Below are 72,089 nucleotides of genomic sequence, written 5' to 3' on the forward strand. Positions count from 1 at the left end.
GTCACCATTAAGAAAAAGGAGTTTTAGGGACTTTCTCTTATCGGCCTTAAAGTTGTCATTACACAGAGGCAAACATACAGTATACGCATGCTTGCTTTTATGTCACTGTGCAACAATAATGATATAGCAGCTGGTTTTTTTGAAGAGTTATTTCAGGACACCCCACATTAAGAGCAGGTCTAGACCGTACTATTTGTTATATTGTTAACAAAGACCTAATATTAATCCACCCTGAGCAAGTACTTAGCAACAATGGCAAGTAAAAACTTTAACCTTGAGCAGAACCAGGCTGCTGCACCTGAAAGGGACGAGAAAGTGTAACAGAGGGAGAGGCAGAAAGCGAGAGCTGAGTATGCTTAAGATGACTTGTCTGTTCCTGTGAGACGTATGGAAATAAATCTATGCAAAATGGTATTCATGCACATGTCAGAGCTGTAGCCTACAGAACATGACATCAATAGATTGGATGTCAGGAGTAAGTTTCATGCATGTCTTAAGAAATAACACCCATACACCATCCTGTCTCATATGCTCTGGCTGTTTTAAAATCATTATCCACATCAATCCACCGCATGCCACACATGGTCATGACTTCATGGCTCATTTTGCACTCTGTCCCTTGAATGATTTCCTTCATTGTTTGTCTGCGAGTCTCTGAATAAGCATGAGCCCCGCCCCTCCCTGCAAGCAGCAGCAGCACCGCCACGTCTGGTAACACAACTGGTGAGGGATCAAAAAGAAGTCTTGTAAACAACCCATGAAAAGGGTTATGTTACGGATGACACCATCACTTAATTAGAGTGTCTTTTACGCAAATATGAGCCTTGCCTGTTGCCGCCGTGAAGGGATATACGATCATGGATGCGGATGATGCATGCTGTTACTGGGCTGAGTATCTTTTTATGGCGAAGCTGGTAAAGTGTTTAGAAGAGCATTAAACAAATGTGGGTTACCATTGTAGCAGGTGGCTCATCAGGAAACTCCTGTCTGACAAAGAGAGTCTGTCTTCTGTGTATAACCGCCTTTGATGCTCGTAAGCCCTTAAATTACAAGCATGGTTTAAATGCTGAAGGAGGATTAGGACCCAGAGGTCACATGCACTATATGACCTTTGACCTGACTGTGACTCCTTGGCTCGGGATGAGATAAGAAACTTTAGGTTCAAAGTAGATTCTCACCAAACAGACAAATCAACAAACTGTAACTCGGCTGTGTTGAATACTCGATTCTGATTGGTCGACTACAGCAATCTGCTATTTCCATATAGACCTCTGTAATGAAGAACAGAGCAACACATCTTTTCACATCAATCGGCTGAAAGAATTCAACACATTTACCATCATCTCATTCATTTACTGTGAATATGTCTATGATCGAGGAAGCACGGTGGTGCAGTGGTTAGCGCTGTCGCCTCACAGCAAGAAGGTTCCTGGTTCGAATCCCGTTTCTGACATAAGGGGCCTTTCTTCGTGAGTGTGCATGTGTGGGTTCCCTCTGGGGTACTCTGGCTGCCTCCAACAGTCCAAAGACATGCCCGCTAGGTTAATTGGTGACTCTTAATTGCCCTTAGGTGTGAATGTGAGCATGAATGGTTGGTACATTGGACCAAGCAACACCGGCCCAGTGTGAGTTTTTACATAGCGTTCTGGCATTGCGGAAGCCAACGTGTGCGAGGTGTACACAATCAGTGCATGCTTCAAATACACACACATGGTGCTGTTCCGCCCTGCCAGCTCCGCTGTTTACACAGACGCCGTTCCGCCTCTGTTACTACCTCCGATGCCAGCTCAGAGGTGGAACGACTTCACCCCACCATTCCGCCTTTGTACTTAGAAGACAGAACGTAACAGAGGCGTAATAATCCCGCCTTGAACTGGCAGCATCAAGAGCATGACGACAACTAAATCAACAAGAGGAGAAGACAAATAAAGTAAACACTAAACATTTGTTTTTCATTCATATTGACTGTGGACAAACCCAACTGTTTTTCTATGTGTAAGTAGTCATATCCAACAGCCTAAAAAGTCAAGCTAATGTCTTTCCATTTTAATAACTAATACTTGTGATGGTGTGAGAAAAATATCTACTCTGGCTCTTTTAGGGCTCATGATTATTTTACCTTTTCACCCCACTGTCATTTAAGGCAACCAACAACAAGCTTTCCTTGCATTGTTCATTAGCAAACACCCCAGAATGATTGGACTGTCTTTCCACTACCAATTCTTTAAACATAATTTTATAGTGACTTGGTTGTGTTATTTTTAGCGTTGGTTATTATTTTTTAGCTCTTACAGGGCATATACATTCCCAGAAATGAGCCTCATCTGACCGGACAGGACATGAAAGACCACCACAGCATCCCCACACTGACTTCTTTTTCCCTGAAAATCCTTACAGGTTGTCTGACTGGGATTTTTTAAGGGCAATCGCTTTGAAGTCCTCACACAGATTTAGCAGAGGAAGTGAATGTTTGCTCAGGAGAAAGTCAAGGGAGAGGCATGCGGGCAGACAAAAATAGCTGCAAAAACTTTCGCCCCTCTTTCAGGTGGGCGGACGGGGATTTGGGGTTGGCGACGGAGGCAAACAATGACATCAGGATCACCTCCCACGCACACACACATTCCTGTACACGGCCTCCACTACTGTGGTGATTGAGGCGTCGACACATCGGGATTAAGTGATGTCATCCCCTAAGCAGCTCTTCTGTGGTCTCCCTCTGGGACCCTCATGACCCCTCAGGAGCCACCTGCAGTTCATAAACATCGCCCGTGTGCTTGTATGAGGGGGGTTTCAAAGGAAAGGCCACCACCCAGATGGCCAACAATTGGTGTCAAAGGGCCTGGACAGAGCATCACAGCATTCCTGATATGTGTCGTCAGCCTGGTCAGGGGAAGTCCACCTCAGGAATGACAGACACTTTGTTACTTTGGTGTCTGAAACCAGTCGGGTCAACAAGTACGAGACCTTTGATTATGATGCCAGCGGGATAATATAGTGGCTGTGCAACAGTGTAAGTTTATACACTTTATTTTTATTACATTAATGAAAAAATTACAACTACTAACCCATGATTGTCTTACCAATCAGAGTACGTCTGAAATTCAAAACAAGTGTGGAAGTTAATTCTTGAACTTGGGAAGAGAAGTTACAGTTAGTTAGTTATTTTAAAATCAAGGTAAATCAAGGTACACTAAACAGGTTGTAGGCTACGTGAGGTTTTAAGTGTAACTGAGGAACCGGAAGATTAACAAAAATAACTTGATTGTGAGTTAAAAGTGACAATCGAAAAAGACGCTTTTTTGCTTTTTCGCCAAAGGTATGCTGAGAAAACGGATACCACGCTCCTGTCTGTACCGCTAATCTTCTGTTAGCAACCGTTTAACTTAGCCTAGCATAGAGACTGGAAAGGACAAGGAAAGAGCTAGCTAGCTAATCAAAATGCTGCATAGAGTTTGTTTAATATATTTAACAAACTGACCCGTTTAAAGGAAAATTTCATATGTTTCAGGGGTTAGTTGTTTGTTTCTGGTTGCCATCTCACGTTGACAACAGTGCTAGGAAGTCACTGCTTCCACTCAAGATATGAAGTTACTTTGAACCTCTGTGAGCCTGTGTAACTTGCTAAAAATGTTACATAGGCTTAACTGCTAAAACATAGTTGCTAACATTAGCATAGTAGAGAACAGTCATACAGGCTGAGCCAGTAATGACAGGTCCACAGCGCTAGCTTACCAACATAAGCTCACGCTAGCTAATATTAGCTAGGCTACATTTCATACAAATACATGCAAGTCTGTAGCAGGAAAATGTTTTAAACTGAGCAGGTGTGTCTTTAATTGCCCATTAATTCAATTTCAAAGAGGAAGAATGTTTTGTTCTTTCTGTAAGCTCTTTTTAAGTAAAATATGTTTGGTGTCACTTTCTGATGAGGAACACTTCTAATGGGTTTATGGGTCACTTTTTATTTTTGAAATAACTTTCTGTCCCCTAATTTCCTGTTATCCTGTTAAAGGCCCTTTCAAAATAAAGGCACAAAGGCCCCATAAGTACTGAAAAAGAGATTATGCGTTATTAGATGTACAAAATTAAAACAGGCAGTTATCCTCCTCTTGCACTGCTTTGCCTTTTTAATGTATCATGCCCACAGTTTTCCATTATTGAACTACATTAATTCTCGACCTCCTGCCCAGCAGCCACGCATGACAACATGAGTCTTTTTATCATTTAAAAAAAATATGCATTTATTTACAGTATAAAAATGTTTACAACAGCAGGACAGATCATTTATTTCATGGTGAGAAACTCATGACCCATCGTTAATGAGATCCTCACTTATTCATAGGCCATCGAGTCTGCAGTTTATTATATTAATAAGTCATTAAAGAGGGTCATGGCTTTCTCACTTTATAATACGCCTTGAAGATGAGTAAAAGTGCAATAAAAAAGAGGATGATGAGGCGGGGATGCGCCAATTAAAAGGATTTCCTCAAACCAAAATCTGTGGCTATCTAGTAGTAACCATAGTAACCATAAATGAAGACAATACTGATCAAATACACCTTATTAGAAGCAGCTCCGTCCCTGTGCTGCAACTTATGATGAGGAAGTGACTACAGGATCAGACGCAGTTTGTATTTAGACACCAGAGTGACACCTCAGGTGCTGGAGAATATCTCTACATCTTAATTAGTGTTTCTACTATGCATCAAGAATCAAAAACAGCCCAGGGGTGGTAGAAACATGCCCTCTCCTGTACTGATACTAATGCGTGTCTAATGAGTCCATCAGCCTGACAGCACGGCGTCCTGCGGGAGCCTCCATCATGATTACCGCCGTATCACAGATGAATGTTCCTGGATTGAGAAAGCCATCTGTCACTACATCTGATTGTGTGTTTACTAAACAGGGGGTGCGAGGTAAATCATGTGCGAGTACACCTGTGTGTTGTTTCGGTAAATTAGACGACACGTCTCCCTCATTTCCTCCACATTCTCCACCAGTCAGACGCGTCTAACAGGCGAGGTCAGAGCCCGTGAAATTGAAGTCTCTATATGTCGAAAGCCGCCAAGATATGAATGATTTACAGCCGCCATACCTCAAGAGCACACGCTTTCAATAATTGATGCTACATCCCGTTAGCCACCAACACAATTTACGCCCATCAGGTGAAGCAATCAAACTGAAAATGATGTATATCAACTTAACTTTGCATCTCAGGAGTGAAAGGCTCCCCGGGGAGACACAGCGAGGCGGAATTACTCTCATAATATAAAAACGCTGCTGCACGCTACACATCAGAAACCTCTCACGGCACTTCATGCTGAATGGTTTTTAACGCTCACATTCTGTCAACACTTTGCAAAGAAAGCTCTTTCCTTTCACTCCGAGTACAGTAAATATTTTCACCGTGCCAGGTTTTTTTTTTGTGTGTGCAATGAATCCTCAGCGTGAAGATTGGGAGCTTTTCATCGGCCGACACGGCTGCTAGCATGTAAACATCCCATTACATGTCATCATTCAGTCATTTACTTTGATCTGGAGATATGTACAGGTGCAACGCTCTCTACAGGGGTGAGGAATATGAAAACCAGGTCAAATTAGAGGAAAAAAGACAGTGTGTGTGTGTGGGAGTGGGTGTGTTTGATTTGCCAAATGTGATTAAACGAAGCACACTTTAGATTTTTGACACCTCAACACAAACACACAACCAGTAGAAAGTGTCTTTTGTTCCAAAGGAAGCTCATCCTTCAGCTTGTTTTTAACATATAATCTGTCAGTGGTTAAAACCCAAAATCAACACATCATTGTTATGTAACATAAAGTCATCCTTAGCTGTCTTTCTATAAAATCCATTGCTACATTTACACGTGCATGCTAATATTACCTTAGAAATTGACTATAAATATCTAATGCTTGCTCCAATTTGAGGGGAAAATGATGTTGAATGTGCACTGTAAGGAGCCACTGTCAGTCAAAGCTGGTGTTCTCTGTAATCGATAGAAGCAATAATATTTGAAATTGGCGCCATAGCTGTGGAGAAAGTTGTACAAACAGCTCGTGGTTTCACCCATTCTACATTCCTACAACACCCAGCGTGCATTGCGCCCCTCCCTCTGAAAGGAGGCGCAGGAGGAAGAGTGAAGTACTACCGTTTTCCAGTCAAGGACATTGATCGCTGCAGGCAGCGGCTCAGAGCGGTACAGAATCCGAAATACGACGAGAATATACCGGTGGATCGGGTCTGCAGTCTACATTTCAAACCTGACGATTTTGAACGAGGCATGACACCGGAGGCGGGTGTCCTAGATTGAGGAAGTGTAGTTCAGCAATCTCCCTGGCCTCCAGACCACGTAAATCGTATCATCTGGCAGAGGTTTTCCAGGGTCCATTGTGAGAAGCAGATAGCGTCCTCCAAAGGCACAGAGCCAAACTGCATTGTTTTCTACCATAACGGCATTAGCTCCCCATAATAGCATGATAGCACTGAGGTTGAAAATCGGCGAACTGGCCCTTTAAGCACATGAACAATAGCTACAGAGTAGGAATAAAAACATCATCCATCCTGATTTTTCACAGCTACATTGTCTGTGTTGTAAGGGATGAATAATCGCGTGCCATGTGTTGCACTTCCTCCCTGCTTAGCTGCCATGCTGCCTTGTTATTGCTCTGGAAACACATTGGTGGACAGTTGTTCTTTCTTCAGCTGCAACATGTGCTCTGGTTTCTGCTCAACTTCCTCTAGGTGTGAAGGGAAGCCTTCTGCGCTTTAACCCGTGATTCAAGTGTGTGACACACGAAAAAAAAAAAAAGCAATCATATGATAAGGCAGATGCTTATGGTTTCCGAAAGCTCTTTTTGCCCAGATACAGCCTGAGTGTGTGAGTGTGTGTGGCGGTGTGGGTGGGGGGTGGGAACTTGTTTACAGCTCACACACGCTGCTTTGAGTCCTCTCGACAGGGGAAGAAAGACGGCGTATAGCAGAACTTGGCAGAGTGAAAGTGCAGCGGTGAGTTTTAAGGGATAAAAATACTGCCGGTGAGCAGCCCGGAGCTCAGCGCTCAGACTAGAGGTACAACAGCCTTTAAGCTTTGAAGCATCACTATCTGTGGCAATCAGCCCAGCACGCTCAAGTAGGTTAAACCAAATCTCCATAATATGCAAATGCACAGGAAGTCTTCGGATTAAACTTTCTGGGAAGTAAAGTTTCATATCTAAACCATACAGTCGTGCTTATATGTTTCTTGTTCCCACGTCATGTTTGAATAAAACCTCCCCAAACAATGCCCAATTTTACAGCCAGCGTGACGTTTTGGAGGGGATAAAAAGCTTTAAGCTGTAGCCACTGACTATAATACATTATATAATACGTTTCTGGAAAGAAATAGGGCTTGTGTGAAGTCAGGGAAACCTTAAATGAGCAGATCCTCAGGGCGAGGAGCTCAGCAAGGGACTCAGTGCCAACCAGCCTTGCAGCCTGCAGCTCCATGCCTGATTGGTCTCAGTGGGAAACCAGGATGGAGGGCAGAAATCCATCTACATACACATGCATGCACACGGGCAGGCATGCCATACACATGCTTGAACATGAACCCGCACATTGTGATGTAAACAAATGCTTCAGCGACGTGAAACACAAGCTGACATCCTCGAAAAATGCGAGTTAGACGGTGCAGAAAAGGCACATCCAAACACATATTACAGCAGATAACACCCACATTCAAGCTAATGACACCCACACACATTAAGAGTCTCACACAGCACGGGGGGGTGGGTTCACACTGCCTGCCAGCTATTCAAAAGCTAATTCTTCTGCACTGATCCTGGCCAGCCACCTGCACTGATGGGGAGGAGGGGAGGGGAGGGGAGGGGGAGAAAGGGAGGAGGAGGTAGCAGTGGAAGAATGACATCACCTTCCCTGAAATGTCACCATTATCTCAAGCCTCAGCTTAGCCGTCTACAGAGGTGACATCATCCTCTCTTTGCCCCTCCCCCCTCTGTTTCTGAGTGAGGTTGTGTGCGGTGAAGGGAGGATGTTTGTTTGCAGGCGTGTGTGCGTGTGCGTGCAGGAGAGTGTTTTCAAAAGAAGCATGAGTGGATGTTTGTCTGCGCTGCCTCTTTAATGCCGCTAAACTGACATGTGGACGACACTTTAATGCTATTTGCTTCATTTAGTGATGATACAACTATAATCAGAGTTTAACGCTGGCAAAATGTGATTCACTTTGAAGGCACATGTTGCTTTGCATGTTGCTTTGCAAACATCCAATGTGATCTAAGGTATGTAAAGCATGTTAGGTAATATGAAGTCATACAATGAAGTAATGTTAGAAGAGTCTTCTTCCTCCCTTATCTAGTGTCTTGTTTCTCTCTCTATTTTCAGGACAGGAGGCATCATGCTTTATAATTTTAGAAACATCACTTTTCATGCAGCTGATTTGCACCGAACACAACTAAAAATGAACAAAAGGATATTACAGACAAAGAGTAATGCTTTATCCGACTGAAAATGAACAAGACAATGAAACAAGTTTAAAACACTTAAAAGTAGTCCCAGTAATAAAGCTGTTCATTCCTGTTTTTGTGGTTGAACTGGCCCTTTAAGGTCACTTTGGAGTCTTTAAAACCAGGGGTTCCCGTGGACCTTGGGTCGTTAAGTACCAGGCCGCAAAACCCAATAGGTGTCTGTGACGTTCCAAACATACACAGAGTCAGAATTCTCGCATGGGCTGTGCGAAGTGTGCAACCGCACAGGACCTTGCAGCGCCTGCAGCATCACTTCAAAAGTAGCCCCATTCAGCTGGAAAACCGCTGACCTGGCAACCCTGGCTTTGCATCTCATGTGATATGAAGCTTTGTTTGATCATGAAGCCTGATGCTCCTCTGCAGCTCTGTGTTTATGAGTGAAATATATGAACTACGCAGCATATGGACATATGACAGCCTGTGGAGAAGAGGTTTAGACTTTAACTGCGCGCGGAAATACTGACAGATGGCGACGTTATTGAGACAGGTCGGCTACAGAGCATCAAAACACACATCTGTGTCATATCTGCTCCTCTCCTAACGTCTGTCTCCTCCCCGTGCGGCATGATAACTCTGATTAACTACGCATGGATCACCTCCTGCTCATTCACGCCATGTGGTGGAGACGTATGACCCCCCAAAATGGCAATCGCAAGAAGTTTGACCTCTCCAAGTCCAAGCATCACGATCACCAATCTCATTAATCAATAACTAGTTAAATCGCTTCCTGTTGATGGTGTGGTCCTCGCTAATAAAATAAAACAGAAGTTGCGAACTAGCCACAACTGTGTCCCTGTTGGCGTCTGAAGGACCTTTGACCTTTGCCATTCCGCTTGTCTCTCATCCCTCATTTCCTGTCATCTCTCAACTGCGGGTTAAGGCATAATACACCCCCCAAAGTGTATCCCTATGGCACACAGTAAGACCTAAATAAACCCAATACCTCATAATAAAGTCCCGGGAACCTTATTTACACGTTTCAGACACGGAACACACACACAAAGCAGCTGACGAACTAACCCTCCACCCATCTCTCCCCTGCTCCTGTCTTCATGGTGAGTCTCATACAGCACTGTGAGGGACTGACCTCTGTCATGTCATTACACTATCTGATGCCCTGAGCAGCTGACACTCGTGAAATCCACTGAAGCATGCCAGGCGTGCCATCACTGCCCTCTGTACGTGTCCCAACACTCCCCGAATGCACTCGCGCTGACTGACAGCACACAAATGCCTCGTTAAGATGGAGTGACAGGTAGATGTGTCACCTCGTCTTAACACATGGCATTTCTGACTGGTTATTTTATCAAACATATACTTTATACTGTTACCTGTGTGTCTCAGAATAGATCTGTGATAGTTCATGAACTTTCATCACTCTGAAACAAATCTGAGAGAAACCACAGACCTTACAGGAAAGCAAAATAAAGATCAGACACGGGCGGTGACTTTAAGTAACCAGAAAGTTCAGAGCTAACGCTTCAAACACAACTTCTTATTCAGACATTTATAACAGGTGTACGACCTGGAATTTAAACCTCATTTAAGAGTGAGTCAGCCCCCTAAAATGCAATGGGTCAAAGTCAACGCCCCATTTGAAGTCATGTCTATGAATGTGTCTTTTCTGGAAGCCATGGTTAGTGTACAGTTATTACTTAAAGCGGCTATAATCATATTATAATAGATCACATGACTTCTTTTCAACCTTTTTGTAGGTTATAGGTTATGTTATATAAATACAATCATTTTTATTGCAACTTTTCTGTCTCCTGACTGTATTGGAATATTTGTTAAAGTTAATGTCCATATTTACTGTTCTCAATTTTCCTGTATTGGATCAATAAAGTTAATCTAATGTCATCTTATTACAATCACAGTGATGGGGAATTTTGTTACTGAAAATAATCAGTGCTTCTCTGTTTCTCTGTGTTTGACATGTTATATATATTCTATATACAGTAGCAGGGGTGGGAATCGCAGGGTAACTCATGATACAATACGTGGCCCACGATAACGATAATACCACGATACAGCGATAATTGATATATTGCAAAAAAATCATATAATAATACATCACATCATATCTGATTAAATGAAGAATACAAAATGGCCCTAAAAAGGTGAAGTGCAGGATTAATGTATTCATTCACTGCAACTTGGTGTCACTTTCACAGACTTTGACACAAACTGAGATGAATCAATGTACGTGTGTTTTCAGTCTGTAAATTAAAATCAGAAAACTAGAACTGTAAAAACAAACTACGACTCTAGTTTCTTCTTTTCTTTCTTCTTTTCACCGCTATCAGACATTATCCTGCTGTCTTCTTCTTTTTTTTAATATCCTGCTGTCAACTTCGTCTTCGGCCAATTCAGTTCCCCTCATTTATGTCAAAAGGAGTCATTAAGTGGTGATGCAGTGAGTCAACATCGCAGGGAAATCTGTTCAGAGCGCCGTATTTGATAATTGTATGAGTCAGGATGACGATATATTGCTGCATCGATATTTTGTCCCACCGCTATACAGTAGTATTCTAGTTTTTCATGTCAAGTTAATTGATTGTTTATACTGTACATTTACTGTTCTCAACAACAAAGTGTATTATCTTCCTTTAAACACCTAAACTATTGTGATGAGGACTTTAGTAGCTGAAAATGATCAGTACTTTTCCTTAAAAAATTCAGAAACAACAGGTTGACACCTCTTTGCCTATTTAACAACATCCATCGAGCCATGCATTATCCATACCGCTTATCCTGCTCAGGGTTACATGGTAACAGAGTCAGCCACAGGGCTATTAAACAACAGTATGAGCCAAACAAAGTCAAAGATGTTTATCTTTAAACACTCATTTCCACCACATTTGAGAGTCAGTGTGAACATTTAAATAGCCTTTGTGATGGTATCTATCCTGTGTTATTTACCGGTCTAACCTGTCTCTAATGACCTGCTGTTACCTTAGGACCCATTAAACCACCCATTGACCTTTTACTCTTTGCTGCAGGAGGCTTAATTGTATATCATTTCAAACAGCAGGTCTCCATTCAAAGCCCCCCTTTAAGGATACACATGGGGAATTCTGGTGCGGTTTGTCCTGTTTGCTGAGCTGTAACGCCGGACCCCTTGCTGCTTCTCACCTCTATTGTAATGCAGGCCAGGTTTATAGTCCGGTCCTGGCCCGGGCCACTTCACACCTCTGTGAGCACGGAGGACCCCCGCTGAGTCTGGATTCTGAGTGACCACCCTTTTTTACGCACACAAATAAACACTAAAGAGCTACACACCTGCTGCCCAAACCAAATAACACCCCTATTCCTCCTCCAGCGCTCTCTTGTCCCTTCTCTTTGTCTCGCAGGTGTCCGTTCCACCAGTCAAAAGGTGAACAAATAGAGAACCATTACTCACAGAAGTGATGTCAACAACACTTTGACCTCAGAGGTCACCGCTGGAGGAATGTGGACTTAATGACCATCAGGGGGAAGATAAATATTCCAGACATTATTAAACAGGCACAAGGTGGGGCAGAGATTTCTATAAAGAGTCAGGAGGAGGTGGGGGGGGAGCAGACCTATAAGATCAAAGCATACCATGTCAGCTATTTGCACAGCGAGCTTCAGGGTGGGGTCTTTGGTCATTAGGCTGGGCTGCTTTGACAGGGGTGAGAGGCATGAGAGGTTTTATCCCTCATAAAAGAGCAGCAGCTAAAAATAGGCTGCATGAAGGCAAAAAAAAATGTGTCTTGCAGGTTAGAGAGCAATATTTGCACTTTGGGTAGTCACTCTCTCACTCAGGAACTGGACCTTAAAACAGTTTGAGATACTTACATACAATTGAATCAGTAATGAAAATCATATTATATACTGTATGTAACACTTATTTATTTATTACTGTCAACAAATCCCATGTAAAGTGCAATACAAGCGATGGAGTGTCATAAAAAGAGGTATTGTCAGTGTGTCAAAAGGCAGATACAGACGCTGTTAATAAAGAAGTAAAAAATCACGAGAGGACCAAATCTGGGACTGAAAATAGTATACACTCTATTTACTCCTGTTTCAGTAAGATTTTGCTACGAACTTCAAGTCCCAGCTGTTTTTTAATCAGTTCACTGGAGTTTTCTTTTTTTTATACAGTATATATGAGACCCTAAGAGGCTGTAAAAGACTGTAGAACATTATCAGATCTGTGTAATACCTATTACCTTTATGATAAGTATTTTATTGATAACACCTTTGTACCTTTACCAAGTAAAGTTTTAAAGCCAGGCCTTTAATTTCTAATGAGTGTTTTTACACTGTGTTATTTTCTACATCTACCCAGGGAGTGGATCTGAAGACTTACAATACTTTAATGTAATTTGGTACAAATACCTGCCGAGGTCAGTTTTAAAGCACTTTATACTTACTATACTATACTATCACACTATTTATGACTTTTGCCCCCACTAGATTTTAGAAGTATGATTCTTTATTCTCAGGTAAGTATCTGACAGCTAAGGATGATCAGTACTTGGTCAATATTTTGATATTTGATGTCACACAATGATTTTTTATAAATGTATCCATAAAAACAAATGTGTGTAAAGTAATTAAAATAAACACCAATGCAACCAGATACAATATAAAAATGGTTCTTAAAGGGATAGTTTTTTTTTTTTGTAGTGGGGTTGTATGAGGTACTTAGCTATAGCAAGTGTACTACACACAGCAGATACCAGTCAGAACGGAACCTGTTAGGAGGAGCTGGTTTCTACATGGAAGCTAAGCTAGGCACCGCTGCAGACTGGGTCGAAACACGTGGTAGTTTTGCCACTTAAAAGAGTACATATAATATAGACAAACATTTCAGTTTAAGTGTACACTGTATTTTAGTTTTTGACACCGCTTCACAGTGACGTCAGACAGCCCTTTACCTTGGCACTATGTCTTACTCTGTACAATGCGCCTGTATGCGGCGCATCCGTATCAGATCAGCTGTATAGGTCAGTGGTTTGTAGAAGTGACAGCTAAAATAAAAAAAACTATATTATGGAAACGACTAAATCAGTATCAGTAATCAGTATAGGTTCCTAATTATTCCTCCGACATTGCACTTAAGAAATAAATGCTAAATTGTTGAGCCTATATGCACGATCACTTCAAGCTCTTTGTTAACTCGTCATTGCAACTATAAAAAAGTTAAGCTAAAGGAAACAATTGTTTCTTGCAGGATAAACCTCACACTGCCTGATAGTAGTTATAATCATGTTACATACTCCCTCAATCGCAGGAGGACTACAATAACAGCGAATCATATTACTAGCTCTTTAGCTGCCAGAACATATCTGATATGTTTCCCTCAACACCTCAGCCTCCCTGGAGAGGAGAGGAGAGATTCTGCAGGAGCCGCTCAGCCACCTGTGTGCATCCAGTTTATGTTTCTCTACAGGGAGGAGGCACCCATAAGCACACATGGAAGGATACGGGGGGATGTGATGGTGGTGATTTAGTGTTTTCAGGCCAGTAGAAGTCTTAAAAAGTCAGTGTTAATGATCACATAGAGCTCGGTGAACAGTGAAACCATTGTAACGGTTAAAACTCACCATCTGCAGAGTCCCTTCCTGCTACTGTCTGAATGCGTACGAACCCGAGCTGGCGGCACCTGTTGTGGATTCTTGCCCTTGACACTTCTCCAGGCTGCTGGGTGCTGCTGGGTGCTGCTGGGTGCGGTTTGGTCTCGTTCTGACCCAGACATGAACTCGCTCACAGCTGTCATTGCTCCACATAGATATGCCAAACCCTCCAGCACAGAAACAGAAATGGATGCTGCAACGAAGGAAAGAGGGAAATCAATGCATTTTACATAGTGAGCAGGAAATGTATTAAATGACTTAAATGAAGCTGTTCATTCCATCTTGTCTACCAGTATTTTGTTAACAAACAGCTGAATGTTTGTTGAAAATGTTTTGTATTTCAGCTTAAACTAACTGCTTACAGATTGCCTACACATGCATCAGTAATATAAACACAGAAATATCATACATAACAATGCTTCATAATGGGTATTTTTACTTATCATACTTTAAGTTCATGCTGCGAATAATACTTTTATTTTTATTGGAATGCAGGACACTGACTGGATACTTTTACACTGTCACATTGTTACTTTTTCACTATTTTACACAGGTGTCTTCATAAACGTGGCATTCTGTTGCAAACTAACAGACATAACTACAATTTATGACATAAATACAGTTTCTTGGTCTGAAACTACAGACAACAACTCAAAGTTATTGTGTTCTGATGTTGCAAACATAACTTTTGCATTTGCAATGTTTGTTAATTTGAATGTTATCAGCTGTTAACAAGACACTAACAAGAGATATGATGAAACTTGGTCAGTTGGAGGACTACATTTACTGTAAAATATTAAGGACTCACGTGATAAATAGGAAGAATTTAATAAGAATTTAAGGGATAGATTTGTGTATTCATATCAGCAAATTCTCAAAACAAAAAACAAATTGGCCTAAAGACTATTTATATAACTTACACGAGGAAGAGGATTAAAAAAAGTTTCTTAAAGAAGCTTTTGTTCTTTGACTTTCTTCCCTTTCTTTAGTGTCTGGTTGCTTGAATGTCTGCATCGGATAACTTGTAAAGTTGTAACAAAGTTTGCTCTTTTAAATCAAGTTGCAGGTCCTGCTTTTCTTTAGCTTGTAGCGCCATCTGCTGTTCAGGCGGTGTAATTACACCTTTATAACACTACTGACCGTTTATAGCGAAGCCGACTGAAAATTGAGGGAAAACAGATGAAGTCAAAATGAAGGGGTAAAAAGCATATAAAATGCACACGAATGGTCACAAGTCCGTGATTCAAGATAAATTAGTTTGTAAAGCGACACTTATATATATATTATATTAATTATATAAAATATAAACTCGTTATTTCTAACTAAAAAGCTTGGTTACAGGACGTATTTTCGAGCCTTTAATTACTAGCAAAGTTTTCAATGCTTTCCTGCGTCTGACAGAGTCCGAAACTCCCGCGAGACTCAGCAGGTAAGGACATCAAAGGGACAGGAAAGAATATTTGTTTTGAAAACTTTGAAGGAAAAAATGAGACGCCGACCGCCATGTTCCTTGTTACAGAAATGAGGAAGTGAGCCCCTCTTACCTTACAGCAGGGTTGCGCAGGTGAGGGAGTGGCTACCTGCCGCCTCCTGCTCAACTAACAGACTGTCAGGCCTGGACTCTCCGGGAGGAATAACACGTCTTGTCAGGCTTTTATTCACGGAGGAATTAAATCAGAATCAGGTAAGACACAGTATTGATACATGTTATTGTTTATTACAGGGCAGGGACTTACAGCCTCTGCTGAGATGAGCTGAATGAGTCTTAAAGTGTTTGCATTAGGTCTGCAATTATAGAGATTAAGGCAATAAACAGTTAGGCCTGTATTTAAAGCATTACATGAGCCTCTAAGTGATTTTTGATTTGGTTCGCGATAAACAACGTGTATTTTCCCCTTTTATTACAGATTATCTTTTTTTGTGTGACCGTGCGAAACGTGAAACTTGTCTTTGAAGGTTAAATAATGCTTTTTTCTTGAAGATAACGAACTGATTATAATGCTACAAAGTGAAGTCGTAGGTGCCGTTTTCTGTCAGAGAGAGAACTGTGTTCATTTTCACAGCATGTCTGTGCAGGTGGAGGAGCAGCCTCCACATTCCAGTGCCTGGGGTCATGACGGTGCAGTGTGCAGACCCTCGGCAGCACCACACTGTTCACAGAGCAGGCCTGTCACAAAGCCTGCCTGTGTTGACAAGAAACTACCAGACCTACCTACCATAAATAATGTACTTTAGTAGCTTATAAGAAGATAAAACTGGTAAATATGGAGATATTTCAACCCAGACACAGATTTCCAGATTTTACAAGTTTTACAAGCTTTTTATTTAATATAGTTTATGAAAAATAAAACAGTCTGTTTAGAAGCCACTTCAGTAAGTAAGGTCTATTTAATGTAATGTTCTTCAAAGTTTTATCTGTTATGTAAAGACAGACACACAATCCGATGACACTTACTACAGTCAGAGTGCATGTTGTGACAGATTCTGTCAAAGACAGCGTTTCCTTCGTTGCACCACTGAGCAGTTCACTTTGAACGACAGCACAGACGGTTGATTTGGTGTAGGACCAAGACTGTTTTTGAGGCCGATCCAGATATTTCGGAGTTTAAACAATCAATATATCTGTGTACAGTTATTTTTCTAACATAAACGCACAACACAAGCAACCAAATCATTGTATGTGGATCCTTTAGGTTTGTTTTTGTTATGAAAGAATGTGACCCTGAGTCACTGAAGCGGGGCGTTTCACAATTAAAAGGTCAAACCTTCAGTGCTCACTGGTGGACCAATGTAATCGTGACACTGTTTCCTATTTACCTCAAACCATTTGCCTTTCCTTTTCACTGCAGTTACTCGTCAGACGACATATATGGGGCTGAAATTAACAACTATTTTGTGATATTGATTATTCTGAAGATAATTTTCCAAATATCTACTATTGAACTCATTCTAAACCCAAAGAGACACATTTCAAATGTGTGGTTTATAAGATCAACAGTCCAAAACCTAAAGATATTCAGGTTACAAAAAGAAAATGCAAATACTCACAAAACTATAGAAAAACTATTAATTGATTGGGAAAATAGTAACTTTTCAATGATTCATCGACTAATCGCTGCAGTTTCAGATGAGTACAATGATGATGAATGAGTGATGACACCTGCAGTACGCTAATATCTGTCATGAAATCTTCCTGGCTGATTTATAAGTCTACACTGAATCATATTAGCAGCTAGCCTGGAAACAAGTACTTTAACTACCTTGTATTTTTTGGGGGCTTTGGGGGCTGCACATAAATCAAGTTTACTTAAACGGTTGTTAAACGTTACAGAACTGCATGGATCTATTGCACTAATGACTTTTGCTTTTCTATGAAGCCTCGTCTTTCTCCAGAGTGCAGCTCTGTTGAAGTTTGTTGCTCCTCCACCAGCTGCTGTGGAATTTCATTCTCATTTGTCACAATCTGTAACTCTGAATCAGTCCCTGTCAGTCACCTCCCGACATTTTGACCGGGACAAACTGTACATTTCTAACAGAGCTCAGCTGTTCAGAAATGTAAAAATGGCAGGAGAAATGTGAAGGAATAACTGCTGATATAGAAACATTGAGTACTGAAATATCCTTTTTATTGTCCCGCTGCAGCATTTGCTGAGTGTTTTAGGAGTTAGTTCCTTTCACCTTGGACTCCTGTTGTGATTAAAATCTTCCTCTGGTTTAGTTGTTTTCTTAAAAACTCAAGTGCCAGCATGAGAGTCGGTGTGAGAAGCAACAACTCTGTTAGCTCGGAAACTAGTGTCGTTTTTGTCCAATTAAAAAAAACTACAGCGCAGTTACAAACAACGGGAACAAAGGACTTCACGTCTGTCAAGGATTTTAATTAGAGTTAAATTTTTGCTTTCTACAGATGATGTTTCTGCACTTGTGAGGGATTTGTCGGCTTGATAATGCTGCCCTGGTAACAAATACACGGGGCAACGGTGGTCCTATAAAATAGTAACAAAAAGCTTGATATATACCTTTATATTTGAATATGAGAATTATTAAATTGCCATCATTCATATTAGTGTTAATATTTAGTTTTTGAACGCACACAAAAACATTGACCGATTTGATACCTAACTATCAAGGTATAGAAGTGTAAGAAGTGTCTTTACAAAGCCACATAAAAACTAAAAGCAGAAATTGTGATTTTTTTTCAATAAATATCTGAATCTAGAATAAGTAACCAAAACCAGGCCTTCGGTTCAGGACTTCAACAATCATTTTCATTGTACATTTAGTCGATTCTAAGGCTGCATTCATACTGCAGTCCCAATTCCCAAATGATTTTTTCTAATCAGTGTGAAAAGCAAAAAGTTGCATGATGTCACATTTTTTAAATTTGGAAGCGGGCTACTTAAATATGAAGAACTAAATCGGAATCCAGAACATGCGACCTGCATGTGACTTGTATTTGAACACTCAAATTGCAATTGGTCCGCGTTGCCTTGGTAATACGCACATTTCAAGGAGTGATGCTAAAGAAGAAGAAGAAGATTTCCTTTTTCCGCTTGACCATGGAGGACAAGACGACGAAATAGCAGATTTAATTGCTATTTGGGGAGACGCTTCTATCCAATCAAAACAAGAATGCTCATAAGGCAACCGAAGTGTGTTCAAAAATATTTCGACAGAAATTTGCCTCTTTGCTCTTGTCCTTTTAGCCCGTCTCTGATGGAGATGTCGCTTACTTGCACAAAAGTGTATGCACATCCAAAGTGAGGCAGCACCAGGGTTTGGTATCATACATGCACCAGTTCAAAGGCTTCCAAGTACACTTACTGGAACAAAGTTGACATTAATGTTAGCTGTATCACCTGTGCGTCTCCTGCTATGAAAAATAAAAATGTCTCCGGTTTAAAAGTGCTGTTGATATTTGTTTCCTGGCCCTGTTTTGACTCGGCCCTGTCCGTCTTTATATAAGCCCAATTGTTTGGGGTTTTAGCGTTCAGTTGTGAAAGAGTCAAACTACACAAAAATGTAGTCTCACACACTTGTTAAAAGCTGGACGAGACCAGAGGGATCCGAGAGCAACACATAAAACATCCTTCTTTTCTTTTTTCTCTCTAAATAGCAGAAACTTTATCAACGCCTCATTCATCTTTCTCTATTATCCCTCTTTGAGACGTGGTGCATGCAATATATGTTGGCACAACAGATTTTGCAATGCTGCCTGCGCATGTGTGGCAATCTGAAATGTATATATGTCACCAGGTTGCCTCATTATTTCTTCAACACAAACACAGGAATGTGTGTGTGTATAACAGCAGCCCCTCTCAGTTCAACCCATACAAGTTATCTTAAACTTCCCCCTCCGTCATGGGCCTCCCACACCCAGGTGATGGTGCAACATGCCGGCCGGCCATGCTGCACACTCATCCTCTCTCTCTTTCCCTTTCTCTCTTTCTCACTATACACACACACACACACACATAGTTACACACAAACACACCCACACGGCCCTACTGGGGAATTCACGGCCTCAGGCTAACAAAACACAACCCCGTCCAACAGCGGCGGAAAACCCTGAGAGAAAGTAACACAGCTCGGCTCCCGCACAGCAGACGAACAGCATGGAGCTTCGTTTATGAGAAAACGTGTTAAGGCAGCCAGAGGGGACTTTTGTGACGCTGTTGTAAGGTGGGTTACCGGCAGAAAGCTCTGATCACAGCTGGGTGTGTTGTAAAAGGTAGTTTCAGGTGTTTCTCTGTTTGCTGAGTCAACATGCTCTCAGATTTTTGATTGACAGGGCAGAATATCAATGCGAGGAGTGGAGTTAGACTTGTGATGGCGAGAGCAGCATGTTATTTTCTGATTGTTTTTGATCTAATGCAACAGTAGGTTTCTGCCCTTCTCAGTGTCACATTTTACCTGAATGTTCGATCAAAGTGCGAGCAGCCTTTCAGCTTTTTGACCCAGTGGAAAGCTTTTATTCCTGCCTAACTGTGGCTGTGGTTGTGGTTGTGTGCTGAAGTTTTTACTACCTTCAGTGACCGTCACTATGTTTACTCAAAGCTAAGTGGTTGGAGAAGAATCTCCTGTTGCTTGGATGTTTTCCTTATGGTGTAGTCATGTCTTAAAGGAGCAGTTTGACATTCATTTTATTCCAAGAGTTCTCTGTTCTTTGTGGTTACTTTGAAGCAGGGTCATCCTGATGTTCCCAGGGCCCTATGCTCACAAATACAAAAGACATTGGTAAGGGATCTCTTTGCAAAAGAAGGAAGGGAGATTGAGGTTTCAAATACATTTTGAATGGTAAAAATCCAGTCAGCCACTGTGGAGATATCAATGTCTTAAGTCAAGAAAAGTCTTGCCCGAAAATGTGAGGGCCTGGACATCATATGCTACACAGTGGGCTGTAGATGGGTTATTTTAATGCACTGAAGCAGTGAAATATACATCCTGCATTTGGCCTTTCGGAGAACTAAATTAGCATATTTAGTGGATTTTGAGCTTGGAAAAAAGTGGAGCGTAAACTTTCATATGAAGCTAGCACCAGCAGCCGGTTAGCATAGCATAGCATAGCAAAGCACACAGACTAGAAACAGGGGTTACAGCTGACCTTGCTCAGTCCAAAGTAGGGATGCATGATATTATCGGCACGTTATCGGTACCTGCAGATGTGTAATTTTCCTGCCGATATTTTCCGCAGATAAAACAACGCTTTAATTCTGCTTAAATGCTCGATGATGCGGCGCGAGTGTGCGCCTGCACTTGCCTGCACCACCCCTCTTACCTCAGACGTGAAGAAGGGTGCAAGATGTCTGCGGTACGGCAGTTTTTCAAAGCTTCTGAAACGGACAGCAAAGTTGATTTCATTTCATGTATTTGTTCTGGCTGTTAGGATTGTCTCATGGAGAGCATCATCCAAGCATGTCTAAGTTGTATAAATATCACAGCTTTATTTTAAATAAAATGTCGTCATATTGGATATCGGCAAAAAATCCAATATCACGGATCCCTAGTCCAAAGGTAACAAACTCCACCTACTGGCACCTCTAAAGCTAACTGGCTAACGAAGTTTATCTTGTGTGTTTATTCCATTACAAAAGAATGAAAGTGAAAATAGCCCCATGGTGACTCCAGGAAGTCACTGAACCAACTTAAAAAAAACGGTTTGTTGGTTTTACCTTCAGTTTTTTTGAAGCCAATGTATTTAAAGCTGCTGTGAGGAACTTTTTCTTTTTGTGTTTATTCTGGCGCCCCCTGTGGACAAAGCCGTACCTCTTATCTCTTTGCTGATTTTGTCCTGTACATGCTTAAGTGGTGTTTTTTAACAAAAAATCTCATCATGCTTTCATTAACACTCACTTTAAATTTTTTTCCCTGGAAAATGTAAACAAGAGTAACAGAGTAAATTTCAGTCTTTTTCATAACCAGATAAAAACTCCTAACAGGGCCTTTAAGCATGTAGTGTGTTATTAGTAGTGATTTTTAGAGGTACTGGTAGGCAGGTATTGCAACTTTAAGAGGAGCAACGCTAGCAGTGTTTAGCGTGTTTCCAGTATAAGTTTAAGCTAATTTAAGCTATCCATCTCCTTGCTGTAGATTATTATGGAACAGACAGACATGAGATTGATATCATTTTTCTCTTCTAACTCTTGAAAACTAGGCAAGTATTTTGCTAAAATCTCAACTTTCAAAATCCCAACTTAAGTAAAGTAAAAGAGCTGCTTCCCTGCTATAGCTTGAGTTTTGTTTCCTACTTCAGTTGCTTGCAGGATGAATCAACACAGGTTGCATAATGGCCCAGAGCTAAGAATCTACTCCATGTTATTCATCACTCTGTTATTCAATGTTATTTGGTTTCGGATAGAGTGAAGTGTTGTTTCAGTTAGGACATTTTGTTGTTTCTGTCAGCCCGCTGACAGGTTTAGTGGTCTACCACATTGCTTTGTTTACAGATATGTAATGAAACTTATGTGATATTTGGATTCAGGCAGTTTAAAGTAGTTTCCCTTGTTGCTTTATGGTACAAGTCTGCACAATATCACAATTCTGCTTCATGAATCACACAGGCCCTCACTTGAAATCACGGTTAGGGAGGAATGTAGCCAGCGGATCACTGAGTGAAACGATGTGAGTCACAGACCCACATGGCACAACATCACAGCGGTAATATGAAGCAAAGCATGACTGTAGTACTATGAGGAGGCGGCCGCAGAACGCTGTGTACTATTGTGTTACTGTATTGTCAGTACAGACTTGAGAACCAGCACCTTATTATTGCAGCCTGACCGATATATCAGTCGGCCGATATTATCAGTCAGATCCTGGCCTGTCACAGATATATTGGTATATCAGTATCAGTGTGTATATGTTTTGTGATGTGAGCTGATATTAAAACTTTTTCTAAATAAGATGTCATACAGAAAACAATGCATGGGGTGATTTAGAAATCGTGTCATCAAACCCCAACTCTATTCTTTACGATACCCTCAGCACTGTCTGTAGCACATGCAGCAGAGCATCTCAGCTAAACAGACTTTGTCAGATATAGAATTGTTTTATAATTCATAATAATGTCAAATATTCTTTGATAAAGTTATTTGTTTATGAAAGCAGCCTTCTGAGTCCCCTTTCTGAGTCATTCGGGGTTAAATCCATGCAGAAAAATTTGAATTCCAGCTAAAATATTAACATATTGGCTGCCATATCTGTGAATTTGTCCCAATAAATCAGTAAATATACTGGAAATATCAGTATACATATAACAAATATCTGTAAATATCGCAAAAATCGGTATAAATATAAAAAATATCGGTATAAATACCACAATATCGTTATAAATATTGCAAATATCAGTATAAATATCACAAATATCTTTATTAATATCACAAATATCGGTATAAACATCAGAAATATCTTTATTAATATCACAAATATCGGTATAAATATCAAAAATATCTTTATTGTTATCACAAATATCGGTATAAATATCACAAAAATCGGTGTAAATATCACAAATGCAAATATTGGTATAAATATTGCAAAAGTCCTACATTACTCAGACTTAAGGGTTGAAGATTTCAACCAGTTAAGACATCGGCCCCTGATGTTTCAACACTCGATTCAAATCTTAAAGTTCTTTTCCTTTGTCTGTTATCAGGATGCAGTGGATATGATGGTGCCAACCCAGCCTTGAAAATGTATGAGGTGATGTCCCGTGACACCCTGGCCTGGAAGGTGCCCAGCCCGAGACAAAGTGACACCGAGCCCAGTCCAGAGTCGCACTTCACAGGGGACGGAGGGCCCACCAAGATCCTCAAAGTGTGCTTCTGCACCAACAATAACCTGGGCAAGAACTTCAAGCTGGTTAAATGTGACAGCTCTTGGCAAATCAGGGTGAGAGTTGTGTAAGACAAATATGGGAAAGGGAGGTGATGTGTCAGAGGACTGTGATTAAGAGGGGGATCTTTGTTTATCTGACATAGTTGATATTACAAATTCAAAGAACACCTTTTATGAGCCAGAAATCTGTTTTATTTGGCCTCCTTCACATTTAGAAAACAAAAAACATCCCTTATCTTTGCAGGAATTATATTTTTTCTCTCATTGTACAGCATTTTAGAGCGCATTTGTTAACCGCTACACTAAAGTGAGAATAATCCACAGGAGACCGGGAAGACTTAAAACACATCGACCTTTTTTTCTCTTTCAGGCCATCATTCGTTCGATCCTGATCAGCGGTCGATTGGGGCCGAACATCGAACACGCAGGATGTTACGGTCTCATGCTGAAGCACCTGAAGTCAGAAGAGCTTCACTGGCTGCATCCAGATCTGACTGTCAGGGAGGTGGAAGAGCGCTACGAGAGCCAACACGTGGAGGCCGAGTGGAGGTACAGAGTGATTACTGGGACGCTTGTATCTCTCTTGAGGGACCATGCATTTAATACATATGAATGTTTTTTTTGTCTTTTTCTTTTTAATGCAGGTACGACCTTCGAATCCGATACGTTCCTGTCAATTTCTTGGAAAAATTCAAAGATGACAGATCTACTTTTGTGTATTTTTACCAACAGGTAACAAGCTACGGTTTATTTGATGTACAACATATTTGCTGGTATAGAACTCACATCATTTGTCGATATGTATTTGGAATAAGAAGTGTTGTTGTCATACTGCAAGAGAGAGCAGCTTAAAACGCTGAATAATAATCACAACAATTAAAGGCTATTATAGGCAATGTTTGCTGCATTGCTCTGCGTCATGCTGCTGATAAAAACATATTGTCTTTTTTATATACTTTACTTTTTTGAGTTTTGCTACTACAGCCATATTATTTTCCACTATTGTAATAGTCCAGTATTTCTGAATCACGTACTGGTACATCTTTGTTTAATTGTATGAAAGGTGCGTAGTGACTACATGCAGTATCACGCCAGTAAGGTCAGTGATGGGATGGCGCTGCAGCTCGGCTGTTTGGAGATCAGGTGAGTCTCTGCATTCCTCACATTCTCGTGCTCTCGCTGTTAATGTCATTTGTTTCGCTGAGTGCAGCGATAAAGGTGACTTGATGGACTTGGTGACAGTGGTATTGAAGGTATCTGACCTGTTGTTTAGGATAAAGAATATTTGCTTGTACAGAATTTATTAGTCGCTGAGATGTTAATGTGTACTCTCTTTTTACAGGAGGTTCTATAAAGACATGAACTCAAAAGGTCTCGAAAAGAAGTCCAACTTTGAGCTGCTAGAGTAAGTTTTTGTTTTCCTGAATCCTGTAACTTTGGTCACATAACTTTGACATTTATAACATTTGATGTTTTCATGATTTTACATTTCTTTGAATGGTAATTCCTATATATTTTTTCTAAATGTTTGCTGCACAAATGAAGAAAAGAAGTGGGCCTGGACCTGTTCTTTCCTCCAGAGCTGATTAACAGCATGAAGGTAAGCTATCCAGAGCATAATTTTAATGTATTTACTACTGGAACCTTCATCAGTTTGTTCATAATTAAAGCTGTTTTACATTTGTGTGTGATCCAGTCACGGCAGCTTCGGAAGTTGATCCAGCAAACGTTTCAACAGTTTGCGACGCTCAAAGAGGACGACTGTATGGTGAAGTTTTTTGAGACCCTCAAAGAGTTCGTCAGTTATGATGAGGAGGTTTTCCCGTGTGAGCTTGTGGTGAGTGGCAACATTAACTTTAGTGTGATACCGGGCACTATTGTCTTTGATATAAACAACTGCAGCTTTAAATCTTAAACTCTTGCTCACATTAATATTACAAACATTTAACCACTCTCACTTGTCAACAGCAAGGTTGGTGTCTGTCGGTGGAGCTGGTCATCGGTGGGAGGGGAATTCGCCAGCGCACACAGAAGGATTCAGCGGTAAGCATTGTGAAGATTTAGGTATTAGTAAGAGGGCTTTGACCTTTTATTTAATAGCAAGTTGAATTTTTTTATATATCTCACCTGTCTAGACTATTCCCAGTATTTCCATTAAAGGATAGTTGGACATTTTGGAAATGTGCTTATACGCTTTTTTCTCCCAGATTAAGATAAGTAGATTGACACCACTCTCATGTCTGCAGGGTAAACGCAAAGCTATCGCTAGCAGCTGGTTAGCTAAGCTCAGCATATAGACTAGAATGGGTACAGGGGGAAACAGATAGCCTGGCTTTGTCCAAAGAAAACAGATTCATCTTAAAAGAGCATCTAAAGTAGTAGACTTCCTAAAGTCTCAACAGTTTGCAAAGCAACTTATTCTTGTCAAGAAATAGCGCTAGCTTGGCACATAATTGCATTAAAACCACAAATTTTCATTGTTACACTTCAGTTTTTGGAACAAAGTAGATATAACTTGATGTAGTGCGCTTTGATAGTGCTAGTAGCAGATTTATTTTTTACATTAATAAAGCCAGACTAGCTTATTCAACTTATTTCCTGTGTGTGCACTAAGCTAAGCTAAGTAACGTTCTTCCTAATTATCATACACACATGAGAATGACGTCAAACTTTCAGCAAAGAGAGATTAAGCATATTTTCCAAAATGTCAAACTTCTCCTTTAAAGGTTTATAAAAATACCAGCATTTTATTCTGAAAGTTTGATTGCATAATTTAATTCCTGTTGGATCCTTCATGTCTAGACCTCATTTGCGCCTTCATGTAAACTTAGAGCCTCATGTGGATGCTGCATCATTATATATCTAACACAGTCAGACAGATGTAATGAGTCCCATCCTAATCTCACTTACTCACGTCCCTCTTTCTTGTCCTCAGGCTGTGTTTCTAGCCGACTTCAAGCAGATCAAGAAAATACACTGCTTATCTCAGGGCGACGGCAAGGCGCTCATAAACTTCGACATAGAGGGGGCCAGACAAGTGAGTATGACAGCAGCAACATCTTCCTATTATACAATAACACTTTGTGCACTGTTAAGAATCAGAATAGCTAAAATTAGCGAGTGCGTTAATGACAGAGGGTGTCTGCACAGGAAATTTGACCCGGTACATGTGCCCTTTTTTCTTCTTCTCTCTGATAGCGTCTATCGATCAATGTGGCCACAGTTCCTGTGGCAGAGAACATGATGGACCTTATTGATGGTTACTGCCGCCTGGAAAATGACACGGATGATACTGTAATCTACCGGGCAAATAAAGGTGTGTGTGTCACTGTAATTAAAGCTTACAAATAAGGGCTTATGTAGGGGGGATGGGGCCTATTTGGTCGTCTTAAAAGTGTATGAAAGACTTTGAAAATGCATAATTTATATTTAACTGGAATTATCATGACTAATTTCTATCCTAGATGCAAACGCACGAACTTCCCTACCTGAGCTCCCCACAAGGTGAGTACTTTTTGTCTGTTTTACTCCTCTGAATGATTTGTGGCCTCTCTCAGCCTCAGTGTAGCTGCACTCATTCCCTCTTCGGCTGTAATATGAAATGAAAAGTTAGAGTTATTGATGAACGGGGATGTTTTATTGAATCATTCTGTCAGAGCTCTGAGGAGCCATAACTTTCAAATTTATGACCTTCTGTCTTTTCTCCGGAGCAGCAGAGACACCGGCTCCACCAGGCACAGTATGGGTGAGCAGACTGTCCTCGTACTTTTACATAACCTTCATGTATAATACATTACAGTGAAAGCCTTTAAGTCATTAGCTTACAACAACATGTAAAAGCAAATCTAAAAAGCTAAAAAGTTCTTTCTCTTGTATATTCAGGCTCAGATATCTACTGTGAGATCCTTGATGAAAGGCCAAGATCAGGTTTGGTGAACGTTTCCTTTTGCAGAGAATAACTGTGAAAATTAACTTTTGAACTTTCATAAATGTAACTCTTGTTCTGTAGCTGTTAAGTACGGGATCGACCGAAGTGACATTGTTCTCGGCCGAATCCTCGGGGAAGGTTTCTTTGGAGAAGTCTACGATGGAGTTTATAAAAAAGCTGTAAGTGTTTCTATCTTGTTGAAGTATGTCTATACTGATAGCATAAAAGCGCAAATAAAATACAGAAAATTATCCATAAAGTAACTGTAGTTGTAGAAAGCTTGTTGAAGAATCATAGATCAATAAGATGGGGCGCTGCTAAAGGTCGGTTAAGGAGCAGGCGCCCAATGTATAGAGACAAAGTCCTTGTTGGATACTCTGACTCGCGGCCCTTTGATGCATGTGCTGCATCTAATATGAAGTTATATAGTATACTAGGGATACAACTTATAACTTTCTTTCTTGAGTAAATGATCTGCTGATTAGTTTCTTAACTCCAAAATAATTTAAAATAAGTTTGGTCGATAAAGTGTCAGAAAATAGTGTCACACTTATGTCATCAAGTGTCACAAAGTCTAAGTGAAAGCAATCTCGTATCCCATCGGCTTCAGTCTGACGACAATTAAGTGTGCTGCGTTGTTTACAGAAAAATAACCTGTTTTTCTTGTGATTTACTTTAAGTAACGGGTCTTACCTTTGCCGACATTTCAACATCATGATACAGATTGTTAAAAAGTACAAATGAAGCTTTGGCAGGTCTGTCCTCAAGAGGAGAAGAACTTTTAAAATGCTCGTTTGTTGAACGGAGGTCGGCTCGATCATTTCTGATGCATTCGAGGAAGTCGGGAAATCTGAAGGCTGAACGGCTTTTGTGACACAGCGTCAAGGAATTTATCTCAAGTTGAATTTTAGCTCTAGAACAAATTGTTAGCTAAATCGAATTGAAGCTAAATCGTTGTCAGATGATGCTGATGGGAGCCGGGGTATCATTACGGCGGATTACGTTCCGCCTGCTTTGCCACACGGACTGTTTTTCCTGCATACGCTGCAGCCTGCTGACACGTGATTGGTCAATATTACTCGGACTACAAGCGTACTACAAACAGAAGGAAGAACAACATCCCTAAAATCCACGTCCCTGCCTAGTGCCTAGAGATTAAAGTGAAAGTCTTTAGATGGTTTACAGATTATTTACAGAAGACAAAAATCCAAAATGTCAAATCATAAATTTAAGGACTATTTAGTATTTTGCATGAATAATGACTCTGTAAATGGATCACTTGGATCACAGCAGGAAGTGCTGTTTTTATAAACGCTCTCACTGGTGTCCATTAAAATAATCGCAGCATCATCTTCCCCCCCGTGTATTTAACAGGACGGTGACAGGGTTAATGTGGCCGTGAAGACCTGCAAAGACTGCTCCCCTGATGTGATGGAGAAGTTCATGAGTGAAGCAGGTAATGGGAGAAATGTCTAGAAAAGAATAACATGACAGTGATAATTATGACGATAAAAATGAGTGAACTTGTGTATTTGTCAGTAATTATGAAGGACCTGGATCATCAGCACATCGTCAAACTGATCGGCATCATAGAGGAGGATCCTGTGTGGATCGTCATGGAGCTCTATCAGCATGGAGAGGTTAGTGTCCATCCTGATCTCATGTTTGTTTTTTCATACTGAGTTGTTTTTACTTTGAGAGGACAGGAAAGGAAACAGCCCACTGCCATTTTTACACAGCTCTGCCATTAGTCTTGTCTGATGTGTTGCAGCTACATTCACGCCTCTCAGCCTGACAGAAAGAGTGCCAGAGAGTCTCTACAGGAGTTTTATGTTTAACCTAAATGTTGACCTTCTTGCAGCTCGGGAACTACCTGACTCAGAAGGAGAAAGAGCTGACAAACATGACTCTGGTGCTGTTCAGCCTGCAGATCTGCAAAGCTCTCGTCTACCTGGAAGGGGTCAACATGGTGCACAGGTTAGAGACCACGCTTCTCTGTTGTTATCCAAGAAGTGAAGACGCTGCAGTTCTCTGTAGTCGATGTTCTTTTCATCACGGGCAACACAGACTCAAGATCAATTTTTCGACTGACAAATCTTCTGTTAATTGAGGGAGTAACATCGGGTGTTTATGAAAAGCCACTTGGCTAGACAGCTTGATGTTCTCCAAGTCAAATGCAGCCATAAAACTATTTTAAACTTGAGGTTTCCTGAAACATTATGCAACAAAACAAAAGCCTTTTGTTCAGAAAGCAACAAAACTTTCACTGTCACCAGCTAAACTGTGCTGAAACATTATGTGATCACAGATGTAATAGATCTTTTTTATCATAAGGTTCTTGGTTGCAGTCGTGAAAAAAGAGGAACATGTAATGTTCTGAGCCAACCAGGCCCCATCACAGCACGTTCTTGTACTATTTTGATCATAGAAGTTATGTGTTATGTCGTTATGTGATCATAGAAGTAATAGATCTTTTATATCATAAATAAGGTTCTTGGTTGCAGGTGTGAAAAAAGAGGTACAACGTGTAATGTTCTGAGCCGACCAGGCCCCATCACAGCACGTTCTTGTACTATTTTGACTGATCTGAAACCTGATCAGCTTTCACGAGTGTCTTTCCTTTGTTGGTCTTTCTTTAGAGTTATTGACAGATAAAGCTCGAGAAAACAAAAGGACAAACAGCATCTGAATATAAAGTGGAGTGATATCAGGCGGTGACAACAGCAAACTTTTTAATTTAAACTTGAAATGTTTATACGTAGACACAACATCACAGAAAGTTAATGTGAGATGAAAATAGAAAAACACGTTTCACCCGGTGGTTTTTTGGAGACTTTTATCGACGAGTTTCAGGCGGCAAAGCAGCCACTCGAGGATTCAATCTCCTGTGAAGGAAAAACACAGACAAAGGAAATGAGTTTCTGCCTGTGTGGAAACTGCAAACATTCTTTTTATGCTGCATTTCTGTGAGGGCTGCAGAGATGGAGAGGAAAGTTCAGGTCAGTCAGTGAAGGTCATTTCAGACGCACTGTTATCAGCAGGTTACTCTACAAACGCTGCCTGTATTATTATCTCCATCTGTACACACATAAACCTGACTTTATTGTATGTTTTACTCTTGTTTTGTCAAAGAGACATCGCGGTTCGTAACGTGTTAGTCGCCAGTCCAGACTGCGTGAAGCTCGGAGACTTCGGTCTGTCGAGATACATCGAGGATGAAGAATACTACAAGGGTAAAAGAAGCTAAATAAAAGCTCACTGAATTCTTCTCACTGATCTTTTCTCTTAAGCTCCCACAAAACACAGATAGATGAAACAATAGACCAGTAAAGACTAGTAAAAATACTAACGCTTCCTATTCCTTGCAGCGTCTGTTACTCGGTTGCCGATCAAGTGGATGGCCCCAGAATCCATCAACTTCAGACGTTTCACCTCGGCCAGTGACGTCTGGATGTTTGGTGAGTTTGTGATACACTCACACGCAGCGCACCGGCTCAGTGCAAACACGTTTATGGTATTTAGGGCACCAGACAGGAAAGCACACTCACTCGCTCCGACATCATAAAGGGCAGGCGGGTGGTTAATGTTCAACTCAAACCGTCACTGCATAATTTTATGATGTGGTAAAATTGATTTAAAGTGATGCAAGAACTACTGTACATGAAAGTTCTGTCGGCAGACTTTTGTCTTTCAAACAGAACTACCAAGTGAAAAAAATGCATTAATCAAGTTACAGTATCATCTTTTATCACCCTTATCTCGACCCGTTTTCACTCCTTCACCAAATCTAGCCTGAACTTTTTGTTCCGAACTTTTCGCTGCAGTGCTTCTCTGGTGCATTTCATACAGATGATTAGTTCATAGTGAAAATCTTCATGCTCTCCATGTTTTATGTCTACCTTTCTCAATTATCAGGACCAAACATTTAAAGACCAGCTCCAGTCATGTTTTAAGAAAATTCTCTGCTTGAAATAATAAATTGTTTCTGATATGTTTTTTCAGCAAAATACGTTTAATTACCGTGTAAAAATCCTCCCAATGCATCTCCTCTTTCTCCCTCAATAAAAATTCCCTAATCTGCTAGCCCCCGCCCCGTGTTTTGTTCTTGCCCCGCCGCAAACAAAACACGCCTCTGCCATTGTTTAGAGGCAACTTGTTGAAGCTTAGCTAGCTTGAAATGTAGTCATTAGTAGTAGTAATGTTAATGTTAGTACTCAGTAGTGAGTTTGCAAAAATGACAATGACGGTTACAGCTGGCTCGTGCATCGCCAAAGTGGTTGCCATAGGTTACACATAATGATATGCACAGCATCACCCCGTCCGTTAACGTGATAGGCTACTTAGGTTTGTGACGTCGCAAACCTGCCAATCTGAAAACGTGTTGTTCAGCCTGTCCTTGGTACACTGAAGTTTAAAAGCAGACAGGCCCAGCCATGGAGATGTCTGCTTATGTTGTCCCTGATATGTCTTGTAGCACATGAAAAACACCACATGGAGATGTTTACAAGGTTAAACGCTTGATGTTCACTGGAGGGGGGCCATTTTAATACACTTTCATATTTAAATGGGGGGGACTAGCTTTTTTTCCCTAAAAACATATATACTGGCTTGTATGCAGGAAGTTCAGTTTAACAACCCACTAAATGTTTTTCTAGAACACAACCAAACTAAATATACTTTATATTTTAACAAGTTTGAACTGTGAATTTATCGTGTTTGAAGCATGTTTATTGCATATATAAATTATACACAGTATATCCAAATTAACTGTTATGAGTGTTTACATTTTAATTACAGTAAATGTAATACATGTGTGATTCTGTGCGTAATTCACACAATGCTGTTTGAAACAAAAGGAAAACATTGAAAGTTTGCGTATTGTCCTTTTTGGTTTAAAGTTTCATCACCAACAGCACCAGAAATTACACTGACCAAACATGTCCAAATATGACATGCACTCACCCGCAATGTTTAAATAGTCTAACCACAGTCTTTATGACAGAGAGTTAATACCATAAAGCCTGATTAAAGCGTCCTCTGGTTTCTCTTTGTTGTCATTGCGTTACAGCGGTCTGTGTGTGGGAGATAATGAGTCGCGGGCAGCAGCCGTTTTTCTGGCTGGAGAACAGAGACGTCATCAACCAGCTGGAGCAGGGGATCAGGCTGCCCAAACCAGACAACTGCCCTCCGGCTCTGTACTCACTCATGACCCGCTGCTGGTCCTACATCCCCGGAGAGAGACCCAACTTCACCGAGCTGGTGGTTAAGATCAGGTACTTCTTTATTAAATACAAATGGAGCTCCACACTTACATAATGGATGACTGCACGGAGTGAAAATAGGCCTCTCAGTACTGGTTAACCTGTTTTATTAAGCCTTATTGAATGTATAAATCTACCTACCTTCTCAAAGTTCAGTATAAAGGAACTTAGATACATTGATGGCTGGTCACTGAACAAATATTGAAGAACATATGATGTGTTTTTGATTTAACTTTTGTCAAATCTGTCAGTGATGTCCACAAGATGGAGAAGGAGCAGGAAGTGGAGAGAGAGCGGGACAGGGCGCGCTCCACAAAATATTTCGACCCCAAGTTCAACTTCAACGAGCCGCCTCCCAAAGTATGAGTCCCTGTCAAATTCAGCCAGTTTTGTGTAACAAAATATTCATATTCAAAGGATGTAATCGTGTTTAAAAACATCTGTTCAATTTTCACTGCAGCCTTCAAGAATGAAACCAGGGCGGTTTGGGAACACGCTCAGCATCGGCCTACACATTCAGGTACAGCAGTGAACACAAGTTACCTCGAAAGATGCGTGTTTTCTCTTGCTGCATGAAGCTTTTAATTAAGTTTTGTGTGTGTGTGTGTGTCTGTGCAGCTGAACGAGGCTTTGTGTGCCAGCTCGCCTGACCTGGCCAGCCCGTGTGAATATCAGTCACCTGTTGACTCCATGAACATGCTAACCTTGCCGGTCAGGTCCCCTCGGCGTCGAAGCATGGGGGTAAGAGACTCACTCATATTACTCACTTTTGAAGTCATATATTCAATAAAAAATTAACGCATTTAGAGACAACAGCAAAGACTCTGCTTTCTGTTCACCCATTGTTCTTCTGTTAAACTTCCTGGTTCTAGGAAGGCGAGTTTCTGCGAGTGGAAGCGAACAGCCGGGAGGACGCCCAGCGCCTGTGGCAGCGGGAGAAGCAGAACAGGCAGGACACGCTGCGCCGGCAGAAACAGCAGATGATGGAGGATGAAAAGTGGCTGGAGAAGGAGGAGAGACTCCTGGTGGGAAACAGGGCATCATTAACTTTTGTCAACCCCCTCTCTGTGTCTCTGTGTCCCCCTGGTCCTGATTTCAGTGTGGCCCTGGAGGCTACGCTGAACGAGGCGTCGTTAAACAATTTAAAGTCGCATTGTCGCTCTCGACGCCCCGCTAGTCTTAATCTGAATGTTCCCGTGATATCAATTCCAAAGAGGGGGTCCATGTCCATAATCTATAAAATGAACCTGCCTGTTCTTTTGCAGGACCCCATGGTACTAGAGGACACCCCCATCCCAGTGGTACGTGTCCGCCTACACACACTGTGATTTGAGATGAATGGAAAGATCCACTTTATAAAACTGTTAGCAGACAGATTTTAGAGATGAAGCTCAGCTTGTTTTCTTTAGCAATAAAATATTTTTATTCCTATTAGACAGGCACCTCATGTCGTATAAAATAATATCAAACATTGAGTGATACAGTTATAGTGTTGTGTACATGGTATTTTGAGTACAGCTGCAATGGAGCTAGAAAACAGTTATTTAACTGCATACAACCTCTGTAGTAAAGTACCAGGAAAGACCGGGGATCATCTCTGAGATTGTCATACATTTGCAATAAAACAGGAGGAAGTTCTTTGAGGTTAAAGTCCGAAATTAACGAGAACGTGTTGAACTAGTGTTTTGTTTTTAAAGGGAGTACATACGCTATGCTATATGCTAAATGCTAACATTTGTGCCAGTTGATCTGAATTATAGTCAAAAAGTTCCCTGTGAATATGGAATAGTGTTTTTGCTTGAAATGCCCATCCCTAATTAGTAGAAATATTAATTACATTTTCTAAATTAAATCAATAAAATAGCATCATGGTGGCATTTTCCATCCTTAAGTGATCAAAGTAGTTTAAATAGATGCACTTTTATGTGTTTGCAACAATCAGAGACCATCACCACTCTCGTCAAATATCACAGCCAGCAAAATGAAACACCTCACATATATTGTTCTTTTTTCGGAGACCATAAACTTAAGTACAGAAGGTGCGTGTAGTGAGGGTTCATACTAGATAGATTTAACCACAGGATTGTCACAAATCTAGGGTATTCAAAAGTGTAATTGTAAACAGGGGCAACTTTTCCATTAAGCTTTGTTTTTCTTTATAGTTTTCTTTTAGTTAAGTCTGACATTAGCTCGTCTGCTGTTAACGAGGATTAGCTTTGTGTATTATTGTCCATGGTGCCTGTGAACTATTGAATCCCTTTAGAGGATGCCTGACTTCACTAGCCCTCATGAGATTTATCTTTCTTTCTTTTCAGTCCCCTGAAGCCGACTCAGAGGGTGGTAAGTGCTTAAAGTGAATCCACATTTTATTCTGAACACTATTATTCCTCCTTCCTAATCTTCTTGTCTTTTTTTTCCCTCTCTTTTGTACCGTTCATCTTTCTGTTTCCTCTGCAGCCCCTCCAGAGAAGCCCCCACGGCTCACGGCACAGGTGATTATGTCAATTAATTCTGGTATTGTAATATCTTCTAGTCCACTGAAACACCATTTAACTTTATCATCTTTGATTTTATGCTGAATATTAATTTAGAATGAACTCAGTCATCTCAGAAAAGTACAATTACAATCCAGCTTTGAAGGTCGTTGATGTCACAATGGATTTAAAATGGTTTTTATGTAAAGTAAGTTAGGATGAGTTATTTAAACATTATACTGTGTCTCTTAGCCTGCGCCCACAGCTGAGCTGGACCGCTCTGACGACAAAGTGTACCCCTCAGTCATGAACCTGGTCAAAGTCGTGGTCCAACTCAAGAATGACATCACCGAGCTGCAGCCGGAACAATATATCACCCTCGTGCAGGTACACTGAGACAGATCTGTTTTTCACCTCAGTCTGACACTTTGTTGCTGCTTCACAGGAAAATTTAAGGTGTATGAATTGTAATCGAAGACAAAAGCCTCGAGTCACAGAGCTGATAAATTTTGTGCATTGATCTCTGCCCACAGTCTGTCGGGATGGCTTTACGAGACCTGATTCGCAGCGTGGATGACGTACTGCCCACCTTACACGAGTCTGTCAGGACGGAGGTACAGTTTATTGTCTGCAGCTGGTTTGCTGTGTTTTCTCATCTTCTTATTCCGTTGTTCTATCGATTTTTTTCCCCACAAGCTGCTCTGCTGCTCGTCCCTGAAACTCAAAGTGATAGAAGTCCTCCTCAAACACAAAGAAGCAAAGAGAAAATTAAATATTTTTGTGTTTACCATTCTGACTGAGTACACCCAAAATCCATAGCTTGCATATTAGAGTTTCTACAAAGCAACATCTATCAGTTTATCAAACAGGGTACAAAGATTTATTTAATTTCATGCATTTTCTTACTTCAAACAACTCCAGCTGATATGCACACGGAGGGTCAATACAAGAGAACCATAAACTATATCTGCTGTTTGCACAAAGTTACAGGAACTGCTTACAGTATAATGCATTTAAAGGGCCAGTTCCCTAATTTTCAACCTCAGTCCTATCATGCTACTATGGGGAGCTAATGCCATTATGGTAGAAAAAAATGCAATTTGGCTCTGTCCCTTTGGAGGAAGCTATCTGCTTCTCCAATGGGCCCTGGAAAACCTCCGCCAGACTACACGTTTCAGGGAGCTTGCTAAACTACACTCCCTCAATCTAGGACGCCCGCCTCCGATGTCATGTCTCGTTCAGAATCGTCAGGTTTGAAATGTAGACTGCAGACCTGAAGATTATTCAGACGATCCACCGATATATTCTCGTCGTATTTTGGATTCTGTACCGCTCTGAGCCATTGCCTGTAGCGATCACTGTCCTTGACTGGAAATCGGTAGCATTTCACTCCAGCGTCTCTCGCTGGGCCGTTCCTTTAAGAGGGAGGGGCGCAATGCATGCTGGGTGTTGTAGGAATGTAGAATGGGTGAAACCACGAGCTGTATGTACAACGTTCTCCACAGCTATGGCGTAAATTTCAAGTATTATTGCTTCTATTGATTACAGAGAACGCCAGCTTTGACTGGCAGTGGCTTTTTCCAGGGGTGGATTGCTCCTTTAACTCAAATCTGCCAAACTCAAATCCATAACCTTCACAACGACAATGTCAATATATTTAGAATTAACGATATTTTCTAGGCCTTAGTCACTGCGGACCGTCTTGATAGTGGTAGAAGCACAGGTGTTGTTAATAACATAAACGAGGACCCTGAAACTGAAGCAGCTAAATAAAATTCCCTCATTGTTAATTAAGTACACATGTGCTTTTCCTGCTGACATAGAAATAAGGACAGTTTCACCCATTATGTTTCACTGACATTCCCTACAGATCGAGGGCACCCAGAAGCTGCTGAACAACGACATGGCGGAGCTGATCAGCAAAATGCGTCTGGCCCAGCAGAACGCCATCACCTCTCTGAAGGAGGAGTGTAAGAAACAGATGCTGGCCGCAGCTCACACTCTGGCTATGGACAGCAAGAACATGCTGGACGCTGTGGACCAGGCCAGAGTCAGGGCCAATCTAGCCAAACCAGTGGCCGACTAGTGAACTGTAAACACACTAATATCACTTTCCACATTAAGCTTAGAGGTCGTGGTGGTCATCATATCTACCTGTAAATCTGTGTTTTTAGATTTAAATGTGATGCTACAACTCGTGGATAAAAAAGGATGTGTATGCTTACCAAGGTAGTATATGTACTGATGACTGCCTTTTGTCATCTACTAAGGATTTATTTCACTTGTTCTCATTTTATTAGATTGATTTAATTATCTGCTCGGAAATTGAATTATCTGTGTAAATATTATTGTGTCTCATATCAAGTATGTAGGTTTAACTGCAGAGAAAAACAATGCATATATAAAGAAATGTAAATGGTTCATTGATCTGAGTGAAATGTAAAGATGACTGAACCATCAGGCTACTCAACTGTTCAAAGGTGTTTTAAATACAAACAGTGCTTATCTCAAGTGTCAAGTTTGAAATAATGACATAATTATAAGGATCATGGATGGTCAGATGTGTGTCAAGTACTTTTATTCAACTTCAAAGTTTTTACTCTAGCATGTAAATCATGTTACATGAAAATAAATGATGTATACTACTGTACATAAATGCCTCTTCATTGACCAGATCTCCTGAGGATTTGAATCTACATGTTCTGCCTTTCCTCGCACTGTGAAAAGTTATGATTATCTCTCAGTGCTTATTGAGACCTGTTGTTATAGTTGTTTTTGTTTTTTACAGGTGATAGACAGGATAATGACAACACTTGTACAATAAAATGTAATCACATGCAATGATATAATTCATGTTTTAGTTGGAAACAACAATAGAAAGTAACTTAAGTCAACTGTTTGTTGTGTCTTTCATCACAAAGACCACTTTTAAATATAACAGTGACATTTACCACTATTGGCAAAATTAAATTTCACATGAATCAGATAAGCTGTACAACTAAGGGGCGTATGATTAGTACTCTTGACTGTATTTAAGATTCACTATTGCAGAAATGACCCAATCTGTTCCCACCCTTTAAAACTATTAAATAAATGAAATAGAGATGCATTTTCATAGGGGTTTTTATTACATAGTGTGATCTTGGAAAAATAAATATAATCATTGCAGCATGGCTAGAAAACAAACCTGTAAAAAATAAAGATAAAGGAAATTCATTCCAAACCAGCACAAATGACCCCAGTTGTGTGTCCAGTACAGTAATACTATAGAGTCCTAGTACAGCATGCCACTGTCCGACCAAAGTACAATGAGAAACTTAAAAAGGCAAAAGCCTCCCATTTAGCTGGAACAAATTTTCCCAATTTGATAATTAGATAAAGTTATCCTCATAGGATAAGTGCATTTCAGCCTGTAACTGTGTCTGTTGACAACCATGTGAAGACCCCTCCACCTGGCCACTGGGTGTTTCTGTCTGTCTGTCACTGTATAGATTGGCATTAGATTTGGTATATTTGTTGTCTCCATAAAATTAATCCTATTAACGTTGGTCATCCTCTTTCTTTGATCATCAAGCTTCATCAAAATACTGCTACTGACCATTGGTTTACCAGTGCTCAGCGAACGTGTAACAGCTAATAAGAAAACATGTAACTCTGCTTTCACGTGTTGTCGGAATAATCGGATAAATGAGTTTCCAACATTGGAAAAACAAATTGGACGGTTGGAGAAAATGTTAAAATTGGTACCCGTCTTGATGAGTTGACAGAATTGACATCATATTAGGAAGAAACATTAAATAAAACATAACACATGTGTTCCATATAGTTAAATTCAATATTGGTTTTAAACATTCTGATTTAAGTGAACGCACGGAAGTCGGATTACCAAATCTGGGAACTCCGAGCATCCGAGTTGCACGTGAACGCAGAGTAAGACAAATTTGGAGTCACCGGAAGCGATATATATAAAACAAATGAACCTGTAGCCCCCTCCATCGCCTTGAGCCACTAAAAAAAGGTAACGTTACACTTTTGACCATCTGAACTTGGACCAAAAAGACGAGAAACTTATGTCATCCCACCCTTTTGACTCCTGGTAAAACATCAAGATTAGCCTATTGATGGCTGTTACTAGGACATTTAATGTAATTCGGTTGCTGCACTTTGACTTGCTATTCCTCAAACTACTGAATAAAACCCAAATCACAACACCGTAAAACTTTTCCCAACACTAACGCCAACAAACATGCTAAAGGTAACAGTAAGTAACATGCTAGCATACTAACATTAGTTTGCTAATATGTCAAATCTAGCTAACAATAGCATGCTAACACCTAAAAGTTGGCTAACTTGAGTGAACAATTGCCAACTCTTGGTATGTTAACATGGTAATGTTAGCATTCGGGTCAAACACAACCTACAGGTGAGACTGAAAGAAACACACCTGATGCAGGCAAAGTGCAGCTTAGATGACAGGTGAGTCAAGTCTGGACAGCAGAGTAAATTATAAGCCATTCTGTAAGGGATAACCGCTGTGATTTCTTTTGTAAAAATGTAAATTATAGCAGACTTTTGTTTTTTTTGTGTGTGTTTTAAGAGTCTCATGAGGCGTGGTGGTTTACACAAACTTTGAGTCACATTCACAGTCTCTAAGTAGAGTTAAGCTACATTTGAGTGTCCAACTTAAGGGACTAGAGGTTGTTATGGAACAGCTAAATCATGCCGGCTAGCCAAGGGGGTAGGAAGAGACCAATGGTCCCAAGCAGGCACACAATAATGAACATCCACAGGAAGATGCGGTCAATCACCATGGCGACATACTTCCAATCCTCTTTGACCTATAGTGAAGTAAGAGAAACAGAAAAAGACAGAGAGAAATGTGAATGTTACAGATTTGAAATTCTAATGATTTATATAGTGTGTGTAAACTAACCTTTATACAGAGAAAACCTGCTCTATTAACATATTTTTATTTATTTATTTATTTAGAGACATATTGTGAACACAACAGGGACATATCACCTTTTAGGTTAAAGAGATGAACTTGTTTGCAAACAGTATTTATTTACACATCCAGCAGTGACACAGAACAACATTAGCATTCCTTTGGAGTTGTGTTTCTGGACACCTGTTACCTCTAAGTCTAATATTCCCATTCTGTTTTTGTCTCAAACAACTCCTGAGGGAAATAAATGGCTTTTTAACTCTTTATCAGCAGGTCTCTAACTGTGTCTGTCTGAAAAGTTGGTATACTTTGTGTCTACTTTTAATGAAAAAAGCTGCCTGCTGTGATCTAGTATGACCTTATGAGAGCAGTGAGAATGAACTAAAAACAGTAGTTATTGAATGTAGAACTAAACAATAGATTAAATGTCGTTCTAAGGTATATCACAAAAAGAAAGTGTTTGTGTTTTAAATTATCATTTGACTTTATTATTATAAATACATTGATAAGACACTCATCAACAAGAACTGACAATTATCTTGGCGGTAATTGAGTAACTTGTCAAGCAAAAATGTGTGAAGCATAAGTTTAATATGTTGAATATGGGACTGTTGTAATAGTCAAGTAATCAGAAGACATCCTGTTATGTCGTTTATGTAACAATTTTCTGAACATTACTGACAGACAAAATCAGTCAACTGGCAGGTTAATCTATGATGAAAAGTTAAGTACTAGTTGACAAGTAAGATTAAAGGGCCACTTTGTCAATTTTCATCCTCAGTCCTATCATGCTATTACTGGGAGCTAATGCAATTATGGTAGAAAAAAATGCTATTTCGCTCTGTGCCTTTGGAGGGCGCTATCTGCTTCTCCAATAGGCCCCGGAAAACCTCCGCCATGCTACGTAAAACGCATCATCTGGCGGAGGCCAGAGAGCTTGCTGAACTACACTCCGATGTCATGCCTCGTTCAAAATCGTCAGGTTTGAAATGTAGACTGCAGATTTTTTAGATGATCCACCAGTATATTATCATCGTATTTCCGATTCTGTACCGCTCTGAGCCTTTGCCTGCAGCGAAACGGTAGTATTTCCCCTTAACACCAGCGTCTCTCGCTGGGCCTATCCTTTCAGAGGGAGGGGCGAAATGCATGCTGGGTGTTGTAGGAATGTAGAATGGGTGAAACCACGAGCTGTTTGCACAACTTTCTCCACAGCTATGGCTGTATTCTTGCTTCTATCGATTACAGAGAACACCAGCTTTGACTGACAGTGGTTTTTCCAGGAGCAGATCGCTCCTTTAAGATTTACAGTTAAGTTTAGGTACGACCCTAAGCACACTTTGACTTCACATACACCAGGCAGGAGTGAATACTATGACTTCATACCAGAGCTATAACGAGGTGCATTTTTGGCATCAATACATTTACTTGCACATGATCCAAATACTATGGGGAACCACATCATGGGGACCACAGCGATGTTATTGAGGTGCATCTTTTATATACCTTTCTGAACAGTGGTGCGTGTGGTATTTCATTGATACTCACGCTGAAGTCTGCATCCTCGGCCCTCAGATGATCTGCTATGTAGTGCACCCCCTCCAGAGCTCGTATCACACTTGGTGAGAGCAGGAATGTCGAGTCTGATACAGTGTTATCTACTTTAGCCGGCCTCTGAGTGGGGTTGACTCTGGCCCCTGTTAACTGTCTGTTTGCCCCCTCCTGTCTGCTCAGGCTGTTCTGTGGGTTTTTCTGTTGCGGTGGAGGAGTCGACCCCGGAGGCCTGGGCGATGGAGGACGGAAGGAGAAATATGACGTCAGCGTTCCCAGCTCTAAATCCTCATAACTGCTTCTCTCAGCGTCCTCTGATATTGTCCTGTCTCTTAACCAGTTTGCCGAGGTGCTGAGGCAGTTGCCAGATTTGTACCCGGCTATTCTGCCCTGCTGCCGCCGCTCGGCCGCGGCATCCTGCTGGAGCAACAACAACCTGCGACGCCGGCCATCTGGCGCGGGCCGTCGCATGAAGAGCCAGCGCGGGATCAGGTCCAGGAACACGGAGTGGACCCAGCGGGGCATCTTGTGAGTGCTGGGAGAGCGATGGTGCACGTTGAGGACGAAAACGGTGATGACGATGGAGAGGGTGACGAAAATCATAGTGAAGAGGAGATACTCGCCGATGAGTGGGATGACGAGGGACGTGGAAGGTATGATCTCCGTGATGAGGAGGAGGAAGACGGTGAGGGACAGCAGCACAGAGATGCAGAGTGTGATCTTCTCGCCACAGTCCGAGGGGAGATAGAAAACCAGGACAGTGAGGCAGGAGATGAGCAGACAGGGGATGATGAGGTTGATGGTGTAAAACAAGGGAAGCCTTCGGATGATGAAGAAGTAGGTGATGTCTGGGTAGATCTCGTGGCAACAGTCGTATTTCTTCGTATTGTACGTTCCCACAGCGTTGATGATGGCCCACTCTCCGCTCTCCCAGTAGTTGTTGAGGTCCACGGTGTTCTCGATCCGCTCCAGGTCGATCTTGGCCTTGTCGTACGTCCAGGAGCCAAATTTCATTTTACAGTTCTGCTGATCGAAGGGGAAGAAGGTGACGTCGATGCTGCAGGAGCTCTTGTAGATGGCAGGAGGAACCCAGCGGACTTTACCCGTGTGGAAGAGATGAGCTTTGGTCATGTGGGTCACTGCGAACTCCCCGTCAGCGCTGGAAACGCAGACGTGGTCATATAAGTGACACAGCAGACAAACAATCATCATGCTCTGTGAGAAATTCTAACACACCTTGTTGCTAAGTAAAATATCTTTTTTATCTCACGTTAGAAACTACGCAGTCAAGACGTTCCATGATATCCCGATGACAATCTTCTCCAATAATCTCCCCTCCATTCATCGCTTTATTGTTGATAATAGCTTCTGCTGAAAACCTAATTATGAGTCTTTATCATTTCATCACTTCACACCTTTTTTAATTTCACTTACAGATTGTGATAAAACTGGCGCGATGGAGCAGAACTCCATCAGCCCCCGCCCTCCCCAGCCCCTCGGTTTAATCGGCATGAGGCGAAGTTAAAAGAGGGGGAGGGGCTTCTTTAAATCTATCCCACATTATCTATAAACATTTCATATATACATGTTTATATATGTGTTTTCTTTGCTATTGTTTTATATACAGCCTCGGCAGACACTAACAGAAATTCACAATACAAATAAAGTGAAATGTTTAACTTTGTTTACAGTGTAGGTTTTCTTCTAATTTGTCCTACAGCTGTCCTCTGAGGTGAAGATGCAGAGGATATAAGACGAACAAAATGTTTGATCATGTCCACTAGATGGCGTCATCTTCATACCATAAACTATTCAGTAAGGAAGCATCTACTACAACCAATTTATCATTGACTTCGGAGAGAGGCTGTTCTCTTAACGTTGTCTGCAGTTCAGCGAAACAGAGCATTTTTTGCAGCCTGTCATTAAAAGAACGCTCCAAGTATTACACATACATTTCTGTTGACTTTTTTCACTGCAGATGAGAGAAACAGTTGCTCGACCTCATTTTGTCACAACTCCGATCGAATCAGCTTTACTTCACAAAGCATTTTACTGCGCTCGCTCTGATTATATCTGTTTTCTGATCAATAGACATCTAATCTGAAAGAATTCCTGTAGCAAATTTGTCATTGAAGACAATTATTTCAACAAGATATCTGTGAATCCTGTGAACACTTGATTGTTTTCTATATCCTGTATGATGGTTAACTGAATGACTTTTGGTTTTAGCTCCACAGAATAGGCAAACTGAAAAAGTAATCTTCAACTCTGGGAAACTTTGACTTTAATCACACTTACTTGTTGTAAAGGACGATGTCTGGTACCCATATGAGCTCTGACGGCACTCTTATGGAGGTCACATTGTCATAGTCAGACGGTCTCCAGCTGAGTTTGTAGTCATTCCACTCCTGGGAAAAACAGAAAATATGTTTCGGGGCGCTATATTCCCTTCCTTAATTGTCATCAAGTAAATATATCCTTCCTAAACTTGAGAACTGTAGAAGTACGGTTTTATGTGTATCACCAAGAGAAAGAATATCTGAATAACAAACACAAATGTCTCTGACCTGTTTAAGCCACACGTTGGTTGTCATCATCTGGTTCTTCTCATCCTAACAGAGAGAGACAGACAAGCAGAGGGACTGAGTTATGGCTGTCAACTCCGTGCTCAGAGCCGGAAGAATAAATGTGAGAGGTTCTGGGAGTTTTGTAAAAGTGAACCCAAATATAGGCTGCAGCAACTTTACTTCAATAACGTGATGGATGTGAAGTGTTCTTTAGCAGTGACGGGGCCGATAGTGCATCGTCTGGTTTGTTTTGCTACTGTTTATAAAATGCCAAAACATACTGTTGATAAAAACATACAGTGTAAAGAGGGTTAACGTTGTGTTGCCTAAAACTCTGACATATACACAAGTATCTGGAGGACTATGGAGTAGTGACCGTGCTAATTAAAGCTCTAGGATGAATTATTACACTTAGAACTGAACTAAAACTAAAATAACTTGTTTTGTAATTTGGAACATTTCATTTTTAGCCACATACATACCACTTAATTGGGTACACCTGAAAAATCTTATGCAGTTCAATACAACAGCACTGCCTTGGATTCTGCTTTTATGAAGTTTAGTTTTTGTTGACTTTTGTTTTGTTGAGAGTCAGTAAATGTAGTGTGTAAATTCAATGATGTTTATTACTGAGGCCGTAGTTAAGGTAGGTGGTGTTGTACTGAACTACATTATATTGAGATGTGTCTCTAATTTTTTGTCCTCCCTATTAACATACACGAGGGGGCCAGAGTATAAGAAACACCTCTGAATATAATGCAGCTGACATATCATTGAATTAACACCTCAATGACAGCTTAGAAAATTGCCTGTACATTACAGGCAACATAAAAGCAAATCTTACGGCTGAGCTGGTGTACTGGATTACATTAGAGTTTCCAGGTGTACCTAATGTCCATAGTCGAGGGGTTTTCAACTTAGACAAACTTCAGTCTTCAAAGAGAAGAAATTGAGAAGTTGTAGAAGCTCCAGGACAATTTTAAAAATTATTTTATTCTTTTTTATTCTTATGCAGATCCCAAAACCTGAACTTACATATAGACTGATTTCAGGCAACCGTCTGATACCAGTGCGATAACAAATATATTCAAACTGTTGTTATTGTTAACAGCTTTATATTACATAAACTGTATGAATGTGAAATGATTGCTATCATTGTTTTTTTTTGTCTTTATTGAATTGGACAGCTGAAGAGAGACAGGAAATGTGGGGATTAGAGAGAGGGGGACGACATGCAGACCAGGAGTCGAACCCTGGGGGAGGACATGCACCAGATGATCGGCAGACCATGAGTCGAACCCGTGATCAGTGCCTCGAGGACTGTAGCCTCTGTACACGGGGCGCCTGATCTGGCAGCAGAGCCAAACCAGCGCCCGATTGCTATCGTTGTGTGGCCCGGCACAGGTTAACCCCTTGTATAACATGAACAAAAACAGAGGATGGATGGCGAAGTGCTTTCCTTTAGTATCTCGTTTCTATATGTCACCCCCTGTTACCACTACACTGGTGAAAGATAACTGATTTACTCATTTATGAAAAAAAGTGCATAGACTGGCTTTAAGGCTGTATAATTAATATGTGTAAAAATTGTATCTATTAAATGCTATTGACTACATGGTCAGTCATGCTATAAAAGTCCTGAATTCCCTCCCAGGGGATCAATAAAGGATTATCTGATCTTAAACGGTCCGTAAGTAAAGACTCACCACGTCAATGAGCTGAGCTATGGACAGTCCAAACTTCACAATGACCACATCCGAGATGTTTGGCACGGGTCTCGACCACTTGTTGTAACCAGCGAACAGGCTCTTGAAGAGGTCATCCTCAGCGTGGGAGTGGGTCTTCTCGTGACAAAGAACTGTAGATACATGTTTAGTGTGATGGACAAAGTAACACTGAGTAGAGAGAAGTTAAACATTTATAGGGGGCAGATGCAGAATGGGGATAATGGAATTTAGAAGTTATTCAACACTATGCAAAGGAAATTTTCAACTCTATTTAATTTGGATCTTAACTTTATTATAAGCTAACATGACAGTGGTTTAACTAAAGAAACTCTGTTAATGTTTTGACATAAAGGTGGTTTTAATTTTGCTTTGTTGGAATTAGTTAGATGTAAAGTGAGGGCTGAGAAAGAGGACAGGAGTAGTTACACAGTAAAGCTGGGATCACTTCCATGTTCTCTCATCCGAGTCTCCCCTGATCCTCCCTTAACAAACTCTAGTAAATCAGGCTGGCATGGTATCGTGTAGCTTTCAGGAGTGAGGGTGAGTGCTGTGAACATCTCATGTTTCAGCACACAAGCCTGCTCTAAACATCTAAAGACTTTTCTTTGTAAAGTCTTATTGACTTTTCCACGTCTCAGCAAATCTTTTGATCTCTTGATCTGAGCTCCCGGAGTGGGTCGTCTGCTAAAGTCTCCCAAGGTGAGCAGAGTGAGAGAAACAAGAAAGTATCTCACTTCCCACCACAGCAACATTTCACTCTCTTTAACTCTAAAGTGATATTATTATATATGTGTGGCTTCATATGAATATTGCTTAATCAGATTGATTTTAAATATGCAGTCGGTACTATTTTTCTGTGCAGGATGAAAAGCATAGACATTGACAGGAGTCCCGTCCTTCGGGGATTACCGTTCCCACCTTCATCAATGTAGTCAGAGTCAATTACACACATCATTACTTGCTTGTGTTAAGTGGAGGTGAGCTAATTTCTCACCAGTGAAGGGTGTTTATTGTCGAGCTGTCTGTCTGCCACTCTGTGTTACAACTGATGCATACAACAATTAACCAGCAGTTTTCACTTGAGCAGAGGGTGACGATAGTTTGTGTTTGCATATGTGTGTACTATTTATGTTTTATAAAAATGGTTATTAGATATTTAAAAGTCCTGAAAATATGATGATCATTTACAGACTTTTGAACATTGAAACTTTGTTTAAGGTTCCTTTCATTTAACATTTTTTCTTAAGAATATTGACCAGGATATGTTCTGTGCAAGACACCTCTATTTTAACAAAAAAGTGCCTGTTAGCTTTAGGCTAATTTACGATAAAGTAAGCTAGCGTCTGCCAAAATAACTGTCATATGGTGCATCGAGAGATGCATGTGTCATTCATTGTTCTGTATTGACATTAAAGGTAAAATCCTATTTTAGGAAATGCCAAGTATTCACGTTAATACTTTTGGTAACAAGATGTATACCACTTGGACATCTGTACGGTTAGGCAGATTAAGCTAGGTTAAGCTAGAGCTAACAGCTGGTTAGCTAAGCTTACTATAAAGACTAGATACAGGCGGAAAGAGCTAGCTTAGCTATGTCTGATGTAACCAAATCCTTCCAATACCCCTAAAGCCTAAACATGTTATATCTTGTTTGTTTTCTGTGTAAACTGTGTAAAAAGTGTGCTTGGCAGCTAGTCCTGGCAAAAATTCTGTTGCTATGCTAAGCTAAGCTAGAAAGAGAAATATGTCTCATGGCTAAAATGACTTCTTCTTTCCACACATTTATATAAGAAAATGTGGAAGTAAATTTAAAGCATTGCATCAAAGCCAAAGATCAAAAATCAATATTTTCATTAATCTACTTGCATTTAGCCTTACATGTCATTAACGCCCCCACTCCCTTTTGTGTCTCTTCAAGGGTATAATGCAACCCATTGAAGCGTGCTTCAATCAAGGATCCTAAAACGAGACCTTGGACCACCTGACGCTGGCAGCCGTCATGGTCTCTTACCCAAGGCCACATCAATACCTGTCCATGGGTGAATTGTTGTTCTGACGACCACATTGACAAGTATTTACAACCCAAAGCTGTAGTGGAGGATAAACAGGCGAGAGGCTTCCATGTCTCATGTAGCTAACCTGAGGGACAGAGCTCATGCTAATTTGTTTAAATGATTTATTGCCCACGCTAATTGTGGCTTGAGGGTCTTTTACAGAGAATGTCCGGACAAATACGTAGATGCAACGTGACTATGTAACACAAGTAGCTTACAAATGGGGTCCATGGACATAATAATGCAAGACGTAATTGTTTTTGCAATAGTTAAAGAAGGAGGCGTGAGACTTTGTTAATGGGCTGAATTCAGAGCTAATTTACCCAGGGTACACTTGGGCTCGTCCCCTGCCATCATGCACTAATTTGATTCTGGCAACAAGCAGGCACCAGAGACGTCTTATCTGCTCGCTTGACAGTCAGGGTTGTGCATGTTCATCTGGCCATGCATCTGGAAAGGACCAGATGTGGAGTTTGAAAAAAAAGGCTCTTGGGTGCCATAGATCAAAGCCTCCTGCCAGCGGAGAGTCAAAATGAGATGACACCTCCAACAGCCAGCACGCTGGGCCGTGGATGTTGGAGCGTGGCCAAGCCCCTTGGCGGGGCGTATGAAACACTGACCAGTTTGGATGATCGAGTCAGCAGCTTCTCGAGCCAGAGGCGCTCTCGTGAAATTGGGCTGTCAAATACTGAAGAGTGAAAAGTTCCCTTTAAAAAAACAACATGCAACAATTTTGCTTGAGTTGACTAAAAGTGCAGGAGTCGAGTTAGAAATCTGAACTCATAATGAGAAGCAGGTTGGCACCAGATCAAGCGCTTGCACACGTGATTGCTGTAACATGTCAAGATGGAGGGAGGGGGCATAGATGCTTCTTTGATATCACAGTGAGGGCTGTGTTGTTAAACCCTCTGTCACATATGTCACAAGAAGACGTGAGTTTGTGCACACATTCCTTGCTTGCATTTGAGTGAGGACAAAACTAAAACATGCCAGTGGAGAAGCCCCTGACTCGACTTCCAAACACACCTACTCAGACTTCCATTGTGTAGCCTATCCTTTTGAAAAATGCGCCCAATTAACACAGTATTTCATAATAATAGTTCATGTTTTAAAAAAAATAAAAGTGAGGATTAAAATAAAATTTGTCTTGAGGAGTTTGAACCCTTAATTCTGATTATAACTGTCTCTTTTTTGTCTTTTGAGAAACAAAGCCAATAGCATCAACAAATGAAATAAGAACAATGACTTAGCCTTTGCAGCATATTGTTTGTTTGTATTGATTCCTTACACTGTTCTGGGGATTTTTTTGTGAAGTGCACTGCTTCTCCGATTATACACTCTGGTAATTGTTAGATGTGTATGGCTAGGGATACCAAACTCTCAGACAGCAACAGAGCAAAGCTAGCTACTAACTACATTCATATTTGGTATTTTGCTAACATTAGCTTTGTTATATCTGGCTATAATTAAAAATAAGTGTCCACAGACTGCTTTTAAAATAAAACATTAAAACTCCTGTTATTTTCCAGCTGTCACATTTTTGCTAAGGGAGACATTTTCTGGCATTAACAAAACGTAAAACAAATAATACATCCTAGTGCACAAGAAAAGGTTGATAATTTTGTGGCCGTTAGCAGGCTGGCGCGTGGCGATGATTTATCGAGATTTTGGTGAAAAGCATCATGGGATATGTTTGAGAAATCGCGCAGGTGTCAAGATTGAAAGGTACGCTGATACTACTTTTAACTAATTTGACGTTTATCGCTAAAAAGTATTTTTTAGCGTCACCGTGAAAGAATTAACACATTGTTGTAGTAAAAAGTAGGCTTAGACATGACATGTTACGTCGTAGTTTTCTACTTCGTTTTTGCAAAGGCACATTGACGCCACAAAGAGATGTTTAACAAAGTGCTTACCTGACTGACAGAAGAGCAGCAGGCAGAGAGCAGCCGTCCTCACAGAGAACAGGTGGTTTTGTCCCATTTTGTACTCTGGTTGTTAGAAGTCCAACTTCACCGGTGAGCACGGAGGTGTTTCCGTCCGCTGCCAAAACGTTACCTTGAAACCGGGATGTGTGAGCAAACTCTGACATCTTCGCAGCTGGGAGGCATATCAGGACAACTTCAACACCACTGTTACTACAGCTGCGTTTATATCTGTGGGCGGGGAGTGAGTATGACGATGCTCCGGCAGAATAACTTTACTGTCTTTTCCCAGAAGCTCAGCATCGATAGATGTGCCACCCCTCTCAGTTTAGTCCTGGTCTGGATGAGCGTTACAATGCACCTTGTATTTCCGCGCTCCACAGCCTGCGCGCGCTAAACCGGTGAGCTGTCCATCTCCCAGTGCTGAATTAGGAAGCCTGACTGTGACACTACATTACTTGTTATGTATTATCTGGAAGAACCAGTTCAAAAAAACCTCCCTTACAAATGTGTTCTCGAGAAATCTACTCACAGAAAATAGTCCGGTTTGTTACCGTGTATAAATTATCCAAAAAGTATCCACGTTTTTACGCACGGTGCCAAGAATTTACGCGTCCTTGGTGACCTAATCTACAACTTTTAAATCGATTTGTAACCGTTAGATCACATCTTGTAATTATAAGAAGCGTGGTCACTCTAGTCTATTAGGTCCGCAATAAAGCTTCATCCACTCTGAGCAGGCAGGACTCATCTGAGTACCTCGCGTCTTTCATCTGGTACCTTTAACAGTCCCTCCTCCTTCCCTCTCTAGCTCACTCTCTTACACACACACACACACACACACACACACACACACATGCACGCACACGCACGCACACACACACACACACGCACACACACGCACACACACACACACTCACATACACACACACTCTCAGGATTCCCTGTAAATGTGGTACCTTGAATGTGTAGGAAGTTGTCGACTATTACTCCAATTACATCACGTTTTGACCAAAATAGTAACGACTGACCTTGTATTTTCTTCTCAAAACATTAAAGGATGTGTATAAATGTGACACATGCAGCTGAACAAACGAGACTTCTGTGGGAAACAGCTAGAGGGCAGACTACCTGAATTAATGTGCTTAGTGAAGTTTCAGTTCCCCTATTGATATGAGTAGAAGGTGTGAAGGCATGGCAACATTTGAAAAGCAAAACATGTAATGTTTCCAAAGAAATATCATCCGGCTTATTTATTGTATGTAGCTGTTAAACTGGATAAAACATTCTTCATATCTTACATTGTATAAATTCTTATTATTACACATTTTAAGAAGCCTATTAGAGCTGCAAAGATCAGTCAATCGACAGACCTTTCAAAGCCAAATATTTTGATGGATGAATCGTTTTGATTACTGGCTTTTTTTCATCTTGAAAATGAAAAGTATTTGAGGTTAGAACTTTTGGTTTGACAAAAAAAATGCAATTTAAGGACTCGATGAGGTTGTGATGAGCATTTTTTACAACTTTATAGACTAAACTATTAACCGATTAAACTATTAAATTGTGAAAATAATCAGCAGATTAATCAGTGCCACAAATAACTGTTAGCTGCAGCCCTAATTTACATAATGTCCTCATTTCTTCCTAATCACATGAATTGCCTAATTGTTTATACATAATCTTTTCCCTCATAAACAGTTTTTTCCACCAAAAAACGAACAACATTGCTGTCTAAGTTCCTTTTTATGTAAAAACAAAATCTTCAACCCCTTTCATCCATAGCTTACCCTGGCCGCCGTCCTCACCCAGGAACCAGATGGCCGAGTCTTAGCTCTCGTGGAGAAGACTAACAGAGCCATTATACTTGCTCTCTGAAGGCCAATCTAGTTGATCCATAAACACTCAACTTGGCTTAAACCTGCACCACAAACTGTTTCCACTGTTTGACCTCCACGAATTCCTCAGATAATGCCTGGAAAAATAATATTTTATAGGTTAGGTGGTTATTACTACCTTGAAAGGGACCCATTACTTTTTACCCAACAACTTTTTGTTCTCATCGTTCACATGATGGACATTCCTGTCACCCCTGATGCCTTCAGTTAATGCTACTGGTGACCAATTACTGTATTTTAATATTTTAAGGCATTCATTAAAAATATAGATTTACAAGAGGGTTTTACTTTTAATTTAGATGTGACACAAGTTACTAAACATCATCCACAAGTTGGACTGTGACATGTGAGCAGCGTACAAAGTCTTTTACACTCCTCCTCAGCGATGGATTTTGGCAATGTCTTTCAGCTGCTTGGTGAACGACGCATGCAGGGCCTGCGAGGAGACCTCCAGCCTGTTAGCGATGTCTGCTGCGGCGCGGAGCATGTCTTCAAAGGCCAGCGACTCCTCTCGGATTCTGCTCCGGAAAAACCAACAATCCAGGTCGATCCAGACGGAGTAAAGGGCAGGAAGAGACGGGGCCGATGTGGAGAGAGACAGAGTAAGTGAAGGAAGAGATGAGGACATTAAACATATTATTAGGATGTGTGTGGGTGGAGGGAGGATACATGTGGTTGCTGTTAAAGCTGGTTATGTAAGGGGAAGAGGGAGTAATATACAATGCTGAAGAAATTACAAACATTAAAGTGTGACAGAGACAAGAAAAGTCTAATTTTTCAAACAGGGCGTTGTATAATTTCTGTAAATGGTGACACATTTATTTATCCAGCATCTGTAAAAAACAGTTCTAAATGGAAACCAGTCTAGCCTCACAAAGAAATGCAGGAGCGTAATATGTTTGTTCATTTTCTTTTGATTGACGTGTTTGCAAATACAGGATGAAAACAGCAGTCACAACATCCTATGCTCTGAGATTGCCTGTCTCTGCCGTCATTTGAACAAATCTTTTCACTTACAAATCCGCAATTTCTATTACCACAATATTTGGTGCACTGAAGACGTAAACAAATTAAAGAAGCTGAGGCCTGTACTAAGAAGCAGGGTTTGGGGTCAGCGAGAAACACACCATGTTTGAGATCAACCTGTGAGAAAGACCCATCTACTGACCAATCTGTTCTCTTGATCCCGGAGCAAGAGTGTTCAGAGGCTGGCGAAGGCCTTTGGCTTTCCAGGATTATGTTTTAAATGATTGATATTCATTGAGCTTTTTACTGAACGTACAGCAGGGACTGATTTAAGCACTAAAGCCTTGTGCTTACTGTCCTTACGTGATATGAAAGTAAGCCTACCTATAACTTAAAAAAAAAAAAAAAATTATCTGCTTCATAGTCTGTTTAAAATCACCATGATTTTAATTTCAAGTATGTGGCTAAAACTGTCATACATGCAATAACATGACACCTCAATGACACATAAATGTACTCCGTAAATTCTAACAAGTTAAGTTTACTGAAAAACAAACTGATTACTTTGGAAAAAGTAAAGTCATGTGAAATGATAATGTGTTTAGAATGAACATGATATTTGAGTAAGTAGTAGTTTTTTAAAGATGTGAGCACTTCATGTATCCAAGAACACTGTAAAACCTGAGTAGTTACTTCTACTCAAACCATTTGAGGAAACCTAACTCTTTTATTTATTGTTATGGTTACAGTACCCATTCCAGTCAGTGTATTTCAACTTACAATGAGTGAGTATTTTGAAGTTATCAATTAAAGAAGATGTACTTAGTTAAGTAGTTTATCTCATATTAAAACTCTGTCTATTAATTTCAATTGAAACCGATTACCTTAAACCATTTAAGTTGCATTAACACAAAGCAAATACTGTGAAATTCAGTGTATAAGAGGCACTTTTTATGCATTTTTTTTTCATCTATTTATAGAAACATTTGTAGTTTTTTTTCCCCATGTCATGTGACCCAGTGTTCTCAAATGAATGACAGGTGGTAACACTCACTTGGATAGATAAGACCCACCTCATTACATTGGATTTAATTGATGATTATTGTATATTGATATTTTTAGAGAAAATTGCATGGGTTTTTTTTCAATTGTTTTCACAGACATGCACCGTCATGATCGCCATTGCAGCTGCCACCCTTACAACAATCAACATTACTGTAGGCTGCCAGCTACCGCTAGCTACAGCGCCGGTAACCTTTTTAGGTTACTGCTCATTCATTGGGATGAGTTACGTCAAATTTTTTTGAGGATTGAGTTAAGTTAACTTAGTTCTTTTATTAAGATAGATGTTAGGTTTTACAGTGTAGTTAAAGTCACATATACCTAGCTTTTTGGAATGGGCAGTGGTTTTATAAGCTTTATAACTTATACAATCACACAGTTTGTGATTCTTTGACAGCTGTCCCTCCTGCATTATACAGCTGCAGCTGCGTTGCTTTCGCCCTACATTTGTATCTTCTATTGCTCTGCCGCAATGAAACATTTCTAAGGTTGCCATTGGTCATTTGCTGCAAACACTGTGTGAACACACTGACTCACAGATTGACTTATCAAATTGATATCCACCATCGTATGACCGCTTGCAGTTGCGAGACTTAGTGAAGCCAGATAAGATTTATCGCACTCACTTCTGCATCCCGGTGAGAGCGCCCGACTCTTCCCCCTCCAGCTGCTTCTCTAGATCTTCTTCAGCTTTCTCCACCACCTCATGGCAGCTCTTCTGGTCCTCCTGGATGCCGATGATATTCTCTTTAATCACATCTTCATAGCTCTGATCTCCGAGCTCCGCCCCCACAAACTGCTCCAGGTTCTCCATCACCGCCTTGTTTCCGTGCTGGATGGCCTGCAGATAGACCAGCTCCTCTTTCTGGGCCTTCAGCCGTCGAGCCACCGCCGGGTCAGTGTTGAAGAACACCGAGCACTTGTCCGGTTGAGGCTGAAACTGCAGCGTAGGTGAGGGTGGTGATGGGAAAGCCGCTGATGTGATCCAGTCTTGGTTGTTTCTCATCCTCACAGGCTCATCACCGACTGCCTGCGATGTGTCATTGGTGGCCGTTATCTCAGAGTAGATGTCGAAGCCTGAACCCCAATCTCCACTTTGGCAGAGCGTCGGGGTAACCATGGATACCCAGGCTAGGATGAAGGGCATCCAACAACGTTGCATGGTAACCTGAGAAGAAGAGGAGGAGGTGAGTGTGAAAAACTTCTCTGCATTTGATCAACAGGTGAAGAGGCACCTTGAAGGAGTTGTCTGACATTATATAAGGCCACATTCAGCAATGTGTTAGCTTAGCTTAGCTTAAAGACTGGAAACGGGGGACAGTTGGCTGGCTTAGTCAAGATATAACAAAATCAACCTACCAGCACCTCCACACCTTAGTAACTTTTACTACTTCGAGACAAGAAGTAGTTCAACACAAACAGCATTGGTAGGCAGATTTGTTCTTTTCCGATAGAGTCAGGATTGCTGTTTCCATCTTCATGCTGAGCTAAGCTATGCTAAACCTAAATGGCTGCAGGCTGTAGCTTAGTATTTACTTGAGTCAATCTTGTCACCTAACTCTGTGCAGAAAGCTTATATATATGTTTTTCCCTGAATTTAAAATTATTTACTTTCAGTCAAATACACCTTTGAGGCTCCTTCAGCCCAGACTGTGCAAGTTACATTATTCTGTTCAAACAGCACGCTCATCAGAAACCTTTTTTTGTATATGTAGAGTCCTTCGTTTAAAAAAAACATCAGTTTTTTTGCAGAGCTTTGGAGCACGGAGGGAATATTTAGTGTTGACCCTCATTTGTCCACTATCACCGTTCCTCCATCATCGTCGGGGATAAACACTTTCATTTTGACATGATTCAGCCGTGAACCACATGAACCATAGACGGTTTATTAAGTACAATAGTACAAGATAGAATTCGTAACAATAGGTTTCCCATGATGCTCTCTGCCTCTCCAGGTTTTAAACAGCTTTAAATCAAGCATGTGTTATAATGCCAAAAGGATAGTCGTCTGGTGGCCTTAAAGGATAAACCGCATAATGGGGTCCCGAATGTCTCATGACCTCTTGACATTTAGCGTATGCATTTCCCAGTCGTCACTCCGTCTGTCATTCAGTGCTTTTCATTAATATAGAAATGGATTCTATCTATCTGAATGTCACACTGCATATATTATCATTTCATACTACTGTACTATTTATCATTTGTATTGAACTTCCCTGATATGTCACTGACATGTTACAAAACATAACAAAATGCTATAAATATTAGAAGAGGCAGGCAGCTGTAATACTTGAGCACGTTCGATCAGGTGGTATTGCAGGACCCGTGACTCTTGCTTTCCACAAGACCCCCATTATCAGATAGAAATGTTTAAATCATTTACATTTATAAAGCAACTTAACCTTAATCTCTTTGAGACAAAACTTCCGGCAGTAAAACTGATTTGAATTCCCATTCTGACATTTACGGAACGTCGGTCTAGATGTTTTTTCATGTTTAAAAAAGTTGTTTTTAGTTGTATTTTTTAAAAAAATGTAAGTTTAGATGAAAGATGAAAAAGGCAGGATCAATCAGACAGTCCTGATCAGTAACTGCCGATGCAGAAGAACCCTCTCTTTTTTCGGTTTTCATGTTTCAATTTTTATCCCGAATTTCAGAATTACAAATTTAGCAACTTGAATATTTAGATCCGAATTTGAACACATTTTTATACCTGTATATGTATGTTTTAATAAAAGAAGAAGAAGAAGAAGAAGACAGCAAGATAATGTCAGACAGCGGTGAAAACAGGTTAAAAGATCTTCTATAGTTCTGTTAATGTAATTTACAGACTGAAAACTAGTACATTGGTTCATCTGAATTTCTGTCAAATTCTGAGACACTGACACCAAATTGCAGTAAGTGTATACATTAATCCTTTATCTTTTTAGAGGCATTTTGTATTCTTCAGTTAATCAGACAATGTGATGTATCATGATATACAATATATAATTTATCGGGTATTGTATGAGTTACACTGTGATTCCCACCCCTACTTTCAAGTAGTGCTTTTGATTCTGACTGTTTTCTACCAGTGCTGTAAAAGCGTAGTGTGCTGCCTGTGTTCTGTTTATAAGCTAAAGAGGGCCTCTCACTCTGTGGCTGGGCCCTGGCAGAAGAACAGTGCTATGAATTGTGTCACTCGCTGTAAAAGCTGACGTAGCCTCACGCAGCAGTGTTTCTGTTGTTTTTGGTTACCAGCAGCCGTCTGGGAATCTCTCACGACGTCTATTCACCTCGTAAATCCCGACAACACCTGAGAGAACAGAGAGGGAGCTGCTTTTGTGAAATCTCAAACATCAGTTGGATCGGGCTGTGTTTTCTCAGAGTGTTTGTTCCTCCCCTCTGCGTGTGTTACAGCTTTCAGTTTAACAGCCAAAAGTGTGGCTTTATAATCCTTCTGTCGTTCTCTCCTCTGCGTCTGGATATGTATTTAAAAACCTGCGAGTGGAGGCATTGCAGAGTTCTTTCTGCTGTCAGAGCACATTCAGTCCCACATTTTACAGCTGCCTTCTACTTCTCATAGCTGAAGTGAACATTTGAGTTGGTTGACTTGCACCTATCGCCATGTTTTGTGGAGAGGCACAGAATGAATGCCCAGTCATGCTCGCTGGAGCGGACACCGTAAAATTGTCTATTTATTTTAAGATGAGTTGAGGTCCGGCCCAAACCCGTAAAACAACCAACTGTTGGCCTCCCTCTCTCCCTCTCTCTCCCCCTCTCCCTCTCTCCCTCCCTCTGTTTCTGATTAGTTTAAACAGTGACCTCACATATGTTACAGCAGCTGAAGCAGCACAAGTAAACAGAAACCGTCAAGCCAATCCAGATTGCAGGCAGAGACAGAATCCAGGAGCTTTGCTTCGTGATATTAGAGCACTACATTCGCTCATTTCATTTGATTGACATTGCATTTTAATAGACGGGCTGATATAACAGAGACTTAATGAGTTTCTCCTGAGGTGTCGCATGTCATTGTGAAAGAATGATGTCTGTTTTTTGAATATTACAAATATAATTTACTCATCTTTGTACGAGAACAGGTATCTGCTACTTCCCTGTGACTAGTCAGTCTTCGTCCTTTAAAGCAGACACTCATATAGCGGGATAAATGTAACATTGAAAAAGTCTACATTTTGTGGAGTTTTGACGATTAAGATTAAGAAGAGGTGAATAAACTATGTGGCTTGTCATAAGGTGACAGTAGAATAGACTTTAATGTATCTTCACAGACATTTGAAGCTCCCTAATAGCTGCAGCGCTGCATGTCCAAAACTTTCTATCACTCTGAACTTGGTTTGACTTTTATAAATCAAAACCTTATGGCACAGAGTGACAACATTTTCACCCTAATGGCAGCAGACAGCCAAAGGAAAATGTAGCTTATCCTAAAATATAACTTTATTATCTCTGTTCTTTCAGCACCGCAGCAGCAGTAAAAGGCACAAGTCAAAGGACATCTAGTGACATTAATTCAGTCTCGCTAACCGGAGCCACACATGCTCCTCTGTGAATCACAGATTGGCAGGAGCGTTTGTCTTTGTCTTCGGAAAAATGTCTGCATAATTTCCACGCCGGCGTCTTTAGGTTGAGCTGAGACGGTGTCTGCGCCGGACTCTCTGTGGCCTGTAGTGACCTGTTTGGCTTCACTGCGGAGGATCTGTCATTGTGAAGTGGCGTTTATAGGCTGCCTTTTCTTTTTGGCTGAAAATAGCAGAAGCTGTCCTGCAGGAGTAAAAGCAGGTCAGCACAAAAAGCTCAGAGGAACATTCGGAGAGTTTAGGCCTTGTTAGTTATCTTTATAGAAAGCAAAGAATGATGCTGTAAGTCTTTAGTTGTTCTTTTGTGCAGAGCAATGATTATAAACTGATTTTAATCTACTACACAATTAGAATATAAATCAATGCATCTGCTCTCTTTACATTTAGCTTTTACTGGTAGTTGAGACTTTGGCCAGTTTCCACACTAATGCTACAATAGTGAAGGCTACACAATGAATGTTAAAACGGTAAATGGACTGTGCTGATATGGCGCTTTTCCAGTCGTCCGACCACTCGAAGCACTTTTACACTACATGCCACTTTCACCCTTTCACACTCACATTCACACACTGATGGCAAAGGCTACTATGCCAATCTGCAATCAGGAACTACCATAAATTCTCAAATAGTGGTCGGGGCCTTTATTTACCTCAGCTGCAGAGGGTACCAGGCTTTTATATGAAGCAGGCTTATGTAAGAGACAAGCAGTTCCCTCTGTACATGTGGTCACATGACCACACGTGTGAAGCCTCATTGTTCTATGCTCTGCTCTGTTTGCGCTGTTTTTTCCAGCACCTGATTCTTCTCAGATCAGTGTTAAAGCTCTAAGCTAGATCTAAAATTCTACTTGAGATAAATTCCCTTCACGCTGTGTCACGAAAGCCATTCAGCGATCCGATTTCCCGACGTCCTCGAATGCAACAGATCGAGCCGACCTCTCCTCAGAAAACAAGAATTTTAAAAGTAGTTTTCTTCTCCTCTTGAGGACAGACCTGACAAAGCTTCTTCTTTGCTTTTTACTAATCTGCATCATGATGTTGAAATTCGGCAAAGATAAGACTTGTTAATTAAAGTACATCACAAGAGAAACGTTTTATTTTTCTGTAACAAAGCAGCATGCGGAACAGGAAGTCTTGTCAGTACACTAACACTTAGACGAGTAATCCACAACAACAGAGTGTTGACTTGTTAAAAATATCATGATAGTATGATTATTGGCTCATATTTGTAAATAAAAAGAATGATAAAATTCATCACTCATAAATAATTAAAAAATACATTTATAAATGATTTGATTTGACCTTAAACTAAAAAAAATGTTTTACTTTTTCCCCCGCCTGTTTTTGAGGCCGCCCTTTATTGGTTCTTGCCGACAACGCCCCCGGCTATTTATAGAGAGCCGGCTTTTATTTGACTGCCGGCTGTTATTTAAGAATTTACAGTAACTTTATTCAGTAATTTCCCCAACTTGATTGAATAAATAAATCAGAACTTATTTTCATTGTTGGTTAATTGTAAAAGTTTCTCAGTTAAACAATTTATTGTTTGGTTCAAAAAATATTCAGAAAGTTTTCAATTCACTTTTTTGTTTAAAGCTGCTGTGAGGAACTTTCTGTTTGTGTTGATTTTGGCGCCCCCTGTGGACAAAGCCTCTCATCTCTTTGCTGATTTTGTCCTGTACATGCTTAAGTGGTGATTTTTAACAAAAGTCTCATCCTGTTCAGTCAAATGTTTTGGCCTGAAAAATGGAACAAAATCAGCATGCAGTTAATCGCTTCGTCTGAACACCTACCCCCCCACCAGCAGTTTCAGGCATTAAAAATAACTATATAGAAATAATCAATGTTGTCGCTGATGTGTGGTTTGCTTTTGTAGCTCATATTGAGTAATCATATTTAATTTCAGTCTGTTACATAACCAGTGAAAAACTCACAGGAGCTTTAACAAAAAAAGAAAAAGTCGCTGAAAAACATTTGTTAATGATTATTTGACTTAGTTTCAGCTTTAAAAGAATATAAATAACTGCTGAATTTCCTGGTTGTGATAAATTGAACAGCCCTTTAAAGCTTCATCGTGAATCTGATCCCTGCTCACATCTTTAGCTGCGGGTCAGAGCTGATCTGAGTGTCTGCCGTGTAGCAGCAGCAGCAGCAGCAGCAGCTCAGCCCCTCTGGCTCCTCCTGTCAAAGCCTGAACAGGTGTGTTGCACAGGTGTCACAACACTCCGCCGCTTCAATGTTGCTATGACAACTAGCTCCTTGGCAATAATCCAGTCGCGCATGGAGAGGCCTCGTAGGTTCATGGGCCTCGACGGCAATCATGTAAGGTGGAAACACACTTGGCAGCAGAGTAATTAAAGCGACGAGTGGAGTGGTGTTTGCACACATGCCTACATGTATACGCACGTATATGTCAACATGTTCATAATTACCATCTGTCATATAAAATCTCTAGTTGGCTTGCTTGAAGCAGCCATCCACATAAATCAAGTCAAACTGCTGTTACATGAATATTAAACGAAGGAAAGGTAAAGGTAAAAAAGTAACATCCGTTTTTTTCTCCGACTTTTTCCACTTTAGTGCCGTGTTAAAAAACCCCAGCCTCCCATTAATCCAAAGTTTTATGAATCAAAAATCCAAACTCACCAAACTCCAGTGATTTCTCAGCTAAATTCACCTCCACTTCCACTTCTTCAGTCAGGCAAAACCACTCAAACACTTCAGGACTGCCATTCACAAGCACAGAGAACGAACACTCACCCGCTTTCCTTCTTCATGTCAGAGAAGAAGAGAAAAATGCACACACACACGCACACACAATTAGGGTTTGGCTGCAGAGTGTGTCCGTCTGTGTGCCCCCGTCTGCTGCGGGGAGGGGGAGGTAAGGGGAGGGGGGTGTTTGTTGAAAAAAAAAAAAAAAAAAGGGCTGAAACTGAATGATTTCTTTCTTTGCAGTGGAAAGAGGGGCTGGCTGGAGGAGGAGTAATCTACTTCACATCTGTGGGCTGTGGTGGGGGACAGAGGAAGCAGGAGGCTTTCTTTAGTATAAGGGGGAAATGTCTTTACGAGCATGCTGGATATACGTTTCCTATTTATTCAAAGAAGTGACCCTTTAAAATATGTCTGAAAAACAACCCGCAGCTCTTTTTCCCAACATATGTCATGAGTTTCAGACAAAGACAGCGCACAGTGATGACAGATTAATAATACAGAGTAGAGTTTAGTGCAGTGATTGATTGGCAGTGTTGCAAAAACATAAGAAAGTACCAGGGTGAAGTTTTCAACTTGTTACATATCAGTGCTTTTATCACGTTTTCACCTTTTTTTTAAAGAGCACTTTTTTCGTAGAAATTCACGGCTTTGCATCTGTAATTTACTCCAGTGCTGTTTATTTTCTTTTAGTTTAAGGCTGTGGATAATTGGCAAAGAGAATACAGCAGGTCTTCATACAGCGTGAGAGTTATTTAGTCGAAAAAAGGCACTCTTTAGGGGTTTTGAGTTTTAATTACCATCCTGTTAGACTGTACTGGAATGCTAAATTGGAGCTATACAGTTAAGGCTTTACAGTGATAACATGTACTTGGTTAAAGTGAAACCAATATCATCCATTTATTATCTATACCAGGTGTTCCCAACCCCCGGTCCGAAGACCGGCACCGAGCCTAGTTTAGTACCAGGCATCGAAACCCAATAGGTGTCTGTGACATTCCAAACATACACAGAGTCAGAATCGTCGCATGGGCTGTGCGAAGTGTGCAACCGCACAGCACCTTGCAGCGCCTGCAGCAGCACTTTAAAAGTAGCCCCATTTAGCTGGAAAACCGCCGACCTGGCAACCCTGGGTTAGCATCTCATGTGATATGAAACTTTGTTTGATCATGAAGCCTGATGCTCCTCTGCAGCTCTGTTTATGAGTGAAATATATGAACTACGCAGCATATGGACATATGACAGCATGACAGACGAAGTTTATACTTTAACTGTGCGCGGAAATACTGACAGATGGCGACGTTATTGAGACAAGTCGGCTACAGAGCATCACAACACACATATCTGTGTCATATCTGCTCCTCTCCTAACGTCTGTCTCCTCCCCCCGCTCATGATAACTCTGATAAACTACGCATGGATCACCTCCTGCTCACCTCATTCACTGCATGTGGTGGAAGATGTATTTTATTCTTTTTAAAAGTTGTTCACGGAAATATGGGAGCGATCGCGACCCTGTTGAGTCGGGGCTAGAGCATGAGAAACACACACAGATCGGTGTCCTCACTGCGCTGCATGATTATAAACTGCTCGCTGCTGGATCACATTGTTTTAAATTCCGCTTAACTGCTTGTAGATCACACTCTTGATCATCTGCTGCTTGTAGATCACACTCTGGATCATCTGTCTCTGACCCACGCAGTATACAACCCTAGTACAACCTAAGGTGTACTAAGTTTGCTGGGTGAGAAGTTTGGCCCTGAACCAAGGTGATGATTGAGACTCGACACCAGAGCACCTTCTGTGCTGAGCCTTGATAACGACAAGGACTAGAAGCCTACTATCTCCAGTTAGTTATTATTAGACCAACAACCAACAATAAAACTTGAACAAGAAACATCTACTGAGGCCGCCTGGGCTGGCCGCTCGTGGGGAGCTCTCGGTTGGAGCTAGCCACTGTTGCTGACCGGAGGTAAGCCCCACACCACCTACTGCCAGCCAGCCTAATCTCTTCTATAGAGAATGAACTTGCCCTAGACACGCCAGCAGCCAAACTCCCAGTCATTTTTGTAATAGACACATAGAGACAGAAAACCTTTGTTCACACCTATGGGGAAATTTAGAGTCGCCAATTAACCTAAAGAGCATGTCTTTGTGTCCGACGCTGTCCACTGTCTGCTCTCTCTTCAGGGCCATCGCAAAAAGATGGGTATTAAGCAAAGCATCTCAAGCGACTGCGCAGTTCTTATACGGATAGGGAGAGTGTTCTATAGCTTAGGAGCGCCACAAAGGCATGATCCCAGGTATTTTTTAGTCTTGATCTTCCAGGAGAAAATGGTTGGTGGTCCTTCCCAGTCTGTTAACATGCCATCGTTGTAATGTGCAAGAATTAAAAATAGAAAACTGGGTTTTTCTAGTCCTTTTGTCTGGTGTAAGGGATGCCGATCTTGTGTAAAATTCAGTTTTTCTCCCACCGCTAATTTTTGTAGCCCCTCATCCACAGTGAAAGAGTCCACGTTCACAGCAGCTGCCTCCTGCCCCGGAGACAATAAGACAGTGCTTACCATGGAAAGCAAAATAGAGTTGGCACAATGTTTCATCTAACGACCGAGCCTTGTTTGTTTTGTTGACAGAGCGACATCCACAGAGAGCATTTTAACACCAGCTATAAATGGGATAATTTAATATTTCTCCCCTCTCGACTACTCGAGAGCAAAAATGTGAGAAAAGAGGAAACACGCGTCTCTGGAATAGAGCCACAGGCAGGTGGGTTCACTGATGAGAAAAAATAAATTCAGCTCTTAATCTCGGAGCTACAAATCCATGACAGCTGCTGATGGCAACCAGTAATCCAGATCAGTTTGATTTGAATGATTCATGATACCTACTGCAGAACAATGTTTCACCTGAGGCCGACTTTTAATCGTGCACGGAGGAGATCTGTGACTTTTATCGGCCTGTAATCAGCGACATTGACAGGTCTCTGTCACGGTTTAATTTATCTAGGAGGAGGATTATACACACTTTAAGTCGTGGATAATCAGACATCTGATAGAGGCATGTGTCATCACAGTGTCAATTTGTGTTGAAAGACAAATTCACTTTTTAGGTTGCCTTTGACCTTTCAATATACTAACGGTTGTAACTCTTGATTTTCCTCGCTGACAGTCTCTTTCCTTTGTAGACTGTTTGCCTTCATCTGAGCGTCAAATTTGTTTCTTTTTCTTTGGATTTTCACTTATTGTTGAAGTTGTATCTGTAGTCATCCATCTTTTCTTTGTTTGTTCAGCCATAGTAGATTACTGTTTACTCGCAACACTTGCAGAGACCGGAAAAGCAGCCGCTTAGCTCCGCCTACCCTCTCTGGCCGACCAACCACTGCTGGGTGATGGAAAACACGTCACTAACAGGGCACCGCTTGGGAGTTTTTCCGTGAATGTCACCACAGACACCCAGCCCATAATAATACTATATACTGCAAATGGAAATGCTTTCATCAGTGGGCCATAGGCTCAATCACCATTGTGTTACTTCATATGTTCATTTCTTTCCTCACGTCACCTTGCTTATAGGTCACTCTTACGTCTGTAGTTCATTCTTTGGGTCAGATAAAACTATCTTTAATTATTTTACTGAAGAACAAACATTAGTAAAATAAGTGGTATGTATGGACCAATATCGGAAAGAACTCCTTTTGCCTTATGCTTACATTTATCTAACGTGGTGACTTAATCAATTCAGGGATGGTTAAACGTAAACCACATCTTTTATCACTCAGATCTACAGACCAGTTGCTTCTGGCCGTCCCAAGGTCAAAGTTGAAGCTCAGGGGTGACCGAGCCTTTCCAGTCGCAGCTCCAAAGCTCTGAACGTTCTGCCTCCACATGTTCGGCTGTCTCCCACACTGCCTGTTTTTAAGTCAAACCTTGAAACACACTTTTATTCTTTGCCGTTCTTTAATCCTTTGCCTTTCCTATTTGTTATCTTATTGTCCTGTGGTCATTAAATTGGTCTTAGTGATTTATTTTGATGTTTTTATAGTTTTTATATTTGATTGTACAGCACTTTGGGCAACGTTTGTTCTTTTAAATGTACATTTAGATTGGATTAGGTTGGAGGAAGAAAAAACTGATTTTTAGATTAATTGCAACCTTATTTAATATCCTGTAAAATGACAGAGAGAGAGAAATCTGTTTGTTGCTATTATGGAAATACTTCAGTGGTTTGCTTTAAACATAGGAAACTGAATAACATTTTATAATTTCAAATATAAATGATTAAACACAAACAAACAACCAAAGGATTTAAAATGAGTTGCAGCCAACAGCATCCTCATCCTTTTACATAATTCATGATATTTAATATATTTCATGTATATTTTACCATTTCTTGAAAAAGACAACATCACCTCAGAGCCACACATGTTCTCCTCGTGTTGCTGTGGGCCAGACGGGCTTTGTCCAACACCGTTGGTGTTAAAAGCCCTCGGCTGTGTTTGGATATGCATGTAGCATGTCCACGCTGCTTCCCCCTGCCTGAAGGCACCATATGGGAGCTGTTTTTCAGTCTCAGTACAAACCATGTGTCATTACTGACCGCAAAATCCTTGACATCTGCCATGAATGTTACATGAAATGCTGCAGCTTCCATCACGTCGGCAGGAAAGCATGTTTTGGAGATAGCTGTTTGAATTCTGCAACAGGTAGAAAGTCCAGCCATCCGCAGATGAGAGGATGTGTTTGAAAGGGGAAAGGGGAAAGTGTCCTTTGAAACCTTGAAGCCAGGAAGATTAACCCATTCCATACCTGAGTGAACGTCTGTAGGAGACACAGGACGGATTCATTATATATATTTTTAATGCACCATATTCAGTGTTCTATAAATGTGTCTGTACATGTTTTGTCTTGCTCCATATTTTGCAGTAGAATGAATTTGTCCAACACTTGATTGCTTACAAGGGACGGAGCGCTTTACTCTGATGAAAATTGGTTTAAAAGCCCAAACAGAATTAAGATGCTCCACACAGACACCTTAATCATGATAAACAGGGCAGAACTGAATTACACTTCAACTCGCTGCAGAGGTGCAGTTAAAAACTTTTCGTGAACTGTTGCGGCTGTATGTGTCCGCTGCTATGTCTGTCCCCTTTCCCCTTCTGTTGTGTCTTCCCAGCTGTGCCTTCTTAGCTGATTGCACGATGAGGTTCATCAGACGTGCATGGCACCTGAAGAAAGAGAGGCTTCTGGATAGGGCACGGCTGTGGTTCTGCCTCTCAGACTGGGATTTTGTGTTGTTGTGTTCAGTTGATTTTCAGTTTATTTTTCAGTTGACTTCAGTAAATGATTCGGTTGTTGGTATTGTCTTTAATACATTCCTTGGTTTTGACTTTTAAAAGGTGTTTCATGTGATTTTGTTGGGTTAATTGTGGATAGTTGTTAGCCCCATAGGGCCGCCTTAGGGTGGGGCAACAGGAACCTACGAAACGTTGTAACCTCATTACTGTCTTTGATCTTTCTGCGTTTGACCTCCATCTTGACTGAAGTGCGAGGGGCATATCTTCTTCTTCTCTTCTTCTTTGAGTTTAATGATAATAGGTGCATTAGCTCCACTTACTTGACTTGGGATGCACATTGTTGGAAGCGTATGTTGTTGAGAGAGCAACACAATAGTTGTAACTTCTCCACTGAACAGATGATGGATATAATAAAAGGTGTGTTTTTCCCGTTCCTACCAACTCTATTCAATTCTTCACATAATTAGAAGAACAAGATCTTTTATTTAGTATCTCTCATACATTAAATGCAGCTCAAAGTGCTTCATGGTTTGGCATTAAAAAACACAAAAGAAAAACAATTCATAATATTATTATATAAGATTATTAAAAGAACCAATAAAAATCAAAGAAAATGGTAGAATTAAAGAAATGAATGTAATTCGAAATGAAAGCAAAATATAAATTCACACAGTGATCCGCTGAGTGTTTACAAAATGCATCGTGGATCGGAACGCGACCGTGAATATATTGACCGAGAAACTGTTTCAGCGTTTTCTAATTGACCAGCACCTCGCGTACCCTCAGGGCTGTTATTGACCACAGCCAAGGACTCTGCGCTCTCTGCAGAGCGCGAGCAGCGCGTGGCACAGTGTGCCGGAGCTGATAAACTCAGCTGTTAATCCACTCTGGGACGTGCACAGTCCAGACTACTTTTAGTGCTCACAACCAGTGTGCTCTGCCCGCTTTATCCATGTTCCCTTTCACAGCGCAGATTGGGGAGCTTTGGCAGTAACAGGCAGGGACTTGTGATAACGTTTTAATCTATAACATGTCAAATTGTGTGCGGTGATTAATAAATCTGTCACCGGAAATGTTGTGTGAAATTTCAGGCTGTTGCCAGAGGAGATTCTGTAACAGTGACAAAGTTATTTTCCTTCAGGCTTTAACACACAAGATTGACCTCAAATAACAAGCACACTCAAAGGGGGAGTTGCACTTGAACACACCACGAAGCAGCTGACATCCAGCAGACATATATATACATAATGACATGCCTGCACTCTCTGCATGAGCGGAAATACAGGAGAGATATAAAAGTCGGTAGTGCAGTTTTTTTGACTTGAAAATAGATTCAATGTCTGCTCAGAGCGACGTGGGCCGTTTTTAAGATGAAAAAGGTTCATCAAGTTGCGTTGTGATGTCCCTGAGATATTTCATTATTGGCTTTGTGTGCATTAAAGGGAAAGCAAATTAATTTGTGCATCATTATGCATATTATGCCTGCTGAGCCTGGCTGTGACAGCACATTTGTGCTTTGGATAAGATAATATGACTTAAGGCTTGGCAACTTTATTTATATAGCATATATAAATAACATATACAGAGGCAATTAGTAGGAATGTAAAAGAAAATAAGAGCAGTAGCCATAAGAAAACCACAGAAAAATAAATTAGGATAGAATAAAATGAATTGCTAAAATGAAATATATATCATTAAATAGAGTAACAGAGTAACAGAGCATAAAAAGCGAAGGACCAATCACGTATCAGCAGGCTGCAGTGTATGCAGGAAAAACAGTCTGTGAGGAGAGCAAAAGCAGACGGAACGTGATGCGCCGTGATGACATCCCAGCTCCCATCAGCGTCATCTGACTTTGATTTAGCTTCTTATTAATCTCTATAAACAGACATCTGCATGCTAACAGATAAAAATCTGTTAGCTGTTAGCGCTTATTCCCTTGCCGTTAAGCGTTCAGATTTCCCGACTTCCTCGAATGCATCAGATAGATCCTCCATTCAAGAAACAAGCATTTTAAAAGTTTTCTTCTCCTCTTGATGACACACCTGACCAAGCTTGAATTTTTACTTCTTACTAATCTGCATCATGATGTTGAAACTTCGGCAAAGGTAAGACCCCTTAATTTAAATAAATCACAAGAAAACGTTTTCTCGTTCTGTAACAATGCAGCACGCAGAAAAGGAAGTCTTGACAGGAAGTCGATTATTGCTTCCTGCCCGGCACGTTCGCCGGTGTGCCCAGAGGCTATATCGTCTCAGACTGTAACAGATGGGATCCGAGATGGACATAGATTAGAGGTTTAGACACGTTTGAGGGTTGACGCATATTTGATATCATCAGGTAGTGGGTACATCTCTTTGCGGGATGATAGCGAAGTAGCTTAATGAAATGTGGCATTTTTTTCTGCTTTACATTTCTATTATCAGCAGGTAAATATAAAGAAAAAGTTTTGGTTTGCTCTTTTGTAAAGTTGTCCAGGAATCTGTTGATGCTGAGTTACGGAGCGTGTCAAGGTAGCAGAAACCGAGCGTTCAAAGGAACAAGACGAGCTATGATTATCTATGATTGATGTCAGCCCCACTGCTGCTGTGATACTGCTCCATTTTGAACCCATTTCCAAGAGAGCCACAGGTCACACAGATACTAAAAGCGCCACACGTCCTCTGCAAACTGCACAGCTGACCACGCTTAATGCCGCACGTCTTTTCTCACAAATAGGACCCCAAAGCTACCGTGGCGTTTAAGTGGAAACTGAGAGGCTATCAGTTGCACCCTCTGTGCAGCCAAAGGGCACTTGGATCTGCATGAGCAGCGTGGGCTACGTTATGTGTTTTCACAACAGATGCCACCGTAGAAAAAGGAAACGCAGACCTCCGTCCAGACCTCATTATATAAGTCAAGCAGCAGGAAATGAGACAGCCTGAGGGTATTGTGAACGCTGATCAATCAGACTGACACTGATTTGGACCAATGGAAAAACACACAAGTGTCTGCACATTTCAAAGGCAGTGCTCTTTTAACATCCCAGTGCTCTTACAGTTATGTGTAATGTGATTAAACATCTCCGGATAAATATAAGATCAATGGTTTGAAGGCAAGCCAAAATGTAATCAGGCAAACATAATTAGTCGGTTTGTGTGCTTCCTGGAGACATGAGGACACAAGAGATGACTTCATAATGGAAGTCACCGGGTGACTTCATCCTCTTAAAGCTACGGTGCCACTTACTAAAAGACTACGAAACGTGACAACAATACCAGTGTTAGACAAAACAAAACTCAAACAAAATATCCAATATAAGATAAAGCAGACATTAAACAAAAAAAAAGATTTAACGATAGATGTTGAATTATGAAGTATCATAGTGCTGCAGTGTTCCAGGAAGATGTACTGTAAAATCTGGAATATAAATTGCAACAGAATATAAGACGCAGTGTGTTTTTTTGGGGTATCCCAGAGGGAAAAAAGGATTTCTATACATACTTATTAATAACCATCACCAAGAGAAACCTCCGGTCTGCTGGGAACACCTACCGTCTTCATCCACCCAGGACTAAGCTCCGCAATCCTGCTAGCTAACGGTGCGGTAGTCGAGCCCAGCCTAAGACAACATTGATTGTTGTGAGGACGGCGGCTGCACTGGCGATCATGACAGCGCATGCCTGTGACGAAGCTTTAGCTAGATTATAGCGTCACCATCTGACTAAAATACCGTGACAGCAATAAAATACCTCTCTGTAATTTTACATTGGTTTATTGGTGGCACCGGTATATATGACACAGGCCACTTTCTAGATGAAAAAACTGAACTGAATGTTACAGTAAAGGTTGGATTAATATTAATGAGGTATTGTGTATAATTTTGGAGTTGAAAAATAAATTAATTTAATAATTTGCACCTTTAATCCACACAACTGTGCACATCCTCTGAAGCGCTGTTGACTTTTTAACTGAGATATTTTTAACAGCTTGGACGTCTTCCATGGTGTCGCTCCCCGATCATTAAATTCAAGAGAGATAACGCACCGTAGAGTCCTTTGCTCACAAATTTTCCTGCAGTCCTTTTATTGATTTGTGTGGCTCAGGAGAGACGTGTTGTTTCAGCGGGAGGAGATCACACTGCTGGAGAGAAACCAGGAGGAGTTTTGATCACCTCCACATGACAACCGGGTGTCGGATGTAACAGATTACTCTTTTTTTTTTTCATGTCAGATGATCTAAAGTGGGTCTATTACTGCGTCTGTGTAATGTACGGTTAAGTATTGAGTCCACATTTATGTGATTGCAGTTTACCTGCTTGCACACTAAGGTGACGCGGTCTCGGACCAGAAGGAGACAGTGAAACAGAAATGGTTAGTCGGCTTAATTAAAGCTCCAAACCCAATTACAGATAAATTAATTAAATTCTCCTTTCTATATGGTTTTTATATGGAACAGACTTTCATTACAGTCTGATTCATTTTTGCTCCATTGGTAATATATTAGTATTACTTGAAAAAAATAAGTTAGAGTGTCTGAGAATCGCAGAAATATTTCATCTGAAGTCTAAACAAATACGCTCTCCTGCGAGTTGTAAGCATGATTAGCATTGATATTTTTTTTTAGTGTTGACTTTAACTTTCAATATTTAAACAATCAGCACCAAAGAGGAAGTAGAAAGGGCTGGAATGATTTTTATTTCAGCTTGAGTCTTGATTATATTTGCCAGCATCCTGTTCTGCAGGAGTAGAAATGCAGGCACGGAGGGTCCAGTGAGCTAATATTCATGTTCTGATGTTCAGAGATTTCCAACACTACCGCCTGAAGCAAAGATGTATAAACCAAGGTAAACAACATGCTGCATTCACAGGAACTGGACGCAGCTACAATAAACATGTCCAATATGGCCTGAACAATTACAACAGAGTTGTATGAACAGTATCCGACACAGAAGTTTCACAAAGGCAGCAGCTTGGTGGACTCTCATGCTGTGCCCACCTCATGCAGAGTCTGTGAGCACGTCACGCGCACGTAGCTGGTGGTTGTAGTTGGACTCGTCCTTCCTGTGCTTGAATCAGCCCGTAGCTGTGATTTAAATAGATACCTTCCATGTTTTGCCAATTTAAAGCTGAACCTGCAATCATCAGAGGAGAGGAAATAAAAGGGATTTCTGTGATGGAATATTTATTTTTGTCTGGAAATGAAATCACTGAAAGCTGGAGCCGGGGGGTTTTTGGTACCCAGTGGTGTAAATGTGATTCACACACATAACTTTAAATTTGTTTGTGAAGCAGCCATCCATGTCATCCTTTTTACTGTGAAGCCTTGTACAGTGTTTCATTATTTATAAGCATCATACATAACAATCAACGTGTCTGTAAATGTCACAGTGTGACTGAGCTTAAACATTTTGAGCTGCAGTCCTTCAGCAGGTTCAGAAATGTAGAATCTGTAGGCAGGGACGTGGATTTTAGGGATGGCAGGTGTTCTGGTTTCGGTCAGTGGTACGCTTGCACCGCATATCAGCAGGCTGCAGCGTATGCTGGAAAAACAGTCTGTGTGGAGAGCAAAAGCAAGTGGAATCCACCGTACTGACATCCCGACTCCCATCAGCGGCTACCTGATGACGATTTAGCTTCTTATTAATCTCTATAAACAGACATCTGCATGCTAACAGCTCACAATCTGTTCTAGATCTAAAATTCAACTTGAG

At 40.9% G+C, this 72,089-nt stretch overlaps 3 protein-coding genes across 3 annotated transcripts; 1 reads left to right on the top strand and 2 right to left on the bottom strand.

Moving 5' to 3' along the window:
• The first annotated feature begins 15,736 nt into the window (after nt 1-15,736).
• On the top strand, nt 15,737-37,779 carry ptk2bb (protein tyrosine kinase 2 beta, b). The gene is made up of 30 exons (XM_069685670.1): nt 15,737-15,816; nt 23,281-23,516; nt 23,833-24,011; nt 24,107-24,194; nt 24,526-24,605; nt 24,805-24,867; nt 25,008-25,062; nt 25,159-25,299; nt 25,431-25,505; nt 26,398-26,499; nt 26,661-26,778; nt 26,927-26,966; nt 27,176-27,207; nt 27,345-27,389; nt 27,472-27,569; nt 28,765-28,846; nt 28,930-29,030; nt 29,252-29,367; nt 30,523-30,623; nt 30,759-30,848; nt 32,459-32,663; nt 32,903-33,011; nt 33,112-33,171; nt 33,270-33,392; nt 33,524-33,952; nt 34,967-34,991; nt 35,109-35,143; nt 35,378-35,512; nt 35,659-35,739; nt 36,996-37,779. The coding sequence occupies exons 2-30, from the start codon at nt 23,319-23,321 to the stop codon at nt 37,209-37,211; spliced, it is 3,222 nt and encodes a 1,073-aa protein (XP_069541771.1). The 5' UTR covers nt 15,737-15,816; nt 23,281-23,318; the 3' UTR covers nt 37,212-37,779.
• A 1,757-nt stretch (nt 37,780-39,536) lies between these two features.
• chrna2b (cholinergic receptor, nicotinic, alpha 2b (neuronal)) lies at nt 39,537-49,952 on the bottom strand. Its single transcript, XM_069687222.1, has 6 exons — nt 49,886-49,952; nt 45,895-46,046; nt 44,189-44,233; nt 43,920-44,029; nt 41,619-42,780; nt 39,537-39,963 (listed from the first exon to the last, which is right to left on the bottom strand). Exons 1-6 carry the CDS (start codon nt 49,950-49,952, stop codon nt 39,838-39,840), a joined length of 1,662 nt encoding a protein of 553 aa, XP_069543323.1. The 3' UTR covers nt 39,537-39,837.
• A 1,193-nt stretch (nt 49,953-51,145) lies between these two features.
• LOC138585333 (uncharacterized) lies at nt 51,146-61,166 on the bottom strand. Its single transcript, XM_069657627.1, has 3 exons — nt 61,157-61,166; nt 54,447-54,988; nt 51,146-52,310 (listed from the first exon to the last, which is right to left on the bottom strand). The coding sequence occupies exons 2-3, from the start codon at nt 54,980-54,982 to the stop codon at nt 52,172-52,174; spliced, it is 675 nt and encodes a 224-aa protein (XP_069513728.1). The 5' UTR covers nt 54,983-54,988; nt 61,157-61,166; the 3' UTR covers nt 51,146-52,171.
• Between the last annotated feature and the right edge of the window lie 10,923 nt (nt 61,167-72,089).

This window comes from Semicossyphus pulcher, unplaced genomic scaffold (assembly GCF_022749685.1).
Source record: "Semicossyphus pulcher isolate SPU_LCO1_2020_fin unplaced genomic scaffold, fSemPul1.0.p SCAF_11, whole genome shotgun sequence".
NCBI lineage: Eukaryota > Metazoa > Chordata > Actinopteri > Labriformes > Labridae > Semicossyphus > Semicossyphus pulcher.

Excerpts from the sequence above, each read along its gene's own strand:
- LOC138585333 (XM_069657627.1), bottom strand. The coding sequence starts at position 54,982 with ATGCAACGTTGTTGGATGCCCTTCATCCTAGCCTGGGTATCCATGGTT. Across the intron at positions 52,311-54,446 it reads GCTCTCACCGGGATGCAGAA|AATCCGAGAGGAGTCGCTGG; the intron begins GTGAGTGCGATA and ends TTTCCGGAGCAG.
- ptk2bb (XM_069685670.1), top strand. The coding sequence starts at position 23,319 with ATGTATGAGGTGATGTCCCGTGACACCCTGGCCTGGAAGGTGCCCAGC. Across the intron at positions 33,953-34,966 it reads AGGACACCCCCATCCCAGTG|TCCCCTGAAGCCGACTCAGA; the intron begins GTACGTGTCCGC and ends CTTTCTTTTCAG. Across the intron at positions 35,144-35,377 it reads CCCCACGGCTCACGGCACAG|CCTGCGCCCACAGCTGAGCT; the intron begins GTGATTATGTCA and ends TGTGTCTCTTAG.
- chrna2b (XM_069687222.1), bottom strand. The coding sequence starts at position 49,952 with ATGGGACAAAACCACCTGTTCTCTGTGAGGACGGCTGCTCTCTGCCTG. Across the intron at positions 46,047-49,885 it reads GCTGCTCTTCTGTCAGTCAG|TTCTTTGTCACGAGAAGACC; the intron begins GTAAGCACTTTG and ends ATGTATCTACAG. Across the intron at positions 39,964-41,618 it reads CCGAGGATGCAGACTTCAGC|GTCAAAGAGGATTGGAAGTA; the intron begins GTGAGTATCAAT and ends ACTTCACTATAG.